Source organism: Trachurus japonicus, chromosome 15 (genome assembly GCF_045865225.1).
Source record: "Trachurus japonicus isolate A0001 chromosome 15, Traja_1.0".
NCBI classification, from domain to species: Eukaryota; Metazoa; Chordata; class Actinopteri; order Carangiformes; family Carangidae; genus Trachurus; species Trachurus japonicus.
In genome coordinates, this window is record NC_140921.1 from 28,094,178 (window position 1) to 28,157,308 (window position 63,131).

Here is a 63,131-nt window from a genome sequence, read left to right on the forward strand (position 1 = left end):
GAAGCCATTGTCAATATCAAGAAACAATAAGATAAAACCCCTTCTGATGTTAAATGGACTTGATGTAATGCATTCAAAATGCAACAACAAACATATACGTAATATTTTTTATGAAAAGAGGAAAATTACTCCACGAGGGAAATCATTTTGGGATAACATCTTTATGGACACTGACTGGAAGAAGGCCTGGACTTTGCCTTATAAGTTTTGTATTTCCAATAAAAATAAAAGAGGTTCACATCAAAATTTTACACACTATATATCCAACAAATTTATATTTCTCTAAATTTTTAGATATTGAAAACAAATGCAGTTTTTGCAATACAGAACCAGAATCCTTAACTCATTTATTCTTCCACTGTGCTCAATCCATCAATTTCTGGACTCAACTTGAACAATATATAGTGTGTAAAATCAAGATAAACATTATAATTGACTGTAAAAGTGTGATTATGTTTTTTGCCCATAAAGAAAATGACATCACCTTTATTACAAACCTATTCATTTTGTATGGCAAATTTCACATACATAAATGCAAATACTCCAAAACTTCACCCAACTTTAGAGGTTTCTTGCATGAGTTCAAAGAATATATGAAATCCCTTACACTAATTGACACTAAACAAAGCATCACATCCATAGATATTTACGAGAGATTTTTCAAAGAAGAATAAAGCTTTTACATTCTGTCCCCTTTTCTTTCCTTTTTCTATTTTTTTTATTTATTTATTTATTTTTCATCTGTCTTATTTGTTCATTTATTTATTATCCTTCCTTCGATTGAATGTTTACTAACATTGCTAATAATTACCTTATTTTATTGTGATTTATTTATTATTTATGATTACTGATAGATATTGGAGCACCTGTCTGATGTTCTATTGTATAATTGTACGTACAACCCTGTTTTTTGTACATCTGTTTATATGTACAGCTGTTTTCAATAAAGCTCATTGAAAAAAAAAAAAAAAAAAAAAAAATCTGTGGCTGTTCCTGACTGAGAGAGGTATGTAGTTGAGGCTCCGGGACCGAAAAGTTACATTTGTTGAGTTTTATTGCCAATTTAATGAACAAATGTTAATCTAAAACTGTTTGGAATGGTGTTTTCTGTCGTGTAGTGTGTTTTAAGAGCTGTTTTGAGCAAGAGAGAGACAGTTATTTTGCCGCGATTTCTCCTGTGTGTGCGTGAGTGTGCGTGCCGTGCGTGCGTGTGTGTGTGTGGTGTGCATGTGTCAATGCGTCCTCCATGTACTAGCCTACATGCTAAATGTATTTTATTTTTTGTGTGGTAGGACTTTTATGGAGAAGATGACCATTTCATTCACATCCATTTAGTTTTATGTGGCCATCATACAGGTATGTGTGTGGTTGCTCAGCCTCCATTGTTATGTTAGAGATGTTTACTTGTATGTTTTACCATGTGAAGAAATGTGATAGTTTTTTGGGAGAAATAGTGCTGCATTTGTCAGTCTGCACTGTCCTGACTGAGAGAGGACTTTTATGGAGAAGATGACCATTTAATTCACATCCTTTTTGTTTTATGTTGCCATCATACAGGAATAAACCTGAGTGTGAACCCAGCCCTGCGTCCTGTGTTATTGTGCACAGAACACAACGCAGTAGACCGCCCCGGCTACACCTGGACTCCAGTAGCCTACTGCTGATACCGATGCCAACATTTTTGGTGGTATCGGAGGCATTTCCAATACTGGTATCGGAAAGGGAATAACTCTACTGGGAATGTTCCAATACGCTGACATAAGCAGGGAAATTATTAAAAACAACTGAAAACAGCTTCATTGTATTTTCTTCATGGGAACATGTGAATATGAGTTTTGAGATTTAACAGGACAACATCCCATTCATATACTCTAAATCTACTTTGCCTTTCTTCTATGAAGTTCAGAAAAAGGTGGGATAGGTTATAGCAGGAATATTGTAGCCTACACTTAATATAAAATGTGAAGGTAATTATCTCCTCCATTATTTGGAAATGGCTTCTATGTTCCTAAAAAGAGTTCATGTTGTGACATTTCATGGTACGTAGCTTATCTTTGTTGGAAAATATTTATACATTTGATCCAAATGGGTTACTGGGAAAGACTATTACAGTGTAAGATCTTATTACTGTGTTAGTTATGTTGAAACTAACCCATACGTTTTCTAAGGAACAAAGCCCACTACAGTTTGCAGGCAGCAGAAAGGTAATTATGGGTTAACTACGGTGACATTTCCAGCAGTTGCCACATCTACCATCTTTCATCCAAATGGGTTATGGGCAAGACAATTACAGTGGAAGTTCTCATAACCATGTTAGTTATGTTGAAACTACCCATACGTTTCTAAGGAACAAAGTCCACTACACTTTGCAGGCAGCAGAAAGGTAATTATGGGTTAACTACGGTGACATTTCCACTGGGCAAGACTATTACAGTGGAAGTTCTCATAACCATGTTAGTTATGCTGAAACTACCCATACGTTTCTAAGGAACAAAGTCCACTACACTTTGCAGGCAGCAGAAAGGTAATTATGGGTTAACTATGGTGACATTTCCAGCAGTTGCCAGATCTACCATTTGCTTTTGGGAAACAGATATTGCAGCTAACCATAAGGTAAGACTGTGGAAATTACAATTACATCAGGTTAATCACACTGAAAGTACTTGACTATATCATGGAAACGACAGGCTGTTTACTCTGTAATTACCCAATACTTAGCAGTAATTCACTGCAATTCTACTACTACAACTTGTCTATATTACTAGAGTGTCATTTCTTTGCTATATTTCTTGACATTACCATGTAATTAATTGTTATTTCTGGGCTATATTTCTCAACATTATTACACAATTGACCATTATTACTGGGCTATTTCTACACAATTAAAAGTTATTTCCTGGCTATATTTCTCATTATTACTATGAAATTGACCGTTATTTCTAGGCAATTTCTTGACATTACTAGGCAATTAATCATTATTTCTGGGTAATTTCTTGATATTATGACGTAATTAACGGCCTGGAAATTAAAGGGTTACCAAATCTTCACTAATAAATTATTCCAGCTGATCTGAGAATACCAGTTCATTCTCCTTAACGGAGCACAGTACACCATTATGAGTCCATATCTGGATGAACCGCTCCAGATCCTGCATACCTTTATAATAGTTAAAATCAATCAAGATCCTTGCTTTCAACATTTTACCCACAATGTCACAGTCCACACTGTCCTCCACCTTCCTCTTCCTGCTCACATATACAGCCATCTTTGACTGACCCAAAATGCAGTTCATCATTTGGCATTTGTCCTTGTGAGTCCTTTTATACTTAAAACCAAGAATGAAAGTGCTAATAGAAAAAATCTCTCCTGCTTTTCTAAACAAACAGTTCAACATGTTAAAAAGAGGACCCAGACGAGGACACTCAGAAAAACAATGAAAAATAGTCTCTACTGCCCCACAGAATGGACAGTTATTCGGGACGGCAGAGTTCAGTATCGATATAAAAGCATTCACAGCTAAAATCCCATGTATTATTCTCCATTGGAGGTCTGCCACCCTCTTAGAGAGTGGAGGTTTATAAAGACTCCTCCATTCAGGCCGGACCTCTTCACCCAAGCCCAGATGAGTTCTCCAAGGTAGCTGGGTCCGATGCTGCAGCTTCTGCCTGTTCAGACACCTCACCATCAGAGCAGACAATTCTTTGCCCGTGGCCTCCTTCAGGCCCACCTCACCCCGTTGGTCTGAACTGGGACGAATGACGAGGGAGGGGAAAGGATCATCAGAACAGAGGGCAGTTAGACCACGGCTGTGTTCTCCCAGCAGGTGACGCTCCTGTCCCGTCAGACAGCTCCTCCAGTGACCCAGCAGTCGGCCGACGATCCTCTGCGATCTCCACCCCAGACGAGCTGCCAAACCTGTTGTCTCCTGTAGATCGGGCCCAGTACATTCCAGTATGGCTCCAAGAGTAGAAATCCCTGCTCTCCGGAGGGCCTCTGTGACTGCTATTCCTGCCCAGGAGGGGGCGCCCAGAATTCCTCCATGTCCAAGCGGTTCCTTCAGCAGCCAGAAAAGAGATTCATGCCGAACCCTCCGCTTCCACAACAGCTTCCACACGCTGAAAAGGCCACGGTAAAATACAGGAATAGAGAGAACATTCACAGTCTTAAAATCCATTAAAAACACTGACTCCTGTAATCCTAGACCGCCGACACTCTGTAGGACCAGCTGAGCCAGAGGTCTCCAAACCAGGTCTCTTGGTCCATATAACAGCCTCTGAATAAACTGTAACCTGAATGCAGCACCCCTGCTGGCCAGGTGCACCAGCCCCTGCCCTCCCTCTTCCTTTGGGAGAAACAGTACCGCCTGTGGAAGCCAGTGGAGTCTGTCCCAGAAAAAATCCACTAGAACAGCCTGGACCCGTGATAGCAAGTTAAAGGGAGGGTCCACAACTGCCAGCCTGTGCCACAAAGAGGAGGACACTAAATTATTAGCTGCAGGACACCCATGGAAACATACTCCTGTCAGTTCTTTTCTTAGCTTGTGCAGCAAGGGCTCAATGGCCAGAGAATACAACATGCCTGACATTGAACACCCCTGTCGCACTCCTCTTTGCACAGCAAAAGGTGCAGCCAGACCACCATTAATTTTCAGTATACTCGCAACATCACGATACAAAACCTGAATCCTAGCAATAAAACCTGGGTTGAACCCAAATGCAGCAAGTGTCTTCCACAAGTACTGATGTTCAACCCGGTCAAACGCCTTTTCCTGATCTATGGAAATAAGACCAGTCTCTATACCCAACGAGCTAGAGATGTCCAAAACATGCCGAATTAAAGTGATATTATCACTTATCAGCCTGCCGGGCACACAGTAAGTTTGGTCAACATGAACTACTTCAGCCATCACTTCCCTGAGTTTCATCGCCAGCGCCTTCGACAGGACCTTGTAATCCCCACACAGCAAAGATACCGGCCTCCAGTTCTTCATTTCCTGGAGGTCTCCTTTCTTCGGGAGTAGAGTGATCACAGCCCTCCTACAACTCTGAGGTAAAAGACCACTCCTAAAACTCTCCTGGAACACCTCCAGCATATCCTTGCCCACCACCAGCCAGAAAGTCTTATAAAAGTCCACCGGATCCCATCAATGCCTGGAGCTTTGCCATTTGCCAGGCTCATGAGAGCCACATGAAGCTCATCCAAAGTCAGATCAGCCGACAACATAGAATCCGATGATTCCCCAACCTGAGGTAAATCCGACAAAAAGACTGCATCCAGCTTGGGATCTTCCACTAACTCAGTCTTAAAAAGATTGCTAAAAAACGTGTGGCGTGCCGTCGGATCTCGGTGGCTTCCGTGAGTGAAGACCCATCATCTGAGCGCAGGCAGTGGATCACCTTTCTCTGGCCATTCTTGCTCTCCAAGCTAAAAAAAAACTTGGAAGGGGCATCCATCATAGAAGCGTTCATAAAACGTGACCGAACCAAAGCTCCCTGTGCTGTAATGCCCAACAGGTTGGCTATAGCAGCCTTTTTACTTTTAAGGGCTTTAACATGCCCTTGATTTCCTGTACAGCCCAGTAAGGTCTGTACCTCAGTCTCCAGGTCCTGAAGGGATCTGGTAATGTGCTTGGTGACGTTGTGAGTATACTGCTGACAAAATTGTTTTATGACAGTTTTTCCATAATCCCACCATTTCTGCACTGATGTGAACATGGACTTCTTCTCCCTATGTGAAACCCATAAAAAACTAAAAGCCTCTCTAAAAGAATGATCTTCTAACAGAGCTGTGTTAAAATGCCAGTAGGCACTGGATGTCTTCACATTCTGGATAAATATGCTGCACTGAACCAAAGAATGATCTGACACACCCACCGGGACAATACAACATTTTTTAAAAACACTGAAATGATGTTTGAAGCAATAAAACCGATCTAGCCTGGCCAGAGACATTGTGTTGTCTCTACAGTGAGACCAGGTGTACTGTTTATTCCTGCCATTAAAACCCCTCCACACATCTTTCAAATCATTAGTCTCAATAAGGCACTTAAGCCGAGCAGACGAGGCAGGATGAGGCTCCAGGTGATTTCTGTCCAGTGCTGCCTCAGCAGTGCAGTTGAAGTCACCCCCCAGGAATAAATATTCACCAGAAACACCACCAATAATATCACATAACACATTTAAAAAGATCATTCTGTCCCTGCTCAACACAGGGGCATAAACACACAGGAAGACTAATTTCACATTTTCATAATATGCTTTCACCATGAGAACATGTCCATCCATGATGTGATGGATTTCTACCGACTGAGGGCTGAAGGATCTGGAGAACAGGATTCCCACCCCAGCACTATTGGACAGCTTGTGACTGAGGAAAACCTGTCCTGGCCACTCCCTCCTCCAGTCCCCCTCATTTCTACTGTCACTGTGAGTCTCTTGGACAAACAACACATCCAGCTTCTTCAACTCACACAACTTAAACAGAGAAGCTCTCTTTGTGTCAGAACGTGCACCATTAATATTAATAGTCCCAATATTAATGTTTGCCATGATAAAAAACCACACAGCAAAAACAGTGACAAAGAAAAAAATGTACATGTTCATTAAATTAGTCATCATCATCAATGAGTGTAGCTTTGGCTTTAGTCACCAGCTTCCTAAGTCTGTAGATCTCTGGATCACTAAAAGCATCCTCTTTTTTAAGCCGATTCACAGACCTAATGAAACCATTAAGATCAGGGAAGAACTGTTCAGGCTTCACCGCCCTCTGACCTTTAGTCTCTGCTAAGAACCTCTTGATCTTCTCCACAGAGTAGGAGGTAATTCTTTCCTCCTGAGAAACAGTCAGCTCAGTCAGCTCAGCCTCCTCTTCCTCATCAGAGACGCTCAGGAGAGTTTTCCTGGTTTTACCTCCCCCCTTCCCTTTGTCAATTGATTTCTTTCTTTTTGTGGCACTTACACTGAGAGATCGTTCATCAAACACCATCAAATCTTCCATTGACACATCATTCACCATGTTATCATTGTTATTGCCCACTGTGTTTGATGTTTCCCCCCCGTCTATTGTCTTTTCTATTGAACTGTTACCATGTTCATTCACAGCCACAGCAGATCCCGAGCCCGGCGCACCGGCGTCCCTTGCCGGCCGCTCCGAGCCCGAAGCACCGGCATCCTCCACCGGCCGCTCCGAGCCCGGAGCACCGGCGTCCCTCGCCGGCCGCTCCGAGCCCGAAACACCGGCGTCCCTCGCCGGCCGCTCCGAGCCCGAAACACCGGCGTCCCTCGCCGGCCGCTCCGAGCCCGAAGCACCGGCGTCCCTCGCCGGTGCCCGGATGAGATGACCCTCGGTCCCACAACCAAAACATTTCATTGTTTCAGAGGTGACAAAGACAATGTAGTTGAACCCATCAATCTTAAAGTTTAGAGTCAGGTTGAGGTGACTGTCGGCATCTTTGGGGATCATGAACACTTGTCTTCTGTGACAGACCACATGTTTTAACTTGGGAGACTTACATCCCAACAACAACATTTTTTTATACCTGGACAGAGCTTTACACAGCGCATCATTTTTAATGAATGGCGGAGCATTTGAAATGATGATCTTTTTTGACGGATTCACAAGCGGAAACACTGGAGTGAACGTGTCCCTGAGGACGATACCAGCCTCGACCACCTGCTCCACTTTATACACTTCATCCAAAAATATCACCACAGCACTGTTCATACGGGATGCCGATTTAACACTGTCAAATCCCACCAACTCTCCTACAGCATAGCTGACCTCCTCCACTGAACAGCCGGCTTGCGGCAAAACTTTCACCGCATGTCGGCGAGTGAGCTTCTCCAGCCCTTCCTGATTACTGACAACGGGCATAATGCCCGATTGTCCCCCCCCCCCCACTACCACACCAAAAAACAATTGACAAAACCCACTAACTTGTAACAAAACAAATCAACAATTAGCCCATTCAAAAACACAAATAAACAAAAGAAAAGATAGAAATCAAAGCCACTCACTCACCACGCTCACTCCACACTCACCACGCTCACGCATGCGCTCAGAGAGAGAGAGAGAGAGAGAGAGAGAGAGAGAGAGAGAGAGAGCAGCGCACCGCGCTGTCAAAGATCGTCTAAGCAGAAATGGTGTGTGCTTTCAAGGCAAGGCCATCAAAATGAGAAATATCCATATCCAAACTACATCAGGCAGCAGTCATTTCTGGTCAGAGAGGACGTGGCTGCACTGAGCTGAATAGAGGTTAACTCAGTGTTCGGTACCCAGCATGGCGGCGGCCAGGTGGAACGCATCGTGACGTCACCTACTGATAAGTATGGGAACGGCTCTCCATTCCGACACACCTCCACTGCGACACCCCGCTGTTCCGAAATACCCCCACTTCGAAACACCGTTGTTGGGCTTAGGCAATGAAGAAAGGAGTTGGTTAAGTTTAGTAAAAAGACCAGGTAGAGGCTAGACAGTCTAGAAGCATAATGAACATTATAGTATTTGCTTGTTTTGCAGTTAATTATGCACATGATCCGTTTTGACCCCAAAAAGGAAAAAAGGATCAATGCGCATTGCGCACTGCACAGCCTCCTTTCTGATTACGTCTGTCTGTCCGTTCGGAGTGGGGGGAGGGGGGGGTTCCCCAATAGCCTTTGGGTGGGGGGGGGGGTCCCCATTAGCCTTTTTGGAATAGCCTTTTCGGAATAGCGGGGTCTTTAGAAAAAATAGAAAACCCCGCTATTACGATGAATGGAAGTCTATTTTCGGAAAGGTGGGGCTTCGGCGGGAGGGAGGAGGAGAGGAGAGGAGAGGGCTCTGTGTAGCCAGACGTGTCCCCCAGCAGTCTAAGCCTATAGCAATGTAGCTATAAAATGGTTCAGATCTACCTGAACCAGCCCTAACTAAAGGCTCTGTCGTAAAGGAAGGTCTTAAGTCTAGACTTAAATGTAGTTAGAGTGTCTGCCTCTTTGATCCATGGATACCTGAGTATCTGATGAGTGTTTTTTCCTCCATCAGCTTTATTGATTCTGTAGCATTTGTAAAATATTTTGTTTCCTTAGTGTGATCCAGAGAATGGCACCACTGCTGAACACCCTGAGGAGAACGATGACAGCACAGTAGTCAAAGAAGAGTCTCAAACTGTTTGCTACATCTGCAATCAGTGTGAAAGGTGACATTTTTTATTCATTTCCAGTTATTCTCAGTCACTGTGATGCAATTTTCATAACAAAAGTCATTTTCACGTTTTTTTTAATTTGTTTTTTTAAGCAGAACAGTTTTTCTCATTTGCTTTGTCTCCATTCTCAAATGAAAAAAAAAGCATCAGAATTTCTCATACATACAACCAAACTGATTTGTTTTAGGGTTATGTTTTATGTGCGCAGTACAACACTACAAATCTGCACAAAATCCCTTTTGTCTCTGATAGAAACTTTAAAAAACGAAAAAAAAAATTCTGATTATCATGATGACAAAAAAAATGTTGTCATCATGATAATCAGAAATTAAATTTGTGATGTATTGATGTTTTGAAAAAATCAATACATTTTGTACAGTATGGTTCAGACAAAAAACTTCTTACTTTGACACAGGCCAATTTACTGACACAACACTGAAATGCAAAATAAATGTTTTGCATCACTTACTGTACTACCTTTTGCAAATATGCAATAGAAATTTGATTTAGTGTGATGAGAAATTCATTGCTGTTTTGAAAATTGCATTTAGAGCTGTGAGAATGACAAAACAACTAATAAAATCTTTTCACATACAACTGTCAATCAGTGAAACTTAAAATAACTAACTTTTAACACTGAAAATAATTCTCACTGGTACCTGGTAAAATAAAATATATCAATGCCATATTCATATTTAAGCAATATCACACGAGAGGGAGTGCTGTTTTATATATATATATAGCCTATATCAACACTGAAGTGATTCGGTCGTAGGCACGAGGCCGCAGATAATCACATCCGTGCTGATATACAGTACTACAGCATGACCTCGAGTGTGATATTGCTTTTATACAACAGTTCTACGAGTGCATTTTATTAGTTAACATTATTACACGGCTCCATTGAATGCTGCTCTCTGATTGGTCCATCGCTGCATTCTACGGTCCGTTATTTCTGTATAATGACCGTCGTCAAGTATAACAGACCGTTGCTAGGTACGCCTGACCCACGGTACGCCTGACCCGCGTTGTCACAGCTCTCCCCTTGTCTCAGTGGCACACAAAACACAAAATACACACATCATAACTTGTGTATGGTAATCCATCGATCCACTGATTGATTATCAAAGGCTTCAAATGCACGACGGGAGGCTCAGCAAAACAGCGGTCGTGATCAACATTATGTTTCAAATTAATTATTTTACTCGTAAACTGTGTAATAAGCGGGATAATGTATAGTTGTTTGGTTGTTATGGAGAAATAAATCCCTTCGGGATGTATGTTCCATACTTCCTGTCGTTGTTTATTTCTCCATAACAACCTCCAAACTATACATTATCCCCCTTATGTAATAAGCGACAAGAGATTTTGATTTGTTTCTTTATTTAATCATTTATTTGGCTCCGCCAACACAAATTGTTCCGCAACTGGACGGGAGAAAAGACCCAGGCAACACGTAAAAATTTCCTACACACAAGCTTGCTACTAGTGGCCCCTTTTCCAACGAGCTGGCTCCAGTGCTGGTAGTTGCCATGGCGATTTTTTAATTTTTTCAGCCGGGTTTAGGCTGAGAATTATCACTAATTAGACGGACCATGTCAGGTCCGGGTTTTAATTTTCAGGTCCGTTTCTAACTGTAGTAGCAGCAGAGAGATGGGGCAGCTCCTGGGAGCGTGGCTCTGACTTAGCTCCTGTCCAGCTGAACAGCGATGCAGTGATCTGTAAAAAGTCCCAGTGCTGTTATACTGTACTATCAGCACTCATGGAATGTCTCTTGTCCAATCAAATTACTTGGTCATAACTAACTGTTGTGTAATGTTCATTGTCCTGTAGGTGCTTCGCTATGGACATGAGTGAGAATGAGGTAAGAAATTGTTTTTCTTTTCAAAAGATGTGAGAACTTTTTACTTCTATCCCACAAAGTGACATTAGCCTACGTTTTTTTATGTAGCCTTAATAATATGTATGTGTTTACTAATTATTTAGAGTCATCAGTGAGGACTTCTGAAGAGCTGAACATGAAGAATGAATGTCAAGGAGAAACTAAAACTCTGCTTAACAGACTTCACCTTGCAGACAAACTTCAACAGAAGTTTTCACCTGCAGATTTTCTTAAAATAGGTCGACCAGTGAAACAGGAACATGAAACACCTGAGGAAGATTTAGCTCATACATTTTTTCAGAGGTTGATGATGTTAGACTACAGGGCCAGATATATTCCTGTAAGACAAGACAGTGCTGAAGGGAACCATTCAAACCCTGATGCAGCATCTAAAACTGCTGACACAGACGACAGTGATTCAGATGATTTTTACAGCAACAGTGAAGATGGCGATCAATCAAATCAGACTCATGTTCATCCAATGGACGTTCAAATGGCAGTGTTTCACTGCTCAGACAGCTTCCTGAAGCAGAAGATGATGACAAAGCTCTCACAGTGTCAGTACGCCTTACCTTTGCTTGTCCCTGACCCACTCACAATGGATGTTGAGTGTCCTCTGTGGACATTTAGACAAATAAGAAAAACATGGAAGAAAACTGAAATCAAAGATAATTCAAACATCATCACAATGAAGAGTTTGCCCATCTGCAAAGCTGAGATACCCATGGTGTCATTTTTCCGCCTGGGTTCACTGTCAGTGTCTAAATCTCAGCTGATCAACACTTTGATCAACGACCGTCACAACACCTTCTTCCACAGAAACTGTGCAGGTAGCACCAAGTCTCGCCATCTGATGGATGGTATGGTAGAGATTGCCTGGTACTGTCCTGCTGGGAAACCCAATGATGCCTTCACTGACTGCATTGCCTTCTGTAATCTTCATGGTGATGGTCTTTCAATGGAAAAACAATGTGACATACTGACTGAAAAATCTTCAGTCAATGTTGTTCTGTTACCAACTCTGAAAAGAGGTGACAAATATAGTGAAGTTATCTCAGCTCTTCGTAAGTCTCCAAAGCCTCTAATCTGTCTCATTGTTGATGATAGTTGCGCAGTTCAGAATAAAAAGGGAAGTTACAAAATGGGTCTAAAAGACAAAAGCCAGTCAGATGTTTCTGAAGAACTGAAAAGGATCATTAGAGAGATCTTGTCTGGACCACATACATCCTTCCAGCTTGAAACCATTACAGAGGTTAAAAACCTCAGAGTGGATGAAGCTGACACAGTCTGTCAAACAGGAAAATCTGCTGCTATGAAGATATTGAATTTACTTAAGAGGATGGATGTTTCAGAAATCAAAGATACATTCCTCCCTTGTCATGGCCGACTGTGGTATGAGTGGTGCAGAACACACAAAGAAATGTATCACCTCACAGGAAACATTGAGGAGGAGAAAAATAAAAAGCAAGAAAACCTAATGAAAATACGACAACAACAATGTGATGCTTCCAGCAGTGAACTGGTGAAGTTGTTCATTGAAAGTCTCTCAACCTTGCCATCAACAGACAAAAAGTATTTCCTGAAATGGACTCAGATCTTAATGGATGCCCTCTCCACAGATGATCTTGCATCAATTCTCCAAAAGTATGATGAGAAGTGGTCTGAGGTCTTGGCCCTGAAGCAGAAACATGGAAAATCTGATAGCCATGATGAGAAACAGAAGGAATCTCAGAAGGAAGATCATGACAAAAAGTTAAAATCAAAACAAAATAAGCTTGAAGAAATATCAACAAAACTGCAGTCAGTGAATTTTGGCTTGGAACACATCTTTAGAGAAATGGGACAGATCTATGAAGCCCATGAATCTCTCCAGTCAGAGGAGACAGACTGCAGGCAGGGGAGACAGACTGACTGGTCTAAATACCCTGAGCTGGCTGCAGAGCTGATGATATCAGGACATCCCATGGAGCTGATGGATGGTGATGCAGGTCATGTGCCTCTAACATGGGTCTCTAGTCTTTTAGATGAAGTCATCAAGAAACTGGGCGACAAGAGAGTTTTTGTGCTGTCAGTTTTGGGCGTGCAAAGCAGTGGAAAATCAACCATGCTGAATGCCATGTTTGGGTTACAGTTTGCAGTGAGTGCTGGCAGATGCACCAAGGGTGCCTTCATGCAGCTGGTCAAAGTGTCAGAGGAGATGAAGACAGAGTTTGAGTTTGACTATGTTCTGGTGGTGGACACTGAAGGACTGCGTGCTCTTGAATTAGCAGGTAACACCACTTTTAACCACGACAATGAACTGGCAACATTTGTTGTTGGTCTGGGAAACATGACATTGATCAACATCTTTGGAGAGAATCCAGCTGACATGCAAGATGTTCTGCAGATTGTTGTTCAGGCTTTCATGAGGATGAAGAAAGTTAAACTTTCTCCAAGTTGTGTGTTTGTTCACCAGAATGTTACAGATATTTCAGCTGCAGAGAAAAACATGGATGGAAAGAGACGCCTGCAAGAGAAACTGGACCAGATGGCCCAACTAGCTGCCAAAGAGGAGGTTTGTGATGTCAGGTGTTTCAGTGACGTCATTGCATTTGATGTGCAAAATGATGTGAAATACTTTGCCCAGCTATGGGAGGGAAGTCCACCCATGGCTCCTCCAAATCCAGGTTATAGTGAGAGTGTCCAAGATCTGAAGAACTTCATCCTCTCTAAAGCATCAAAGTCTGATGGGTGTACTCTGTCACAGTTCAACAGCAAAGTCCAAGACCTGTGGAACGCCCTACTGAGCGAAAACTTTGTTTTCAGTTTCAAAAACTCTGTTGAAATTGCAGTGTACAGAAAACTTGAAGTCCAGTACGGGAACTGGACCTGGGCCCTGAGGAGCAACATGTTGACCATTGAAAACCAGCTGTATCCCAGCATTGAAAATGGAGAACTTGAGAAGGTTGAGGTCGAATACCTTTTTAACGTAATGACTAAAACATATGAAGACATCAAAACAAAAATGACAGAGTACTTTAATGATGACAGAGACAAAGAAATGTTGGTTCAGTGGCGAAAACGATTTGAAATCAAAATCAAGGAGTTTCAGGATGAACTGGTGAATGGAGTGAAAAGAAAACTGGATGAAGTTATCCAGCAGAAGAAGGCTTGTAAAAAGCTCGATGATCAGAAGACAAAGTTTGAGAACGAGCTTCTAAAGAAGAGCATAGAGCTCGCTCAGCAGTTAAAAGACGAGGCACAAGATGAAAAGAAACTTAAACAGCAGTTTGACTCTGTTTGGAGTGGCTGGGTGAGAGAACTAACTAAAAAAATAAAACCAATTGAAGACATCAACTTGGAGGACGATCAGACAAAAATCCTTCTTGAGCTTGGATTTGAATGGGCTCTAATCAGTGAACGCAAAAAGAGTGGCATATACAAAAAACTAGCAGAGGTTGGTGATTACTATCAGTATGTGGCCCTCACCAAGTATCAGGAGCTTAATGATGAAACACAACAACCTGTGGAGAGGGGGGTGAAAGAAAAAGCAAAAGAGACATGGGACCAAGTAGTTTGCTTCTTCAAAGGCTCTTTTCAGTTAGAAGACCAACAACTGATTAGATCCCTGATTGACGATGTTAAGAAACAGTCACTTGATACAATCAAGAAGAAACCTGTAGCTACAAGTGGCTACAGTCCAACTTATTTGCAAGAAGTGGCCAATAATGTCAAAAAGAAAGTGACAGAATTCGGATCAGAGAGGAAATATGCTCTGAAGAAGAAGTTTACAGTTGATCTGTTACTGTATGTGTATGGCAGAGCAGGATATTGGCTTTCAGAGTCCCATGAGAAATTCAAGAAAAAGAATGATGCATGCATTCATTTAGAAAACAAAAGGGATCAATATTACAAAATCTTCAGCAGCTTCTGTAAAGGAAGCTCCTCTGCTGTCATACTCGGAGAACTGATCTGTGACAAACTGAAGGATTCCCCTGTTGAGGCTGTCTGTAACAAGACAGCCATTGGTCTCGCTGGAGAAATGAGATGCAATGTCCCAGCATTCAATGGGAACAGACTGAACCTGGAGAAACATGTGTTGACGTCACTAGCACAGAAAGAAAACTTTGATGATTTCATTACCTACATCCATCAACCAAAGGAATATGTAATGAGGTTTATTAAAGAGGAGGTAAAGAAATGCATAGAAACATCATACAAAGACCAAGCACAAGTTATACTAAAAAAAAACGTTGAAGATGTGAAAGAACTTGTGAGTACGGCTTTATTCACTGCAACAGACAAAGTCAAACAACAAAATGGAGGCACAGACATGTGGCTTGAGGAATTTGCCAGTGTGATAAAAAAAGAGTTTAAATTTGATGACGTTTGTCCTAAAAGCTTCAGAGACATAAATAATTTTGACTTCCTCAAAAAAGAGATAGAGAGAGGCCTTGAACCCATCATGGAACAGATGAGCAGCCTCTCACTGGATAAGATGAATCAATTCAGAATGAAGCCTGATCAAATCCTGATTGATCAGCTGTGCAAGTGCTGCTGGGAAAAGTGTCCATTCTGTGGAGCTGTTTGCACCAACACTGTGGAAAATCACAGTCCTGACAAACACAGCGTTCCTTTTCATCGACCTGCTGGAGTGAATAATTGGAGATGGAGAAACACAAAGGATATGATGGTTGAATTCTGCACAACAAAAATTGCAAGTGACTGGGTATTTTACCCCTGTCTTAATTCAGAAAATCACTACCCCTATAAGCAGTACCATACTGCTGGTTCACCTTATGATAAGTGGAGCATTACCCCTCAAGGGTCTGAACTGGCATACTGGAAGTGGTTTGTGTGCCGATTTCAAAATGAACTGGAGGAGCACTATGGATTAAAATTCCAGGGCAGAGGAAAAATTCCCCCAAACTGGATAGACCTCAAAAAGCCCAGTGCAATTAAAAGTCTGGATGAGATGAAATGATTTAACCAAAACAACCAGACTCCAGACTTTGGTTTTATCATCATCACAAATAATTTTGGTCAAAAACTAAATATTAACACAAATCACAGGATTCGCAAATCTGATTGTTTTATTCATATTAAGACTTCAAACATACTGAACAGAAGAACAACTGGCATAAAAACTAATGGAGTCAAAATTGTTTTGTTTTTGTTTGTTTTGTTTGAAGATAGCAAACAAGTGAAAAAGATGCAATGATTTAAAAAAAAAAAAAAAAAAAGGTTGAACAAAAATATTTGAATTTTGAGGTTCAAGTGACCATGATTGCGAGAAGGCTGGTGAGAGAGATGTTGCCAGAAATTGAATGGAGAAGAGAAGAGAGAATGGAGGGCATGTTTCTTAACCTGTGTGACTAATTTCTTAGTTTAGTCATGTTAATTGATACAGGAAGCTTAATGTTGAAGAGCTATTTGAAGTTTTCAGTGTGGTGTTATGTTAATCTCATTTCTAATAATTTTTAATTGTATCTAGTAGGTCTATCTTGTCAGCATGAGGTTTATTGTTGTGCTCTCCCCAAGTTTATCTAATATTATTATTATTGAATCTTATTGCAATGAATTTAAGTCATGTAAAGACAATATTTCTAAGGTTTTGATCATGATTATTTATGAATGTTGTTTTGCTGTGAGCTTTTCTAATATTTAGTTTCAATGGTCATTTGAGGAAAATATTTCTTAAGGAGTGTATCATTTATTAAACTTATCTTAAATTAAACATTTTTAAATGGTCGCTGAATCAGTTTCATTTAAGCGACCATTTAAAAACATTTGTTGAGATCAACCTTTTGTGGTATTAATGAGCATTATATAGGCCTAATACCCACACCATATCTATTGAAAGAGCATGTTTCTTATCCAGTGAATAATTCATTTACTTGTTTGAGAGTGAACATCTTATTGTAGTAGACTCATTTTGGACTTGATCCATGGTGAACAGTGAATTAATCTAATCTGCTTGTATTTACAGATCTTTATTGGCATAATTGTTTCAACTGTATAATAAAATCACACAATCGCACTTAAACATTCTGCTTTGTTGTCTCATAGGTGTCACACTTCTATTCTTTGACTGTGTTGCATTTTTTTTAGGAGGGCTTAAAACCTGGTTTCACAAACAGTTTCTGTTCCTCTCTTTGACATGACTTTTTGTGATCTTTAAGGAGAATTGACCTAATTTACACCTCTGTTAAGTTTGAGAACTCACAAAAGAAAGATTCCAATTCAATTTCAATTTATTTAGGATAGCCCAGAGGTCGGCAACCTGCGGCTCTTTCGTCCCTCTGCTGTGGCTCTCGTGGTTTAGAGAGGGCGAGATCATTTTGGGGAAGATATAGGCTAATGGCCATTCATTTTTTGAGGCGCTCAGTGATGGTTCATTTTTACTGTATTACGTAAACTTCACCCAAGGTTTTCTTTTGTCAAGCAGATTGGTTCAAACATTATTTTAATCAGAGTCAGAACACAAAATACCTTTTTGTTAAATATTAAGTGTTAAAATGTTGAGAGTTGACCAACAGATCAGTTCTTCTGCAGCTGAGGGAGGTTTTGTATGATGATTTTTCACTGTGTGAACGGGAGGCTGTGACACTGCTGAGTCTTCAGCCTCAACACTACTGATAGTCAGAGTGTTGTCATACCCACTGGATGCTCTGCTCTTCCACTAAAACCACTGAAACTCCAGTGTGATGGCCTGCCTGTAGCCTTAAAAATCGAGTTTAGGATGTGTGTCCGTCCATGACAACTTATTATTCTTGTGTGATGAGTTTACAGAAAACGTTTATGTCACAGTGATACAATAAATAAGTTATTCACAAAAAAAGAAAAAGTCACACAACATAACTAAAGTGTGTAACAGTGGAATAGTAATAGTGTGTCAATGAATTCATTTAATCAACAAATCTATTCAAACACAGCTGTGACAAAAACACAACTCTTTCTTTTAGTGTTAGTGTCATCAAACTTCATCTGAAGTTATTAGTTCAACTTTTGCTGTTTTAGTTTCAGTGCAGCTGTTGAGTCAGATCAGTGTGTGTGTGTGTGCTCAGTGAACTGTATCAGTCTCTGCAGTATCGTCCAGCTGTCGCAGTCAGTTCAGTTTCTGTTTACTTCGTTCAGCAATTTCTCAGAGAGATACAGAATGAGAATATAAGAATTACATTAAAGATCTTTGTACTTTGGCCCATATTGAGACAAATATTCCAATTGATGTAATGTGAAAAAAAACTAAAAAATACGCCTATAGCCTGTTGAAAAGCATTATATGAGTGCATTTGGTGAGAATCAGTGTGTAAATCAGTTGTTAAAGGGACATTTTGGCGAAAACAACTCAGTCTCGTAACGTTCTGTTATTATCTCATAGCGTGGTGAATGTGCAGGTCACAACTTGTCCACCAGAGCATTTTGGGATTGTTGGATTGGAACTATTTCTTTAATAAAGATAATTTTGAATAGACAAAGTAAACAGATTCCATCTCAGTCTTTTAACTTCTAACTTGGATAATAATATTTTAGACACTGTAAAACAATTTCAATCTTTCTTATATTTGTTCATATATATTTAAAGTGTAAAAGTCCAGATGAAACATGAACACATGAGAGGAACTTTTTATCTTTAGTAGGTTATTGAAACCTGTCTGTCTCCATGGTTGAGCAGTGATGCCTGTCTGTTGCTACGGTTGCTGATGGAGGGAAGTGAAGAAATGAAAAATGCAATTTCATGTCATCATCTTATCAATTATACATAAACCTAATCACAAAATAAATTAAAGAATTAAATCTACACAATCACCAATAATGAAACACAATAGCAAATCTGATTGAATTCACAAAATCTACATAATCACAAAAAGAAAACCTCCATTTCCTGCCCATCAAAGAAAATGAACAAAAAGCTGACAAAGTCATCAAAATTGTGGGTTACAGTGAAACAAAATTGCAGAGCAAATGAGTTGAGAACCTTCATTAATTTGTATCTGTGTATTTTAATGTGTGGGATAGTGGGGGGTGGGGGTATAGGCTAGTAAGGAGACTCACAGTGCAGCTGAGGGGCTTCTGCCTCTAGTGGGGGATGTCAGGTGTGATTTGCAAGTTGCAGTCAAACAAATGTGTAGTTGCAGTGTCTCCAGTAGAGGGTGGTAGCGTGCTGTGTACAATGCAGCCCTGCGATTTTTTGTGTGTGCACTGGGTAATACGAGCCTCCTCAGAGCTCTAGTAGAGTGGGAACGCCCTGGCTGCAGCCCCCTGCACCCCCACCCCCACTACTCCTCATTTGTTTTATGAATTGTATATTTTTCTTTACTGTTGTAATAAAGATGATTGTGTTTGTAAATGTGCGTTTCATGTGATTATTTGATATAATCTGTGATTATAAGAGAAACACCAGTGGTTGAAGTGTTCGTTTTTTTTGGTGTGATGTCATCACCTGTGTAGCTGTCTATAGATGTTTAGTAGATTCCAAAAAAAAAAAAAAATGTTTAGTAGATTCCATGAAGGGAGCATCAGTGTTTGTGTATCTGCTGGTTTCTCCACACTAACGTTTCAGCAGTGTTTTTAGCATAGAGTGAATGAAACTAAATTCTAGATTAACTGAAAAATCACATATAAGTTAAACAAAGGGGATCTAAACAACTTCTCTGTTACACAAAGTAAAGGATGCACTGTACATTTTAGACCATCTACTGTTGAAGTTTGGAGAAGTGCCTACAAAACGTACACTCACAGCTGTGATGCACTGAGCACAAGACAAATTCTCTTTGATTTGATTTGACTGAATATTTGCTCAGTTAAAGTTGTTGAAATTCCATGAACTAGTAGATCACACTACTCAATAAATTCTGTGATTCAGAGAAGATTTCAAAAAAGAAAAAGAAAAGCCTGTGTTGGCCTGCAGCCATTTTTATTTTAATGTCATTGAATAATTTGTTTTATGAATTACTGTCTGTTGTGGATTGTGTCTCTCCTCCCTTTAGTTCCTGTTTTATTTTGAAGTCCTGTCTTCCTGTCTGCTCCCTGCTGTGATTACCTAATGTGTCTCACCTGTGTTTCCTTCCTTTGTATTTCCCCACCCATGCTCGTTTATTTAACCTGTGTGTTTTCCCATTGTCAGATTGGCTGCATTGTTACCCCATGTCCCTGTGTATGTGTGGCCCTGCCTTTGTGTTTCTTTTGTTCTCCCTGCCATCCCTGTCTCTGTCTGGTTTGCATTTGGGGCCAGTCCCTTCCACATCCTGACAGAACAATCCAACCAACTATAGACCCAGCAGACAACCACTTTCTGGACAAGACTGTGGTCAAGCTTCCCATGCTTGCCAGTCACCCTCTTGCCCAGCCTCTCGAGGGGACTCGCAAGCACCGTCCCCCTCGAGCCCGGCCTCCAGAAAGGACTGGCCAGCGGCGGTGTCAGAATCTCCATGGCCTGCTGATCCGGCCTCCTGCTGGCCTCCACAGTCCCTTTTTGTTCTTTTTCTTGTTGTCTGTCCTCTCTCTCAAGACCTTCACAACCTAATGTTGGAAAACACACTGTTGGTTACAGACGTGTTTCTAAATCTCTGAATGCACCGTGCTGGAAGTGAAAAGAACATCATTTCAATTTAAACTGGCCATGAGGTGCTACTGCAAGATTTCTGAGAGTCAAATGAAGAGTTGTCCAAGAGCCTCACAGAGAGGTCACTAGCAAGGTCCACGCCGCACAAGTGTGTCATTTAAACATTTTAATGGATGGAATATAAGTGTTGAGGTTGGATGAATGGATATTGTACGGAGGCGCCTGGATAAAGGTAAGGAGAGGGGGTGGGTTGACAAAAGGCAAAAGGCAAATGGAAAAAGAAGGGGTTGACCATATAGACTAGAGTGATTAGAGGTGTGGTTGAGGTGTGGCCTTTTTTCTCTCAAACCTAAGTTAAAAGGACAATTCTGGGCAAATTCAACTCGGGGCTGTATTTTCCTAACATTTTAGGTCAGTAAGATTTTCAGTTTTGCGGTAGTTGTGTCTGTCCCTGCATTGCCACGGGAGGGGGGATTGTGGTTTTGAGGGATGTAAACAGACTAAGCAGCGGAACTTCAATCCGCTCCATTCATCGCTGCCATGGCGATGCGGGGACAGACACAACTACCACAAAACAGGAGCAATTAAACTGAAAATCTTCAGATTCCTTCGTTTAGACCTAAAATGTTAGGAAAATACAGCCCCGAGTTGAATTTTCCCGGAATTGTCCTTTAACTCCATCTTCAGAGAGTTCAATACTTATTTTCCCAGCTTTATATGATCAGTCTGGATCCTGACGTTGCACCCTGGTGTAGTAGTGTTCACAGAACACAAGATGGTGCTGCTGTAAAACCACAAAGAAGAGAGAGAGTGGAGACTCCCAGACTCAGCCAACCTCAGATTTACATCTGCTTCACAGGCTTCTGTCTGAAGCTTTCAGGGGCAAATTGAAGTAAAACAACATTATTTAAGAAGACCATGGAATCGAGCATGCATTATTAGATAAGGCTTGAATTATCTACTGCGATCTTTGTCTTCCTGAACATTATTTTGACTTTTTCATCTGATTTTGAATGTCTCCTCTTGACCCAAATCCATACGAAAAGAGAAAGGAAGCACATAAACAAAACCTGATCACCTCGTAGGCCTACTGTCATTTATGCCCACTATTTCGTGTATACATCACATCCATTAAATCATATGCCTTTATTTTGATTTCATTTCTAATCTTTTGGAGAGCCATAACACATATTAAAGCTGCTCTATTGACACAGTGGATCAAATAACATCATGTGCCCAGTGACAATTCTCAGTAATAATAAGAGCCTCACCTGTATCAAACCATTCAGCTGGTTATAAACAAACAATATCTAGCCAGGAACACACCAGATGTACCCAGTAATAGTAATCGCATGGCGCACTACTAGAAGCATGGCACATCGACCGGTAGAAGTAGAACAGCTGCAGAACACTTTGATTTTTATCTTGGCACATAATTAGCAGGTTAGAGTGGACACACTGTTTGCCTGAATCTCTCCTATTGTGGTTGAAAAAAATATAGTATAAGTATATCTTTAACCACTGTTGCTGCTGCATGTGAAATCCTTTTCAAATCAATACTAAAGAGAAAACCACTCTGCTAACCTGCAAACTCTATGTAGTGATGCAGCTGGTGTGAAATTAAAATTGACCTACTCGATATTTCCATTTATACATTAACTTTCCTCATCCAGCAAAAATGACTGTTTGTCAGTCTGCAACAATACTGAATTTAAAAGCATCAACTCTGTTTGAAAGTGATTTCATTCTACCGTTTGGATAAACTGTCATGACATGGCTCAGTGTTCAGAGCCCCACTGCTTTGTCTCCCTCCTCTAACCTGTTGATATAGGCCTATACAGTATCAACCAGGCTTGTTTTTTTTTTTAGAGCTTCAGTTCAGCTATATATATATCTTTTTTTTAATGAAAAATGATGAATAACTGATTTGATTTGTCATTTATGTGTCTTTTTATCTGTCAATAAACAGAGAAACAGGAGCATGGAGACATGACGTCTGGGTTCATCATGATTGCAGATTTATTCTGGTGATGGTCAGTGATCTCTGAAACACTGACCCACGTCATGCTCCTCACATCACGACTAAAGCCCAGTTTTATCCAGTTTACTGCCCTGATGATGTTGTCTAACCCAGTGGTTCTGCTCTGACTGTTTGAAGGCTGGTCTGACAGGGACCCAGGCTGAATGACGTCAGCACTGGGTCCAGTCAGTAGAAAGACAGACAGCATCTCCTCCTCCCCATCTCGCTGCTGTTGCTGTTGAACCCTGTGCGTCCAAGGTAAGGTTTCCACACTACTGCGCACGAGGAGCTGATGCTCTCTAACTCAGCTTGTCACCTTCTCCTGGACAGGTAGATTTTTTTTTCTCCAAAGTTACTGACCCGTTGATGCCACCTCTCCACCTGCCAGACCTGCCAGACCTCCACCTGCTGCCGGCTCCACTGTGTTCGGGAGTTAAACCATGGGATGGTTCGAAGAGTTCCGACAGTTTAATTTGCTCAAATGGCTGAGAGAGGAGCGACAGTCCAGGAAACTGATCCTCTTCATCGTCTTCGTCGCTCTGCTGCTGGACAACATGTTGCTGACTGTAGTCGGTAGGTGCACTCCTGCTTTTCTTTTCTTTCTGTTTCGTTTTTTCCGTCTGTTCTTTTCTTTTCTTTCTTTTTTTCTTTGTCTTTTCACCCTGTTTTGTTATTTTTTTCCTTCTGTTTTGTTCTTTTCTTTTCTCTTCTTTTCGTTTCTTTTTTTCCTATCTCCGTGCAACAGGTAGGTCCACTTCATCCATGCTGCTTGTGCTCGGTCAGAGCGCAGCCGTTCGCCCGGATCATGACGCTCTCTGCAGTCTGCACTAACTACATTGTCCGATGTCCCCGCATCAAAGTCACAAGCTGTTTGTCTACTATGAAGTAGCCTAACTGGCGAAGTCAAACATATGATGCTGATGAACAAAAAATGCGCTACAAGATCAGATTTTTGATTTTTCAATTTATTGCTTTGACATCCATTCACCCCGCCTCACATCTGGTCTGTGTTGAGTGATCGAGGACCCATGACTTCCTTAGATAATAGGCTATTAGTAAGCCTAGTCTATGTAGAGATATAGACTGGGTGTATAGGATGTTGCTCCCTGAGGAGTCCTGTCATTATTTTTCTAGTAGGATACAAAAGTTTCTGTTTTATTTTATTTTATTATTATTATTATTATTATTATTATTATTATTATTATTATTGGTTATCTATAAATCAATGGAAAGAAAAAAAAAAGTGCTGGATGAGCCAAGGTGCCCACATCCACACATGATTTTAGCCTTTCCAAATTTAGATATTAGAGAAAATATCACACAACACTATCCAATAATTTCAATGTATTAGCCTATGCCTATTATCAGTTAAGTAGATAAGGTTAGATAGCTGATTAGGCTATTAGCTTAGCACTAGCTTATAGCTTTAATTATTTGCTAGTCAAGGCTAAGCTAATTTTTATCACTTGTTTTTATGTAACAGATCCTTATGTCACTTTTTAAAAATATTAATAGTACAATAAAAATTATTAAATCAATGATTTTCACAAATCTCCTTGTCCACAGCCCATCAGATTGAAATTAGTTGTAGCCTAATGAAGCTGTGCAAAATCAACTAATCAATCAAAATCAAATTTGACGTCATGCATTAACAGCTAAATAGTTTGTAGCTACAGATCAGAATTACTGGCCCTCAGGGGGCGTCCTCTCTGGGGGAGGACAAGTCCAATCTTGAGAGTAGAGCAAGTGGTCATTAACCAACCTGCTTAATGTCAGAGTCCAGGTTCGATCAATCCAGATCTGGGTGTCACAGTCTGAGTGTTGTTGACCATCTCCATCCCTCCATGGCCACAGCTCACCATCTTCTAACGACTTGTTCCAGCAGCAGGATAATGCTGCACGTCACAAACTAGTTTCATCAACATGAATTCAGTGAACCTCAGTGGCCTCCTCGGTCAGTCTCAGACCTGATCCCAGTAGACCACCTCTGGGATGTGATGGAACAGGAGACTGGCAGCTTGAAAGGGAAGCTGATAAATCGTCTTAGTTCGGTTATTTACAGACGTGCCTCTGGATCTTCTATGCTGACATGAAGCAGACATTGATGCAGTCAGAATATATGGAGAATTACTGAACTAAACTGATGAAGATGATACAGACGAGAATGGGATATTACCCGTAATTTTTAAAAACCAACACATAATATATCATGTGTAATTCTACAGTGCTATTATTTTGACATATTGACATTGCCATTATGCCCACTTTTGACCATGCTGCTTACTGACCATGAACTCTCTGAGAGTATTTCTAGCCTCATTTCCTGTCATCTCCTGTAAAAAAAACAAAAAAAAACGAGCCAGTAGGTCGTCTGCGCAGCAGGTCATTATGACCCACAGTTACATTTTGTTGCTAGGCGACCTCTAGTGATTGTAGTAATCATGGCAGGGGCAAAGAGGAAAGTGCGGTGACGGGGGCGCAATTTCAGGAAACACTCCTGTGACATGTTTTAAACTGCTGTCAGATGGAAATAATTTACCCCAAATTTAATTTAAACCTCTGAAACGTATCACATCAGTACCAGCGCCAGTAGATCCATTGTGTGCTGATAAATTAAGTATCCTCAGTGGACCAGACAGTCTCATTTAGGTTCACCCTTGGCCGACTGCGTCCTCGGAGAGATGAGACAGCTTTTGTTGTTATATGTTGATTTAATTCATTCAAATGTAAATAACTAGAACTGTTATTTCTTATTGGATTGTATCACATTGACTTTTAGAGTAAACCAAACCAATATGAAGCTGTCCCAGGGTATAGGAAACACCAGTATTCAGAGACCAGAGATACCATGTGTATCAGCAGCTGCCCTTCCATGACTCTGCCTTTTACCCAGATGTTAGCCTGAGCAACAATGACCCCACCCACCCTCCCCCCTCTTTTATGCAGAACGGGGCTTTGCTTCAGGGTACTGCCAGTGAATCACCCTTGAAGAATTCAGCTTGTTCTTTTCTGACATATGTTGCAGAGACGTCTGAATTAACGTCATCACTGAGTCAGTCAGTCATGTCGTATTTCATCACAATTCACCTCTTTACGTCCGCCAGTTCCCATCATTCCCAGCTACCTGTACAATCTGGACGAGATGTCAGACGTGGTGTCGAACAACAGTGGCCTGGCGCGCCAGGATTCTCCGCAGGCCTTCCACAGCATCGTGTCCCTCTATGACAACACTGTGAGGTTGTCGGGCTCCAACGCCACAGCCAGATCCACTGAGCTGGCCCCCACAACCCCCGCTGCTGCAACGCGGCCACAGAACTCCTCCGACTGCCCCCAGTCCAGCAGTACGCTGCTCAACGAGAATGTCAAAGTGGGAATGCTGTTTGCGTCCAAGGCCACCGTACAGCTCCTCACCAACCCCTTCATAGGCCCACTGACAAACAGGTGGGTGCTTGTCGTGTGTGTGTGTGTGTGTGTGTGTGTGTGTGTGTGTGTGTGTGTGTGTGTGTGTGTGTGTGTGTGTGTGTGTGTGTGTGTGTGTGTGTGTGTGTGTGTGTGTGTGTGTGTGTGTGTGTGTGTGTGGGTAGCAGCTCTGTTGCTGGTCAATGCTTCTCACTGGTTTTGTGGTTGCTGCTGTAGTAACAGTCTGGAAACTCCTGTTTGTGATGCTCATCTTAAAGGGATACGCCCAAAAAAAATTTTCGTGTCTTACCTCACTCCCAAGTCCATGACCAGCAGATAGACACCATCCTTTCGACTGTGCGTGCAGTAACAAGGGAGATACGGGCAGAGCTGGTGCACCGCTAATTAGCTTAGCTCAAACGCTGGAAGTGCATAGGTAGTGTTAGCCTGCCTCCACCTAAAGTCATCAGAGAAACTCTTCAGCAGCGGGCCGATCTTCATCTCAGAGCTGACAAAACTCTCCGGTAAGGCATCTTGAGCGGTCAAATGCCGGTAACGGGACAAGATCGGTCAAAACGGAGGGTTCAAGCTAAGACGGTTTATTTTGGTTCAAGCTAGCTACATCGAGGGTAGGTTAGCTTCCTATTTCAAAGTAAAAGCACAAATTCTATCGTCATGGTTTTCTGTATGTAAAGAGCAACGGGTGTTTGTGAAAGTAACTGGAAGTGCGTTGGTCACAACGGCTAGCTTGAGTAGCGCCAAATTCGTCCGAACAAAATTGTAAACAGCTGGTATTTAGACAAATTAATGACACACTGCTGATCTAAACGGCTACTTTCTCGCCTAAAAATGTTTGAAATGTCGATAAAGTGATATATACAGAGTTTAGAGCTAAAATGAAATCAGCTTCTGACTCCTGAGGCAGGCTAACACTACTTATGCACTTCCAGCGTTTGAGCTAAGCTAATTAGCGGTGCGCCAGCTCTGCCCGTATCTCCCTTGTTACTGCACACACAGTCGAAAGGATGGTGTCTATCTGCTTGTCATGGACTCGGGAGTGAGGCAAGACACGAAAAAAAAAATGTGGCCTATCCCTTTAAAACACAAGTTCCGTAGGTACGGTACCAATACAGTGGTCCGTGTCCTCACAGAGACTCCTGCAGGTTATGTACAGCCATGCATGAGCAATTAATGCAACCACAAGTCAATAAACCCAAACCATCAAGGGCCAAGGGCTGAACTGGAACCCAGGTCAGGACTAGAAACAGGATGTGAGGGTGTGTGTATTTGTTCGCAGGATACTGTATATTATGCTGTACTACTACTACCTCCAGTTTTACTGAACTGGTCTGTCTGGCACAGAACAGCACAGTAACTTAAGACAAGTGTGAGTTTAACCCTTTATGGCCATTTGGACATTTTGTTATTATGGCTATAAAATGGTCAGAAAATGCCCTAGGTCTGAAGGCTTTGCCCCCTTTTTCAGGAGTAGGCTACTTACATTTGAATGAATGATTATTGCGCATGGTAAGGAAGTATAGCAGTTGTCCATTTTCACTCCTTTCAAAATGAAATCACAGGCTTTATGGTAATTGGACAAACTATGATGGAGTTACGGTAATAATACTCTGCACATAGCAAGCATAGCGTGGACACTATTGCGGTAGATAAAGGGTTAATTATGTAAATAATGAATGTGTATAATGTGGGAGGCGATACTGGGCCATCAACAGTCAAAACAAAGGTGTTAACCCGTCTGTATGTCATTACTTTGTTCTAGGGGTGTAACGGTATATGTATTCGTCCCGTGCCGTCACGGTACGGGGGTCACGGTTCGGTGCACACAGTCACACGACGAATACGTCTGAATGAATATTAAAAAAAAAAAAAAAAAAAAAGTCGAGTCCTCATTTATATCCAGGTGGCGGTAATGAGCCTCGAAGCTGCCTGCAGCCGTCATAGCAGACGAAGAAGAGAAGTGATGAGAGAGTGAAGTTAGAGGAGGAGAGCTGTCTGCTTCATTCATGTCACTGTGGCTTCTCAATGAAACAAACGGCGGCGGCGGCGGCTCGCGACCATAATACATCCATGCTCGCGACTGGTCCACCGGACAAAGTCCGTCGGCGATGTTTCACGGATGCGCGGTGCGTCGCTAGAAACGTATCAAACACGTAGCGCATGTTCAACCCGATATGTCAATCACTGGTGCAAGTAAAAAGACTAGTTGTGTGCAACAACTTATCCCGCAGCTTTTAAGCCTCTTGACATGAACACAGACAGGTGAGGAGAAAAGGAGACCGCACACTATATATAATCAGACACATTGTCTGATGAAGGGCTGACGCCCGAAACGTGTGAGTGACATTAAACTGTCACGGGAGCTTTTAACTAGTGTGCGGTCTCCTTTTTTCCTTACCTGTGTCTTTCTTGGTGGTCCAGCACCTAGTCTTCAGTTTTTTGGGGGATGTGCGTGTAGCTGCCTAATATGTTTTATGAACACAGGCAGGACCAGAAACATCACCAAAGTAACTGCTAGTCTAATTTAACTGTGTAAACCAACATTGATGTCAGTTTATTGTTTTGTTTTTTTAATAATATTTTTTTAATAATAATAATTTAATAATTCGAATAATAGTTGCCAGTTGTCAAGTGCACGTTTTTTTTCCTCTAGAATTAATGAATGGCATTATAACACTCCTAATGCACTTGTTTTATTTTGTATTATTTTTTCTTTTAACTTTTATAACACAAGACAGATTTTAGTTTTACATTCAATTAGTGTCTGTTGTACCGAAACCGTACCGAACCGTGACCCCTGAACCGAGGTACGTACCGAACCGTGACTTTTGTGTACCGTTACACCCGCTGTATGCATACCCTTGACACTTAAAACATTCCCAGGTAGTGTGTGACTAACCTTGATGAAGATCAGACATGAGAGCATCTTTTCAATTAGAAAGTCATGTATCTCTTCTGAAGGTGACTGTACTGACTAAAAGTGCCACTGATCGGGACAAAACACCGTTCTGAAAAACTTTTTTTGAAAATTTACACTATATTGATTAGAGTTATATATTCAAGTAGATAAAGATCTGTTCTATTTAACCATGTAAAGGTGCAGGCTGGAGGTTAGAAAACATTTTTAACAAATTCACATGTTTACCTTAAGGACTTGATTTGTGTCAACTCCGTCAGACACACTAAAGGTATATAATTATATAATTATAATAGCCTAACAAGAATCTTAAGTTCTGATGTATGTTTTAATAGTGTTTAGTTACTCTGATATGCAATAAAAAGTAAGATATAAACTTAAGGTTTAATTTCACACTGTTATGAATCACAGATTTCTAAAAATTAGCATTTTCAAACTTTGTCTTTTATTTTGCCACTAGAGAAAAAAATGAATAAAACACAAGAGGATGTAGATCTGATGATCCTTTATTACTTGAACAACAAAAACTGAAGAAAGAATTATTTGTTTCCCCAAGAAATTACAAAAACATACATCTGACTGTGCTGATGAAGATCTGACGGAGCTGACGGAGTTGACAAAATTGTATTCGCATTTCTGATCAATGAGCAAAAGCTTTTTTTAAACAGATGGAAGTGACACTAAATTAAGAAATAGCAATCCCTTGTCTTACTGAACATAGTTTTAATTCAACTATAATAAACAAAACTGTAAATACACCATTTCAAACTATAACAAATTGCACTTTTCTGTACTCCGAAGCCCTTCTATAATGTCACATTATCTAGCATTTGATTGGAAAATGTGTCTGTTTTGGACAAGATGCCACAGATGACACTGTACTGCATATATTACACTAATGACGGTTGAAAAGGCAGGGTTTTGCACACTGTCCGAGTCAAAGAGACTGGATGCTGTGGCATTCTGGACACAGATCCTATGGATCATGTCTTAAAATATATCAAGACAAAATTACCACAGGTGCACTTTTGGTCTGATGGTCCAAGTAAACTTGTTTGAAAAAGCAACATTGAACTTCTTCCCTGCTCTATAAGAAGTGTGTATATTTTCAATAGTGAAAACTACACACTGCACCTTTAAAATTTTACATCAATCAATAAATCAAACATGTAGACAAGTGCTATATATAACAGATGTGCTGGAAAGTCATTCAATAATAAGCAGATAGAAAAGAGAAGAAAATTATTCAATAGGCAGACCACAGCCTTGCCGTGCTCTACAAATCACAAGTATATTGTAATATAATGTAATTGCATTCTATATAGCTGCAGATAAAACCCTAAAATAACATTCTGTTCTTTTGCTATGTTTGAAAATAGTATAATATTAGCACATTTAAGTAGTTATTGGTGGATTTGTCAACTCTGTCAGCTTACATCCGTCAGACATACTGTAAAACCTGATGGAGTTGACTCTGACGGAGTTGACGAAATAAAATACTTTCATTGAGTCCACTATTGTTTAAAAAAAGTATCATAAGGGAGAGATGGTGTTGACATGCTCCGGCTGTGACCATAGGAAAACATTGTTGTTGACATTGTTCATCTAAAATATCAAAAAATGTCAACTTTACCAGACCATGTGTGGTATTGAAGCATTTACCACAGCCAGGAGAATGAAAAGGGATCCTCAGGGGATAGCTGGCCATGCTATTGCCTGATTTAATGAGGTTTATGGAAAAATCTGACGGAGTTGACGGAAACAGAGGACACAACTTTGATGGGCAGATTTCTGCAGAAAATATTTATAGATGTTCATGGCATGCATTGTTTTATACATTTATAACCCTTATCTTTGATTTGATATAAATGTTTTCACAATTGTAGAGGTTTTTAAAGTTTTTTGGGGCTGTGACCTACTGCTGAAGACAAGAGAAATAACATGGGCCGTCTGACCACTGGTCATATAATTAAACAAATATCCCCTAAAAAAGGAATTATCTATGCTAAAACATAACATCAGTATTCCCAATTCAGTTAGATCTAACTTTGTGAGTATGTCAATCATTATTAATTTCTTTATTTTTGATATAATTAAGACTTTTCTATGTGGGACATGTTTTGTCCCGACTCTCAAGAATCAGTGAGCTATTATATCTATTATGCATTATACTCCCTCTGATGTTTTTTCTCTGGTTCCCTCCAAAATATTCTGATAACATTCAATGTTTAAATTCCAGTAATATCACACATATTAAAGAGGGGCACTTACAGACTTGCCTGTTGGCGTTCTAGAGAGGGACATCAGATGCTGCAGATGCAGATGATGCTAAACATGTGAGGTTAATGTGGTGAGGCTGAGGGTGTCATGTCTGCAACCACAGGTTTAATCAAACAGACTCAAACAGAGCAGAAGTCCTGATTGTGTGCATGTGTATTTGTATGTTTATTGCATGGATAGATGGAAAATGGATGACTAACTCTGGCATAAAAAGTGGAATCAGTTATCAAAACTGTGATGTATATGTGTGTTTTCCAAGGGATAGTGGAATTTTTGGAGTAGTCTGTGGAAGACTCTTTGAGCCCAGAGGGTCGTGGAGTTAGCATTTATGAGCAGTTGCTGGTATTTAATCTAAATGCTGCACTAATCAATATTTTAAAGGTGGTGACAAGCCCAAGTCTCAGTCTGTCTCTTCACTATGAAAAGATTCAAAAGATGTAACTGCCAGCAATGGTTCTGGAATGAAGTGCCAAGTCAAAGTAACATGAGCTCTTTAATTGTGTTTAAAGAAGGGATGAGACCAATCCCACATTTGTTTTGGCATCACAATGTGAGCAACATTTGACTAATTGTTCCACCATCCATCCTTCTGAGACATCTCAGATGTCTCACACATGAATGAAAGTCAATATACTGTACATGTTCAGGATATACTGTAGTACATAGTGTTTAAAGTTGCTCAAAGTCACGAGCAAATATACTATGTTCAACTTTTATAGTCTAGCAAGCTTTTTGTGGAATTCATTGAGTTGTAGATGTGAGTCAGATTTGAAGTCTGAAATAGGATTAAAAATGTGGAGATATAGTGTATATATATATATATATATATATATATATATATACACTATATCTCCACATTTTTAATCCTATATATACATATATATATATATATATATATTTTTTTTTTTTTTTTTTTTTTTTTTTTAATAAAAATTATCATAAGCTTGGCTGAATGAAGATCTTCAGAAAATGTCATAGAACCTGCATGGACCTGTGGTTTAGGAGGGGAGAAAATTGTTTTATAAAAAATTCAGAATACCATTAAACACATCATGGTGGAATTTTATGGTCCATCAGCAGAACGTAAAAGTTCAAGTCAATCTGACTTGCAGGTCTTGTGATTATGAAACTTGAAACTTGATATGAAGCTTGATCTTTCTGAATTAACTAGCTGAAGTGACTGCTTAAGTCTGCTCATCGCTGTGTATGGTTTTTCTCGTCTCGTCCAAGGGGGCAGTTGTCGGTCTGAGAAGTGAAGCTCACTTCCGCGTTCAAAAAACTGCAATCCCCTCTTCTTCCTCTGGGGGCTGGTGTCAGAAGGGAGCATTCCCCATAGACCCCCATGTTAAAATCGCCGACTTTACATCCTCAGTAAACATGTTAAAAGCCTGGTGTCAGAACGTTTTTTCGTCTCAATCGATAGTTTCTACCCCCGCACACACTCTGAGGGGGGTGAATTTTTTTTTAACTCTACCGTTTTACTGTTATAAGGTTAAAACTCTGGCCAATTAGGGCGCGGAAACGTTGAGTGACAGGTCCGAGCAGCTCCGTGGACAGGCTGCTTCGAGGCCAGTGGGCGGGTTCTCGGCCGGCCAATCCAACATGGCGCTGTTCAGGCCGCCATATTTGAGTCACAAAAACGACTCCCCAAAACCAATGGGTGACGTCACGGACGCTACGTCCATTCTTTTTACAGTCTATGGTCTCGTCTTGTCTGTAGGATTATTGCTCACATCGTTCTGGATATTCTTAAATAAAAAGCCAAATCTGCCATTTTGGATTTTGTGCATTAATATTCATTCCACACAACACATTTTGAGGTCTTTAGGATGCACAAAAATAATACTCACAAAACTTGATATTGTAACTATTTCAATTAGATATTACCAATTGAACACGATTGGGGTATTAACATAGCTCTAATAGTATGAATTAGTGTCTGGGGTGCTTGAAACTTACAAAACTTTGCACAAGCCATGGGTTTACGTAACTTGATGTCTGACATAGATCAGGGGTAAAGCTGTTCAAGATTTTAAAGGGATAGTTCAACATTTTGGAAAATTTGCCTATAATCCCTAGTCATAGAGGCTCATTAACTTTAATCATCGGTGCATGTTGTTTTAAAATCTGCGGGGCAGAGACGCGAGCTGCTTAGTGAACACAATGGAGGTGAACGGTACAGGTCCCCTGTCCCTCATTGAACAAATCAAATCAAATATACAATCCAATAACTCCAAAACGCTCTCGTGGAGAAATTGTGACCTGCATATTCACCACGCTATGAAATAATAATGTATAATTATGTAACATTATGACACATGAAGCAAATACTTGCGCTTTTGAAAGCCCTCCACCAAGCAGCCATGTCTGGAATGTAGTTTCAGCTATGCATTTGCCTCGAAAACAACTGCGTCTCGTAATGTTACATGATTATGGCAATAGGCAAATTTGCCAAAATGTTGAACTATCCCTTTAGCAAAGAGGCATTCACAGTTTCACTTAAAAGTAAATTATGAGGGATGTATTGCACTTAGATGTAGAAAGAATGCATGGGAGCATTGGAGTGGTACCGTAAATCCAACAGGAAGTCTGTGATTTTGAATTTAGCAATTCAGCTCTGAATGCCTTTTTCACTCTTATGTTGATAAAAGTGCTACTGCAGTAGGCTATACAAGAGTTATGTAAGTGAACATTTCCAAGAAGATTGTGCAGACATGATAAAGACAGACATAATGTTTTTCTAATCAAAGTAAACCTTACATGCATGTTTTCATATTACCATGAAACACAGGAAACTTATGTCATTTGATTTTTTAAGCTAGTGAATTGAACAATACATTAACATGTCCAGTCAGCTGCCACAAATATCAGGTGCATAGAATTTCACCAAATTTAGTGAATATGTTCTTAGGTATAGCAAATGTATTTTCATTCTTAGCAGAGAACTTAACATTGTACTGTAACGACAGGCCAACACAAGACAAAACCTCTGTGAACTGAAGATAAAGAGCCACCAGAGCAGAGCTGCGTCTAAATATTGTCCTAACAGGATATGAAGGAGAAGTGTGAGTGCTCCAACATTACAAGCTTTCACCTCAAAGCCAGTATTTAGTGTCTCAGCTGGGCACTCAGATGTGCTGTAATTGAGTCCCATTACTGGCTCCTATGTCACCTTCCCTCCTGACAGAGGACGGTACAAGCCAAGTCAAGCATGTCTACAGAGGATCACAGCCGCTCCGACGTGCCTGGCAGCTTTCAGCCTTGTCTCCATATGCTGTGATTCCTAACAATCAGAATTGGCAAGAATGTCAGAATTTAAAAAAGAAAATACTGTTTTTATCAGTGTTGGTGCTCAGGTCATCAACATCTTCCAGTCCACACACATCCTGCTGGCCCACTGTGTTCAAACTGAAGTGGGATTTCTCTTTTTGTCTCCTTTTAGAATTGGATACCAACTTCCCATATTTGTTGGTTTCTGCATCATGTTCCTCTCCACCATCAGTAAGTTCCAGCTGAGCCTACTTCACTATCACAAATACAGAAAGCTTTCAGCCCTTGTGACGTTTCTTTGTTTATATTGATGTTGTTCTCACTGTTGTGAAGTGTTCGCCTTTTCATCGAGCTACGCTCTGCTGTTTCTGGCCAGATCACTTCAAGGTGTGGGCTCCTCCTGCTCCTCTGTGGCGGGTAAGACCTCCCCCTGTCTCTTTCCACCATACAAGACATTAAAGGAATAGTTCAACATTTTGGCAAATTGGCCCATTGTCATAATCCCTATAGTTTTAGGAGTAGGTTCATTACCTTTAATATTCGGTGCAAGCTCATTTTAGAACGGTGGAGCAGAGCCATGAGCTGGTCAACGGAGGCTCATGGAATTTCTTGGTTTCCCTCATCAAACTCATCAAATACACAATCCAACAACTCCAAAACGCTCTCATGGACAAGTTGTGACCTGCACATTCACCGCGCTATGAGATGATAATAATGGAACGTTACAAGACAGAGTTGTTTTACAGACAAATGCAGAGACTGCTTGCCAAAAAACTGCCCCAGACAGGAACGCGCATCAGCAGTTTTGCATGAATTTACCTCGAAAACAACTCTGTCTTGTAACGTTCTGTTATTATCTCATAGTGTGGTGAATGTGCAGGTCACAACTTGTCCATGAGAGCGTTTTGGAGTTGTTGGATTGTGTATTTGATGAGCTTGATGAGGGAAACCAAGAAATTCCTTGAGCCCCTTGAGTGTAGCTCTGAGCAGCTCACGGCTCTGCTCCGCCGTTCTAAAAATAGCTTGCACCAACAATTAAAGGTAACGAACCTACTCCTAAAACTATAAGGATTATGGCAATGGGCCGATTTGCCAAAATGTTGAACTATTCCTTTAAAGCAGTACTAAAGAACTTTCAGTTTTGGTTGAGTTTGGCGGTGCCTGTGGACCAAAGCGGTAGTGTTTTGCCTGAAGAAAGACTCCATTTCCCATGAACACTAGCGTGAAGCCCTGTAAATATCCTGCATTAAAATTAACAGAAGACATCAAAACTAAGTTTCTGTTTCCAGTGGATCATTTCAAAGTGAAAACACAAACATAATCCATTGCTAAAGTGCCGTTTTGCCTGTTCCCTCCTTGTTGTGACTCGCAAAAGTGAAAGTGAAACTTAAGTGAGAGCAGGGTTCCTACCATGCTCCTCAAAGCTGCTTAGTGCCAGAGAAAGAGATACAGACCCCCTCAGACCACGACAGAGGTGTCATTCAACTTGTTGTAAGTCAATGTATCATCACAAAAGTTATGAAAATATTTTATGAAGGTTGAAAAGTTCCTTAGTGTTGGTTTAACAAAGATCCACTGCAATTAGTGAATAAATATTTGCTTTTATATGACTGTTAAAGGTAATGCCGTACTACACTGTATACGTAGATTGTACATCCACTGTTTTCTGCTCTTACCTCACACTGTCTTATTGTACAGCTCCTATAGTGTCACAGCTCTGTAACTGCTGTGGTGTTTGTGATCCATCATCTGTACATGCGTGTGGTTTCAGGCATGGGAATGCTCGCTAGTGTGTATACAAATGATGAGGAGAGAGGTCACGCCATCGGCATCGCCCTGGGAGGTCTGGCTCTAGGAGTGTTAGGTAGGTGTGTGGTTCAACCATGCTTGAAGAGGTGACACACCTCTTCAGCTCTTCGAGCATGATCCAACCTTATCCAAGGTTCTCTGGACGAAAACATAATTGTTTGTCCAAACAAAGGAATGATTCACAGGATCCACATCTGCTCACATCTGTCCATGGTTAATTAAATGCTACCTTTTGAGTTGAATACTGTAGCTAACAAAATTGAAAAAACATCATTCTACAACTATTCAGTGTAAGATAATGAAAGGAGTGCAACTAATTTCTGCATAATTCAGGCAGCTCTTTCAATTGTGGATACAAATTGAAAGTAATAGGGCACTGAGAACATGTGGCAGCAAGTCCTCATAGATCATTGCCATTGTTTTCTATCAACCACAAGCAGAGTTCATGGCCAATGGCCATGGCCTTTATTTCTTTCTTTTTTCAGAACATAACAAGGGGGCGGCAGTGGCTCAGGTGGTAGAGCGGGTCGTCCAATGATCAGAGGGTTGGCGGTTCGAATCCCGCTCTGTCCTGGTTGCTGCCGTAGTGTCCTTGGGCAAGACACCTTACCCACCTTGCTCCTGATGGGTTGTGGTTCGCGCCTTGCATGGCAGCTTGGCGCCGTCAGTGTGTGAATGTGTGTGTGAATGGGTGAATGTGATGTACTGTAAAGCGCTTTGGGTATCGTTACAGGTATAGTAAAGCGCTATATAAATACAGGCCATTTACCATTTACATACAGAAACACTCCGAACAGAATCCCCATCTCCCACCCCAATAAGTGAATAAATAAATAATGATTAAATCTATGATTTAGGTATATCATAAAAGAATACATATGTAATAAGAGAAAGAGAATGTTACAAATTTACAGATTTTATTAGCTATTAAATTCATAGAATTTGCAGTAAACCTCTTTATGAACCTCTTTATGTTTTTTTTTTCCAATTTCAAATAAAATGAAATAGTCCTGATCCATAGTGTGTGGGATTGAGGGATGGCGTCTTTCCATCTCAGAAGGATTAAGCGGCAAGCAAGGAGTGAACAGAGAGCCAGAAAGTCACACTGGGAATTGTTCAAACTGTAAACAACAGAAGGTATTCCAAAGAATGATGGGGCAGGGGGCTATAAACACCTCAAGGACCTCAGAGAGCGTTTTAAACTCAGGTCTAGTAAATTGTCAGCTTGGAGCAGCTCCAAAATGTGTGTAAATATGATTTTTCATTTTACAATGATTGCAAGCTGGATCTATGTCTGGGAATCTCTCTGTTAACTTCTCTTTGGTCCAGTGACCCTGATGCAATATTTTTGCGCCGTAGTAGTCAGTGCCCTGCACAGATGGAAGGATGGACTCTTTTTAATATTGCATAGTTTTTTCTTCAGTCTTTCTACAAACCCTGCGTACTGAGACACCTGCTCATTCAGGGACTTGAGTCCAAAAGAGTGCATTGAATGCACAGATTGGAATGTGCTGCTGGAGTCACAAGATTATAATAACAACAACTGAATGGTTGATTGTACTACAGACTACATTAACTCCTGTGTGGGCTCTGCATTACCAACATGGCCGCGTTTCCCAGATTCGTTAAGAAGCTCTTAAGTGCTAAGATCTTCTTAGGAGCGCTCTTAAGGACGCTGTGAAAGAAGAACGTGTTTCCCAGAGTCGCTCTTAGCTTAAGAAGATCTTTCACTAAGAAGGAAATGTAAGATCGAGCTGACCCACTCTTACGAGTCTTCTTAGCGACCAACGCTCACTTTTTCAAGGCAAATCAATATCACACTAAGCAAGATATTTAAACAGTGCACATCGTATGTTTAAAACATATTAAATTATGTGCCGAAATAAAAAATAAAGAGATAAAAAATAAAATAAGAACAATAATAACCTAAATATGAGGAATAACATGTGCTCTGCACATCAGGCACACAAATAAAATTAATCATCATGACTATCATTTATCATAATTTTCCCGCACACATCCGCGTCCCATATCTGCATGAACATCAAAAACAACCGTTCTTAAATCAACCCCTAGTCGCTGTTGCATCGTGTTTTTATGCAGTGGGCAGCTTCTTGGTGTGGTGGGGGCATCGCAAGCAAGGGTCAGTGTCACGGAGTGTGGCAGCCGTGACACCGATCCTCCCGTGCCATGTTATAGGCTACTGGCACCAAAAAGACTGTCACACATTACACAAACACTCCATTGCCTAAATATATATGTATATACATATGTATAGCATTGATCATTCAATGATGATGAGAAAAGAAAAACATGTTGACCACCAAAATAATTCTCTATTGGGTGCATTCGAACCCAGTCCACAACAATGCTTCAAATTGCAGTGGGGATACTCTATCAAGTGAGCTATTTGCTACCTTTGCGTTACTGAATTATTGTGTTTTCATCCTTGCTAGAGTTGTCTGGCTGTAAACCAGCCAGCCCCTGCGCACGTTTTTATTTTTTATTTTCACACACATCAATCACATGGTCACGCAGCCGTCTCGGCCGCATCATTACGCGGCTGTGCCGTGTCATCTACGGCCAGTCCGTCGCTGCCCATGACCAATGCAGCAACAACAGCTGAGAAGTTTCTAATCAGGCCCGCGGACACCGGAACCTGTGTTAACCCCATGTTTGACAAGTGGAAATCCCATTTTCGGTTTATTTATCGCTCATCGGTTCGGCTGCGCTTGTCACTGTGTGTGACTTATGCGCTTATTAAGTGGCGGGTGATATAATAAATTATTATTATTATTAATAATCGATTTGCCTGGCATCGATTGATTCAGTTTCAGTACTGTGGTGGTGGACAGCTCCTGTTAAGAGCTTCTTAAGAAGCTTCTTTGGCGTGATCTTAAGGTTCTCCTAAGAAGGCAGTTAAGAACGCATCTGGGAAACACCCGTATCTTAGCACTCCTTCTTAGCCGAACCCTTCTTAAGAGCCTTCTTACGTCCTTAAGCAAGATCGAATCTGGGACTGTACACTTGTTTCCAGACAACAAAATCTGGATCAGCAGTAACCTCAAGATCTGTCTTAACCAGGACAGGGAGGTCTAAGATCAGGTCTTTGCATTATGTTCTTTGATTTCTCAAGCGTATTAAACACCATCCAGTCTCCCATTCACAAGCTCAAAGGGATGAAGAAGGTGGATCTGCTTCATGTTCTGGATTGTGGATTACTTGACAAGATGGCTGCAGTACACCAGGCTGGGTAACTGTGTCTCAGGGACAGTGATGAGCAGCACTGGGGTCTCTTGAAGATCAAATCAGATTAAAAAAAAAAAATTATGTACATACAAAAGAAAGAATATGATACACATGAACAGTTTAAACATGAAGGGGAACCCCAAAGAAGCAAGAATGCTTATAGATAGGGGACCCAAGACACTGACAGCATCCTCTTCTAACTCTGTTCCTGTTCACTGTGTAATAATACAACACTGAGTCTTGTCACATCCCTCCACAGCTATGGTGGTGTGTATCAGGACACCTGACAATGCCTTCAGTTAACGTCACAACAGCTGCCTCCTCCTGAACACCTCCACAACAAACACCAACAACTGCAATAAAATGTTCACAAATATAATATCAGTCAGTGGTCAGTGAACAGTTTTCTGCTGCAGTCTGCCAGGCAGCAGGTCTGATATGAACAATGAGACTGGACAAACTGTTTAAAGGGATACAGTAGCTCAACTATTTGCAACAATTTGCCCATTACACTGTATGCTCCCAAAGTATTCAATAATTTAGGACTACATAATAAAAAAAAGAGACAATGACAACATTTCGAGCGTTTAGCTCTTCGTCAGGTCAATTCGTTAAGTCATTGACCAATGACCAATGGTCAGTGATTTGACAAACTGACCTGACTCGAAAAAATGTAGCATAGTTAAATCCTGCATTGTTCCTCTTTAAAGAAGCTGGGCCTGTGATCGGCAGAAGGCTGGACTCACTCAAGACTCACGCAATTTGAGATGCAGGACATCTTAGACAACACCAGCCACCCTCCACAGCCTTGCTGTAGTTATGTAATTTATTATTGGTAATGGGCCAATCAGTTGCAGACTCCCGGAGGATCGTCAGCCCCACATCTCACATAGGGATGGGTTAAATGCAGAGAAAGAATCTCTCTGAAGAATAAAGTACCTTTACCTTATCTCTGGAACACATGAAAATATTTCTTCTATAGCTGTTCCACAGAGCTGTGGCACCCTGAGCTGTCTTCTAACAGAGAGGGGTGTGAGGACGGCAGCTAACATCTCCACCACTGACCAGTTTGTCTTCCACAGTTGGACCTCCGTTCGGCAGCGTGATGTACGAGTTTGTCGGGAAGACTGCTCCTTTCCTTATCCTGGCATTCCTGGCTGTGTTCGATGGAGGTAAAGTTACAAAGTTTATCACATGTATAACAAGGAGATGTTTTGTAGAATGAAGGTGAGAGCTTAATGTTGCCTCTTGCTGCACCCACAGCATCTTCTTTGCTGCTCCCATATTTCATGTTTGTAGTGGGTCTAGTGCAAATGCTTGTTTCTTAGCATACAGCAGCAACTTCCTATGTCATAGTGATATGTCTCACTAAAAGTCTGGAAAACTCTGCCTATGTTTGGGACTCCTCGGGTCAGCGCACTAGCCTGAGCAGCTCAGCACAGCACAGATCTGAAAGTCCCATTACACTGAGTTTGACTTTGTGTGTGTGTATGTGTCTTGTCAGCTCTGCAGCTGTTTGTTCTTCAGCCAACCAAGGTCGAACCAGAGGTGAGTTTGTTAATCATTATGACTAATTTCCTGAAGGTTTCTTCTCTCTTCATTAAGATGGCATTTACAGCTGCAGAACATTTTAAAGACTCTATAATGGCCTTTTTTCTTAATTAGACTTTAAAGCAGAAGTAAGTGGTCCGGTCGTTTTCGCTAATGCTGCGTTCCAGGCAGGCTTTTGAAATCGTAAATTACAGCTTCAAGTCACAATTTACGACTTTGTAGCGTTCCAGGCAACCCACTCGTGTTTTTCCGACCTGTTTTACCGGTGAAAGTCACTATAACGGCCACTCGTAACTTCCGACCGGTGAACTCGTACCAGATCGAACTGGTACCACTTCACGGTCGGAAAAATACGAGTTTCCTTGAACGCACCATAACAGTCCTCGTCGCTACGTCGCCACATTCACGGCGTTCCTTGGCTGCACACACAGCCCTGCATGCCGTTCTCTCTCCTCATTGGATAAAAACTGTAGGATACGATAAATGTTTTCTCTTCGGCTCAGAGCAGAGCAGAGGGACTGAGAGACCCGTGTTTCACTCCAAACACTCTATGTAAGTGATTGCTGTCGGAAGATATAACTATTTAAGACTTATATTAACACAAATATATCACTTACTTCTGCTTTAAATAGAGGAAGTATGGAAAGAAAACGTTCATCCAAGAAAACAACACTCACACAATGAAAGAGATTGGATCCAAACTTCAGTTCATTTGAAAACAAAATGACTGACTTTAGACTGCATTAACAGAACCAGAATTACAGCAACAAAAGAAATAGTTATTCATGGACATAATCCTTCATCAAACCAGTGACTAGTTATTTTCTTTGACTGTTGAGTTAATGGGCATCATTATCTACTGTATGGCTGCAGGGTATTTGAAATGTAGTCTGTGCATACAGTTTGTATATGTAAATATGTACGTAAGCTGAATTTTCATATATGAAATACCTGTCCATACAGTAGCATAAGATGGTAATGTTGGGCCTCAGTGGAGGATATTATGACACACATGCACAGACATACACACACAGATATGCACACAGAATTGTATACACATGGTTGCCCATAAAGTTGGAATAATTGTGTTTTCAGATGCATTCCTCTTTTTATTCCTATTATAAAGGTTAATCATGGTTGAATTTTTACAGTGATATGTTTAGAAGAGATTGGTCAATAAGGTCTTGAGAAGATACACTTTATCTATCAAGACCAAATCACATTGTCATAATCATTTCATGAGAATATTGTATTCCAACTTTAAAGGCAACAGTGTATAAAGCACCAACCATGTATTTGGTTATACACTTGGAAAAGACAAGACAAAGCAAAAATCATTTTTAGAATTAGCGACTGATGCACTATTTTGAATCATCTTTACCACATTCATGCTAGAGGTCAATATACAGAATGGCCCCATGTGTACATATGAGATAAATAACATGTGTTACATTTTTAAAATTAGATATACCTTTTGGTAATTGGAAATACATTCTTATATTTACATACATACAGTTCGTACAAACATGTATTTTTACATACATACTGTAGGCCTGTATGCTTATACTGAACCGATATACTATATCCACCTACAACCAGTCAGTTTATCTTATAAACAGTAGGGTCCAAAAGTCAAAGATTCCCACAATGTGAAGTGAGACATACAGTAATGAGACATTACTAAGAATAAGACCTGTCTGCCTTTACTCGTTTGATGTTGATGATTTGGCGTGTGAATATTGTTTCATAATCTGTAATCCAGTTTACTCTGTTGTAAATGTATGGGGATGTTATCTTACAGAGAATGAATAGCAGCTCACAGATGGTGCAGTGAGCTCATTAGACACAAGTCCATCAGCAGAGAGATAAAGACCACTGTGATTCCTGTTTTCAGGATGACATGTGATCTAATTTATTAGCGGAGATAACAACCAAACACAACTGCTAATGGAAACTGGGCCAACAGGAGAATCTCTCCCTGGTCATTAGCAGATTCCTTCACCTTTTCACCATCCATCTCTGGCATGTCCGGCAGCATGCTTAATGAACAAACAAGGTATGTCAGGCACACAGCGCTATTCTGTCTATACAGTACACAGGAAATCACATTTATTGCTTTCACAGGTGACACAGACACGTGGCCCTACGTTACAATCGGCGCAAAGAGGAGAGCAAGTGTGTTTGCTAGAATCAGACTGTGCTTTCTCTGTACACCCATGCATCTTAAAATTAGGTGGGTAATAGTTTGCACATTGAAGTAAATACACAACTGACCACAACTGACCAACAAAACCAGGTCTTAAGTCAGTAGCCCGTGTCAGTGTAGCTCTATAATGTTTCTAACATGGCGATCTGTGCTGCTACGTCACTGTGGAGCTGTAATCAGCTCATTGATCTGCTTGGCTCCTATTTGCCCCTGCTGTTGGCCGTTGGCACTGTGCAATTTTAGCCAGTTTTTGACCCAGTCTTTGAGCTCAGCTGCATGAGACATTTTAGAATTTCACCTTTGCAGGGTGTCATCTGTTGTGCAGTGGGATATCAAGGACCAATCATCTGCTCCTGAACGGCCGTCAGATGAATTTCTGATGTCAGAGCTATCAAACTAGAAAATGAAGTTTTAGCGATGGTTGTGTTTGAGTCATGTGACTTGATGTAGCTGGTTAATGGCTTAACACCAGCTCATACTTGTGCTGATCTTGTGTTGATCTGGGTGAAAACCCTTTGTTTGTCACAGAGTTTATTTTCTGCAGCACTGTTTAAGCTGTATCTGTTTTTGTGCCTTACCTCCACAGAGTCAGAAGGGGACACCATTGCTGACCCTAATGAAAGATCCATATATTCTGATTGCAGCTGGTAAGAAATGACAACAGCTCAGTAGATGTGTGGTAACCTCAGTCTGGAGAAACATCTGGGGTTACTGCCTTTTTTATGGTGCTGGGAAAAGAAAGGGAAGAGAATTAACTTAGATCTGTGCTCATTTGTTTGTTGTTAATTGACCACTTGGACCTAGATTTACAGGGAAACTCGGAGCTAAGAGGAGTAGTAATCTTCTGCAGTGACAGTCGGGCGGCAACCACCATTCCAATATCCCACCAGTCCAACATTGGCCTCTAAATGTCTAAATGGCAACACTTAATTTTCTATCAAATGTCCCATCATTCCAACATGCCTCCTATGGTCGGAATGACGGTATTTTTTTCTTTTTTAAAACATCCCGCCTTTCCGACAATTCCTTTAATAGCATATTTTTTTACCCAAAATATTTTGTATTGGTTGGGCTTAGGCAATGATGAAAGGAGTTGGTTAAGTTTAGTAAAAAGACCAGATAGAGGCTAGGAATGGTGGGACGATGGCATGTCGGAATCACGGTATGTCTAAATTAGGGTTCCTACACATTTGAAATTTCAAAATTCCATACATTTTCCAGGCCCTAATTTCCAGACTTCTCGGTAATTGCTCATCTAATTACTCAATTGTGACATTTGAGTTATTAGATGTGTATCATCTAAGTAAATTATGCAATGCATCGTTTGTTTTCATTATTCAGAATTTTTATATCACCAAAACATTTCCAGGAGTTTGTAGCCAATAGCACATAGAAAATAATTAAGCCAAATAACTTTACATAAGTGAAGTTCAAGATAAATATATTATTTCCATATAATAGTTTCCATTTTCCATACTTTTCCAGATCTGGAAATTGTGGTATGTTGGAGTGGTGGGATGTCGGAATGGTGACAGTCAAGAATGGAGAGTGAAATTTTACAATACAAGCAAGTCAAGTAAAGTCCACCCGCAAGCAAGGCTTATCAGACTTGACAACAAGCTTAGTCTAATTTCAACTCTGCTGGAGCTTACAACTGTGGTGCACCATAGATACTGTGCATAAGCCTTTTATCACAAGTAGGAAACAATCCCAATGTTAGATTTTATGTAGGTGGATGGGGTTTGAACAGTAGCACACAACTGACACTGTGTTGACTTAATTTCACAGGTGCCATATGTTTTGGAAACATGGCCATAGCCATGATGGAGCCAACGCTGCCAATCTGGATGATGGAGACCATGTGTGCCAGGAAGTGGCAGCTAGGTATTTACAACATACTGTTCACTTCACTAGAACGTGTCGTAACACAGAAAATACAACATGCACACAGAATGTTGTTACAGTGCCTGATTGTTCACAGAATGTACACCCTCAAACATTCAGATAGCTCTACCTGCTGAAGGCCCCATTCATTTAATTGCAGTTGTTAGATTTCATCAATGAGACGAACATTAATCTCCTAAAAATAATTTAATCAGCCAGCAGTAAACCTCTAAAAGCGTGCGGATAAGTTACTTGGTGCAGGCACAGAAACAGCCTGTTCTCAGTAGAGCTCATTTGAGTGACTTTTAGACAGCTGAAATTCAGGACCACGGATCAGTTTGAGGCAATACATTTCGAATACAGTGTAAAAGTTGGACGTCTGACAGCTGTGTGAAATTGATTAAAAAGAGTATAATATGGGATCTTTAATGTTAACTCTTGTTTCAACTCTTCTATAGCATATCCAGCTAGCTCTGGGCTCACTGAATGTGAGCAATGATGGTTCACTGTAAAGAAGCACAGCCTAGTATATTTTAACCTCCTGCAAGGACAGATTATGTTTGTAGATGGACCCACACAATGGGAATTTAGCATTGCCCTTTGGATCATAACAGAAAATACACACCAGTTTACAGTAGGCTACTGACTGGTTTATCCAGATCAGCAGGATCACCTCCAGCAGTGAATCACTTGATTGTGTTTGAAGCCGAAATTCAATAATCAAAAGTGAAAAGCTAATGATAGGCAGGTCCATCATGGTCACGTGACTTCTAGGTTACTACCACTAAACCACAGTGACCACAGTATTTCATAATCATCCAGCAAAAGGTTTTAGGACCCATTCCTGCAGCACCAGCTCCTGGCACCGACACACAGCAGCTTGAATCACATTTGGTTTGCAATTAAATCATTTGGCTGATACTCATTCTCTCATTCTGTTGTTTGACAAAAGAACAGATATATTTTGAAGGTTTTGAAGTTCACAGTGAGCTGCTCTAATGTTGCCATCTTGCCAGTAGCTACCTGAGAACAAAGAGCTCATGGCTTATCACAGCTAATCCAAAACTGGGCAAAGAGGAAGGTGTGTGTGGAGCCGAGCCGAGACTTTGGTGCATGTCAGCCTGTGGCAAGTGTTCACTCACCCACCTGTCAGTTAAAGCCACACACCATCAATTATACATAACTTTAAAGTAACATTGCAGAGTTTTTCGGCCTTAAAATAATGTTTCCAGACTCATTGCAGTGATAGAAAAATGGTTAATAGGATGAATGGTGCTGCCGTCACAGCCTGAGCGGGGTCGCGTCGGCTGAAACTGCACTCTGTAACTTCCCTGCACGGGTACGAAACACCGCCCCCCCCTCCGTCTCTCTCCGACGCAGAGGGTAAAAGCGAAACTTACGGTTCTCCTCCGGTCGTCGTCGCCGCCGCCGCCCCCCCGCCACCCCACACACCCCCTCCCCCCCTCCCCCGACCACCCGCCACACAGTCTCCTTGCAAACATGTGGGAAATACTGTCGTTTATTAATGGGAATAGACGCTGGATGCGCTGGCTGATAAGTTTCGTTTTCGTTTTTCCCCCCAGACTATAGCGCTTCTCAACCAGATGGTGGGAGCACTGAGCTGAAACTCCGCAATGTTGCTTTAAGTCTTAATTAAAGGCATAGTTCAACATTTTGGCAAATTGGCCCATTGCCATAATCCCTATAGTTTTAGGAGTAGGTTTGTTACCTTTAATTGTCGGTGCAAGCTGATTTTAGAACAGCGGAGCAGAGCCGTGAGCTGCTCAGAGCTACGCTACCAAGGCTAATGGAATTTCTTGGTTTCCCTCATCAAATACACAATCCAACAACTCCAAAACGCTCTCGTGGACAAGTTGTGACCTGCACATTCACCACGATATGAGATAATAGTGGAACATTACAAGACAGAGTTGTTTTCGAGGTAAATTCATGCAAAACCGCTGATGCACGTTCCTGTCGGGGGCAGTTTTTCAGCAAGCAGTCTCTGCATTTACCTCGAAAACAACTCTGTCTCGTAACGTTCTGTTATTATCTCATAGCGTGGTGAATGTGCAGGTCACAACTTGTCCACAAGAGCATTTTGGAGTTGTTGGATTGTGTATTTGATGAGTTTGATGAGGGAAACCAAGAAATTTCAATGAGCTTCCGTAAGCGTAGCTCTGAGCAGCTCACAGCTCTGCTCCGCCGTTCTAAAAACAGCTTTCACTGACAATTAAAGGTAACGAACCTACTGCTAAAACTATAGGGACAATGGCAATGGGCCAATTTGCCAAAATGTTGAACTATGCCTTTAAACAAACGAGTTATATAAAAATGACCTCCTGTCAGCCTCAGAGATTGGTTGGTCATCACAAGAAGACAAAGGTGGACAGGCCATCTGCTATACCTGGCACTATGTCACTAGGCTGATGCATGTGTGGGCCGGTCAGCAGGTTGGTGTTTTGTTTTTTTCAGCCACACAAGTGTTTGTAGAGTTGTTATTCACTGATGGGCTATCAATCACCCAGTTACTGGGTGAGGTGGGATGGTGATACTCGAGCCAGGTGACTGCTGAAAACATAGGCTGCAAGAGAGTTGTACTAGCTGGTGGTGTCAGACAGTTGTGTGGTTGGCTGGTCTGAGCCAGTAATGCCAAGGCTGTTTTTTTTGTCTTTGTTTTTTTTTTCGGGCATAGGCACTGCTCTGCCATGGTGCCATATCAGCAACTTTCAGCACTTCCGCAAATTTTACTCAGGGCTGTGAGAGGACTTCCATGTACAGAGCATGGAGCAGTGAGCACTTTTAGATAATCATCTCAAGTGGTAGACTTCCCTGTCTCTACCATCCATTCTACATACATCCTTGTTGCCCTGACAACAGGCCTAGAATCAGTTTAGACCAGTTTAGAAGAAAAATCTAAATCACGAACAGTACAGTCAAGTGAACTCAGTTATCCTCCACCGCCACACTGGGCTCAGGGTGTAATCTCAATTACTTGTCCAATAAGAGGTTCCTCTTCCGCACCCAGGCCTTCCACACACCCCCACCCACACTCAATGCCCCCACCCACCCACCCACCCATGTGACATTATCAGAAGACTGAGAATCTGCAGCTTGTGGATTCCAATGGGTTTATCTGCAAACACTCAGAAATCACACCCCATCATCCATCATAGGTTTCCACTGCACTCATATCACAAGGTGGGGCTCGTAGGTTTCCTGTTACTGGCTCAGAGCAACACACACACACACACACACACACACACACACACACCTTCCTGGTATTGTACGATCTGACTCCAGTCTATTACACTTGAACAAACATATGTATGTATACTCTTATTCCAAACAGCAGTTAATGCAAGTGAGAGCAAAATATCCAGCATTCTGATAATCATGTTCTCCAGACATAGTTAACCAGACTGATGCAAACATTAGATGTATTGAACTTAAAAGGGATATTTCAACATTTTGGCAAATTCGCCTATTGCCATAATCCCTATAGCGTTAGGAGGAGGTTCATTACCTTTAATTGTCAGTGCAAGCTGTTCTGAGATCGGCGTGACAGAGACGTGAGCTGCTCAGCTAATGTAACAGAGGCTCATGGTATTTCTGTTTCCCTCATCAAACTAAATTCACAATCCAACAACCCCAAAATGCTTTCGTGGACAAGTTGTGACTTGCACATTCGCCACACTTTGAAATAATAACGTGTGATTATGTAACATTATGACACAAGAAGCAAATACTCAGAACTACTTTCGTTTTTGAAGTTACTGCCCAGTAGCCGTGTCTGGAATGTAGTACCGGCTACGCATTTAGCTTGAAAACAACTCTGTCTCGTAAGGTTCCATTATTATCTCATAGCGTGGTGAATATGCAGGTCACAACTTGTCCACGAGAGCGTTTTGGCGTTGTTGGATTGTGTATTTGATGAGGGAAAGCCCGGAAATACCACGCGCTGTGCAGAGCTCACATCTCTGCCCCGCCGATCTAAAAACAGCTTGCACTGACAATTACAGTAAAGGTAATGAACCTCCTCTTAAGACTATAGGGATTATGGCAATAGGCGAATTTGCCAAAATGTTGAAATCTCCCTTTAAGCATTTGAAACCAGTTATGAATAAGATGGAAGAATGACTGACCATAGTTGGCTCTGGCCTGCGTTGTGTGGCTTTGTAAAACCAATTCAACACAACACAATATGTCTGAGAACACAACTCAGCCTGTGATGATGAACACTGACAGTGACATTTAAAAGGCAGAGCATCCTTCCCTCCCCCACCCCCTCCTTACAGTCAGGTCCTCCAAGGTAAGGTCATTAGACCTGAAGGAAATGACTGCCAATTTTTTGTGAAAACAAATTACTCAGAATTTAGTGGAAGTATTTTGTCTAATTTTCTCTAGTTATTACTAAATAAAATATTCCATTACACAAACTAATAAAAATGAACTGCATTTCTTGTGTCACATTTAGATAATATGGGTTTCTTACTTGGTGTCTTGACTTGGTGCAGGAGCATCACTCCTTTTTCTGACAGAGGCTTCTCAGGTTTCTGCTGTTATTAGTTTGTTTCTCCAGGACGCTGTATATGAAGTCTAGATCAGATAGAAGAGGATGAAGGGGAACAGGATATGAGGGTGTCATATCCTGGCAGGTGCAAAGCATAAGTCTTCATTACAGACAATGGAAGATGTACAGCAGCTCAGTAATGAGGCTGTGATAGAGATCTGTTTTTGCCCACACCTTCATTCTCTCCTCTGTGTGTGTGTGTGTGTGTGTGTGTGTGTGTCTGTCTTCGGTCCAGGCGTCGCTTTCTTACCAGCGTCCATCTCTTATCTTATTGGAACCAACATCTTCGGCACGTTGGCGCACAAGATGGGGAGGTAGGGAGGGAAATTATCCTTATCTACCTTCTCTCTCTTTCTCTCTCTCCCTCTGTGGACGTGGCGTCTGTTTCCGTTGCTTTAAATGAGTTTCCCCTGTTTGTGAGGCTGCCTTTATTAAAACCTTGATGATACTGAGCATCATCGTTTCTTCTGTGTGCATGTCTTCTTTTCTAATGCACATTTGGCTTCTTTGTTCTTTTGTTGTTGGGTGTCACCATTAATTTAAACTGTTATGCAACTACAATTAACCCCTTTACAGATTTCAGTTTATTCTCACCTCTGCTTTGTATAGAAATACCATTATGCCTCATGATACCTGCACATTCACTTGTGGATCAGCTTGTTTCAAAGTCTTTTGAGATTCCTCTCTGTGTCCTTAGTAATGATTAATGGGCCAAAACAGCAATTTTACCTATTGCAATTAAAACTTACTGACACCATTGAATGTAGGCTACTTTTGACTGGAGTTTAGTTTCAGTTTATTTCGGACCTGTTAAAAGAAATAAGAAATAATACAATAATGGACAGACATAATAAATAAATACTTTACAAAGACAACACGTGAAAAAATAATGATTGAAAATGAAAATAATTAGATTTTTTTTTTTCATATCCGAAAAGGAGTGGGGATAAGTAAAACTTATTTACTGTACTCCCACCCCCTATTCATAAATTTGTTATCAAGCTTCCTTGTCATTATAATCTATAAAATAAGTTAATTTACAAGTTTATTTAACTGGATTTATTCTAATATATTATCACTAATCTTTATCTCTCTAATATATAGGCATATACATACTGTATATAAAGTCATATACAAACACATATACAAAGACAAACTGAAGGTAACACCAACAGAGCAACAAATGAAACTAAGTGGGTAAATACCCAAATAAATAATAATAAACACCTTTCATTCCTGTACAATATTGAAAATCATTTATTTGTATTTCTTTTTAAACTGGATTATGTTTGGACGTTCTTTTAACCCCATATTCAAACTGTTCCATAGTAAAATATATGTTTTTCATGAAATGATGCCGACCATATTGTGTCTCCTGCAGATGGCTGTGTGCTCTGATTGGAATGGTGGTGGTTGGGATCAGTGTAATATGTGTAAGTATGAGGCGGAGGACTCCACCATGTGTGGATTTTAAAGGTTGGAGCCAGTGTTTGTGTTTTTTAAAGGCTGAACATCAGATTGTCCCTCTGGGCCGGTGGAGCAGGCAGTCTGTTCATTACTCTCCAATCTCATTGTGGCGTCCCAGTGATTCAGACTCTAACAGCAGCCGGCTCCTCTCCTCTCCTCTCCTGTGTCTGTGTCTGTGTGTTCCAGGTGCCGTTTGCCAGAGACATCTATGGTCTGATTCTTCCTAACTTTGGCGTCGGCTTTGCCATCGGTACGTCTGCAGCACGGAGCTCAGTTAACACCATGCTCCACAGGTGGTGTATAAGTTCCTATGTGTAACTCCTCTGTGTTCCAGGCATGGTGGACTCCTCCATGATGCCTATCATGGGTTACCTGGTGGACCTGCGGCACGTGTCTGTGTATGGAAGTGTGTACGCCATCGCGGATGTGGCTTTCTGCATGGGATTTGCTTTAGGTAAGCATGTGATCTGAACAATGACCGGGCCTGATCCCTGGGTTTTTTATTTGCCCCAATAACGTGTGTTATCACTGCAGGGGTCATAGTCACAGAAACAGAGAAAGGCCATGTTCTTGAGAGAGTGAGATAATATCTCACTGCCCAGGGATAACAAATGAGTAGTTTTCTCTGGACAACAGACATTATCTTGGGTAACACCGTGTTATCTCTGGGTAACTCTTTTATCTCCACATAACATGTAATTATCTGGTTGGCTCAGGATAATAAAAACATTTCCTTCCTTGGGATTACAAACAAGCTGTGTAATCTTTAAAATGATGGGATTTATTGAAGTATGGCTTTTTTTGGCTTCCGTATATAATTTATACTTACACAGAAAAAAATACACTGTATTCTGAGGAAGGGAATGTGGAGGTGAGGTCAGAAACCCAAAGGGGTCTTATGGAGTGACACCACCCTGGTTTTACCAATTACTATTATAAAGAAAACCATTTTTAAAAAAAAGATTATAATCAAATACAATTAAATACATGAAAAAAAGAAAAAGGGAAAAAGAGAGAGTGAAAGAAGAGAAAAACAAAAGAGCACAAAAATGTCAGGAAAAAACACAATCTAACAGTTGCATAACAAAAAGACATACAGTACTACTGTAGTACGACATAATACTGTAGTAATGTCATTGATAGTTTCTTCTTAAATGATGCTAAGGAGGTGGCTGTTTGATTGACAGCGAGGGTAATGTAGGTGTGTATTAAGTTTTATATGTGTGTAAAGATGGAATTAGTGTGAAAGTGGTGCTGAAAATTGTTTGGTAATTTGTGGCTTTGGTGAATTGCCTTGTAGATAAAAATGAAGATTTGTAAAAAATTTATGTCGAATATAGTTAAAATCTTTCTAATTTGGAAAAGAGTGGAGAGAATGGAGCCCTAGAATTTGACTTTGTAGCATATCTAACAGAGGGTCTTAGGAGTAAGTGAATCTTATGAAGGTTGGTGTTTGACTCACTCAGGTCAGGTTTGTTTAGTTTAGTTAAAATACAATGGAATGGGCAGGACAAGGCAATTTGATTTATTTCCTGCGCATGATCAGAGAGATTTCCTGTTAATGACCTTATTATATCCTGTTTTTACTTAAATATTACCCGACCTCCATATTAACACCAACAGTAATATCTAATGACATTATGCCATTCCTGTGTAGCCTGATATACTCTGATATATAATATACAGTAGATTAAATGATATAATCTCCCTGTTTGCCTGTTATGGCTACTAATGACTGTTAATAGTTTTGTTTATTAAGCTGTTAAATGAGAATATTAGTATCCTATTCAGCAGATTGTCAAATTGTAATTATTAGGTTATTAACTCTGTTGTTACGAACACATCATCTTGTTATTACTAAAGTGCAATGTGCAGCACACTAAAGCAGCGTGATGTGTCCTGTGGTGGTGCAGGTCCGTCTATAGGAGGATCTGTAGCCGAGAGCATCGGATTCCCATGGCTCATGACCATCATCGGAGTGGTGGATATTTTCTTTGCTCCACTTTGCATCTTTCTCAGGAATCCACCAGGACAAGAGGAGAAGATTGTAAGATTCAAAACACACTCAAAATAGTCAAACCAAAACACACACATACAGACCATATGATGCTCATCCCGCTCTGTTTTCTCTGGTGTTGCTCTGGCATGTGGTTCTGTCAACCTGAAACAGTGGATTACATCCACATGTGCAGTGAGATGTGGTGATCCCAACATGACCTGTGCACTGTACTAACAGGACCAACATCCTAATTTACTGTAAAACCAACCAGAAACTGACATCTTTTTATTTACAACCACATGGGTCGTTTTCACTCTCACACACAGCAATGTTTCCTGAAATACTGCACTACAGCGCCATGCATAATGGACCTGTGTTGTAATGGTTACCACAATAAACACAATAATTAGGCTACTCTCAGGTTTACATACTAAAACCACCTGGTCAGGTCTCACTGGAGGACAGTTCTTTCATTTAAATCTCAAGGTTTCATATGTCAAATATGGACTGACACTGATCTAGACCTCAACTCTGAGCCCCCAATATTTATATAAGAACAGGTATGAAAAGAAAGGGACGACCAGTCTTAAGGGCCTTTCACACCGAACGCAGTATGCGTGCGCCCACCGCGAGGTACAGCGCAGACAGACGCAGAGCAGGGCGGCAGCGCTCACACATATGGCGCGAGTTGCTGAGCAACCGAACAAACAAGACAGGATTTGCAAAGATATGTTCGCCAGGAGCTACATAACGATCGCTTCCAGGTTAACTTTAGCGTCAGGCTGAGCAGGGAGCAGTTTAACAGCCTGTTAGAGAGAGTTGGTCTGATCCTCAGGAGGATGACAACTCACTTCATGCATCCCGTCACTTTAACTGAACGTCTGGCCGTTTGTTTTCTCTCTGCAAGCGGCTGATTTTTTTTCAGACTCCACTACCCTACATCCTTTCCTATTGGACGCGCCGAGATGTCGTCACAGCGCGCTGCGCCCAGATTAAACATTTTTTAATTCGGGCGCAGCGTGGCGCAGCGTGGCGCAGCGTGGCGCAGCGTGCCGCCGCGGCATGCGCCCACCTTGCGTGCCGCTCAGCTCGGCGCAGAGCCGTTCGCCCGTGCGCCGCGGTAGCACGTACACAATGAATGGGTTTGCTGCCGCCTTCCGCCGCCTGCTGCGTTCGGTGTGAAAGGCCCTTTAAACTTTATAATCATCACTACCACACAAAACAGTAGTAACCACAAGTAAACAACAAACAATTCTGCAAAATTAAGAGGAATAATTCAACATATTGTTCACTACAGCTATTGTCAGACATGTACAGTAGTATGGTGATGGTATGGGTACAGCTGAACCACTGTTACACAACTTTATAACCAGTGTTTGTTCACTGTGAAATAAGTGACCAGACACTGGTGAAATGCTTTTTGTGCTCACCTGATTTAGTGACCCATGGAAAATCATGATGTCATTATTTCTTACCAAACACTAATATCATTCAATTTTAAAGCCAGTATGAAATAAATAGTCCAATTTATATGCTTACACTAGCCTAAAGATAGATAGATGGATGGATAGATGGATAGATAGATAGATAGATAGATAGATAGATAGATAGATAGATAGATAGATAGATAGATAGATAGATAGATAGATAGATAGATAGATAGATAGATAGATAGATAGATAGATAGATAGATAGATGGATAGATGGATGGATAGATGGATAGATGGATAGATGTGCTGTCCAAATCATGCAAATGTTACAAAATAAAAAGGCGTTTGGGTCAGATTACATAAAAGGGTATGCCACTCATTCTTGGAATATGATATAACCTTCTGTCCTCCTCAAATGGATGGGTAACATCTTTACAGAAATGGCTCATATGTTGGGCTATTTTTCTTTAATTATGGCAAAAAAGCTTTCACAAGGCAGGACTTCAAAAACTGTCCCAATCAGCCTTAACTCACCCTATCTACTGAAATGTGCATGTTAACCAGCAAGCCCAACCCGTCCCATGTTGCAGTACCACTTTGTGACACTAGCTGCTGTGAAGAAAAATACCTTCCCCCAGATCTTAAAGTTACACAACAGCTCTCAACTGGTACCAGGGAAACATAGAGATGACTGGAGTTCCTAGAAAGCATCTTTATCTCCAGCTCCTGATAGGAACCAGGTTCAAAAACAAAGTGAAAAGGTCTCAATCTCTGTGTGACTTTCCACCACTGAAGACAGCTCCTGGACCTTATATCACAACTTTACTCAAACTGACGACTTTACTGAAACACAAATGCGACTTTAGATCAGTTCACATATGACATTTTCATATTTTCTTTGTTGTTTTTGTAAAGCTTGTTATATGTTAGTCGAAGTTTTTATCTTATAAAAACGCTCAACAAGACATGACAGAAAATGTCCTCATCTTGAGAACAAAGGAGGATTATCAGGTTACCCTTATACTGAACAGAAAAGCCAGGACATGAAGTTGTCTTGGTTTTACTTAATGGCTCTTGACACGGTCGTGTGGCAGAATGAACACTCTCCAATGTTTGTCTTTTCAGGCCATTTTGATGGAATCCAACTGCTCAATGAAGACGATGTCCTACTCCACACAAGGGACACACTATCAGGGTGAAAACATGGAACCAGAATATGACGATTATGATTAACAGTCCACCAGCGATGCAGGTTTAAATCCTTCAGAGGATCTATTTTGTTGTACAAAAAAAATGGGAACACACAAAAAAAAGAAATAGCAATGAAACAACAGCCAAGATTTTTCCATGTGAATGTCCTTTATTCAGTCTTCACTGTTCAGTGTCTTCTTAGCAGTCATACTGGAGCAAACCAAAGTTGTTCTTGATCTGTGGTTGCAAGCGCATCGTGTGAGAGATATTTTTTTAGCCAACAGCCTTATTCAATAGAGATACGTGTCATAAAGCACTTTGAAAACAGTGGGAGGGTGCTGAGCTACAAGAGTTTGGTATGCATCGGTATTAGTGGGTTATTGTGTGGTTTGTCAAGAAAGTGTTGTTTGTGTAAAATCTATGGAGATGTGTTCTGGGTCACTTGAGTTGGGATGTCAGCACAGTTAAGATGAGGAATATATTAAACAAAAAGAAAATTAAAGATACAACATCAAAGTCCTGTCATACTCACCAGTCTGCTGCTCTGTTAACGTAGATGGATGTTGCCTTCAAACATGCACCTGTCACTCAAAGGGGCCACACCCTCGTTATACTTAAATTTAGCAATTAATAGACATGAACAGTTTTCATGAAGGATGAATTGAGCTTTAGAGATCAGACTGTAAACATGTTTGTTTCACAGTCCAGTCAGATACAGGTGGTTCAGGTGAACCTGAGCTGCTGCTCCATTCAACTTTCCTCTGGTCCGCTTCGGTTTATTTTTTAAAACTCAAAAATGTTTTAGTTGGTCTTGTAAAACGCGATCACTTTATTCCATTATGTCCCCTATCCCTAATGTGGTTCTTGGTTCTAGACCAGTAGAGCACTGATGCTACCCCGGTACCAGTTTTCCCAGATCTCTGTCTGTGGAAACTAGAGAAGCTGGTTCCTCTTGTCCGGTTTTAGTTTGCTCGTCTTGGTTCAGTATGTATTGAAAACGCAACAAAGTCCTTTTCCTTTTCCTTTTCATTTGGCGTAGTGGGGGAGGGGAACCTGGTTACTTCTCAATTTATGTTAAAGGGATAGTTCAACATTTTGGCAAATTGGCCCATTGCATAATCCCTATAGTCTTAGGAGTAGGTGGAGGTAGGAACTTGCGGCTCTGCTCCACCTTTCTAAAAACAGCTTGCACCGACAAGTGCAAGCTGTTTTTAGAACGGTGGAGCAGAGCCGCAAGCTGCTCAGAGCTACGCTACAGAGGCTAATGGAATTTCTTGGTTTCCCTCATCAAACTCATCAAATACACAATCCAACAACTCCAAAACGCTTTCATGGACAAGTTGTGACCTGCACATTCACCACGCTATGAGAAAATAACGGAACATTACGAGATGGAGTTGTTTTCAGGGCAAATGCAGAGACTGCTTGCTGAAAAACTGCCCCCTACAGGAACACGCTTCAGCAGTTTTGCATGAATTTACCTCGAAAACAACTCCGTACTAGACAAGACAAGTTTATTTGTGTAACCCATTTTTACAATCAGTTTGTCTCAAAGAGCTTTACGCAGCATCATAACAACATCCTGCCCTTAGACCCTCACATCAACTGAGGAAAAACTGGAGAAACTTCAGGGTGAGAGACAGAGGAGGGATCCCTCACCCAGGACAGGCAGACAGTTTATAACATGGAATAATATGGAAATGGGATTGTTCCATCAACAAGAGCTGATGGAGGCTAGGGAAAGCAGGGAGAACAGACCAGCTTAATGGGAGTACTGGTGGGAAGGCTAGGCAGTGAGTGCAGGCCGGTTTAGGACTCAGCACCTCCTACACATCCATTCATTTTCTCTTAAGTCACTTTATTGTAGCACACACAGCACAAAGTGTTGAGGTTTATTGACAACAGATGAACATCTGTGTGGAGGAAGTGGAAAGACTAGAGTTAAGTGTTGAGAGAGACAGAGTGAGAGCAACATGGTGGTGAGTATGACGTGACCCTGGAACTTATTAAAACCCTCCAAAATGTATTTTTAATTTTCCTGTTTTTTGTTTATTAGTGAGCATGGTCACAGCTGTTAGAATTCAGAATATACACATCTGTCCAGGTGGTGAGAGATAAGAGTTCACACATTAATACAAATCATTTAAATGCAGCCTTTTACCAGAGCTCCATCTTCACTGTAAGCCTTGATATCAGAATATACTGTAACCCCACCTCACAGTAACTGTAGTCTGTGTTTATCTCATGATAACATAGTCAGATTGTTGGCCATTATAGTGAACTTGTGCCAAAGTTTATATATTATTATGAAATTCTGGTTTGAAATCACACAGATGTGGTTTTATGTGATGCTTTGGCTGGGCCACTGTTCTTGGCCACTACTTAACCAGTGATGTCACTGCAGGGATGAACAGTTCAGAGAGACAAAGACAGGGACAAACCAACTGTGTATTTTATGGCCAAAGTATGAAAGTTGCAGTATATAACATCCATACCCCAAGGTTTTATTTCAGATGCAGAGCAATCTCCATCAGATCTCTGGACACTGGCCTCAGCATTGCATTTGTTAAGTCTATGACAGTATCACACACCTTTTTATTCTGTCTATCCCCAACACTTCATATCTGATGACATATGGCACAATGTATAGACAGCCTCTACCAATGAATGTTGTTGTTTTCACATGTCAGAAAATGTTCTATGTAATGTTTATGCATAGAGACAGGCGGGTAGTGTACAGGCCACACATGAGTCAATAAATTTAGTCTGCAGGTTGTTATTCAACAGCACCCAGATGCACCTCAGCGCTGTTTTGAATTATAAGCCACATTTGGATTGACGCCTTGATGCCTGTACCCACTGGCCACTGACAGGGGAGGTGTCTGCATTTCCTCCCTGACCTTACCACTTGCTGTGCGTTTGTGCCCTGAGCCATCATTAACGCTGCTGCCACATGTGACAAACATGGTGTGATGGTGTACACAGTGTGGGCTCTATGTTCCGGTCCATTCATACTGGCTGTGAGCAGTAGGCATTAAAGGAGAGGTCTTTATTGATTCCACCAAATTGTGTTTTAGTGGAAGCAATTAAAGGGAAAAACCAAATTCAAAGCAAAAACCAAAAACTCCTGGAAACAGAAAGTCATTTTTTGAGGTGATGGAAGAAAAAAGTGGACAGATACAATCAAACCAGAGTTTGTAGAAAGATGACTGAAAATCCAGGTAATCATGGATTAAGATCTAGATAATGGTGGTAAGAACAATTAATTTAATCTCATTTACTGAATATTCCTCTGTGGCTGTTTCTGCAGCAGGGGCGGGTCCAGACTATTTTCTGGTGGGGGGCACAGGGGGTAACAACAGTGAATTTGGGCGGGGCATCCAAAAGTAACAAAAATGAAGGCTGCCACTGATCACTGACTTGAATATTTATATTGTACAGTTACACACTGTATGTCTTCATCTTGCTTTTATTGGCCACATTGAATCACATTGTAAGGAAGATGCCTATGACATTAAAATTATTAATTATAATTAATTATAAATTAATTATTTAAATTATAGTCAATCAATAATCAACTCTATCTTGTAAATAAGGAGTCTTAGCAGAATAAGCAACACAAAAAATTCTCACAGTGAACAGAACTATCTTATACTCTTAGCCAGTAGTTAGAGATGAACAATAAGCATCTCAGTATTTTGTGTAACAGTCAGTCAGTGTATGCAGAATAACCAGAACAGGTATGACTCTTGCTGCACTGAGTTGATTAAGAGCCTTAGTCAGAAGTTAGTGCTTGTAGCTCTGTACAGTTAACAGCAGTGGTGAAGAGGGCAGGTGCCCCCTGTGCCACCATAGAAGACCCACCCCTGCAGCCCAACACTGTTAGAGGAGGTCATATAAATCATTGTTTTCAGTGATGTATCAGCTGTGATGCTGCGCTGAGAAACCTTCACAGTAACAGAGGGCTAGGTTTGTTAAGAAATTACATTGTTACAAAATACTGAGGACAGGACTTTGGCTCCCTGTTGTACCAATTTCTATATTTAAATATTCCACCAACCTGGACCTGATGTACCTGAGTAAACAGCGCCTACAGTATTGTTAGTTTGGAAATGAGGACACACACCTGCCAAGATAACATCCCCATTCAAAGATAATCAAATATTAGCTTAGCATCTGATGGATAGATGGATGGACAGAAAATGAACTCCTTTTTTTTTTTCTTTTTTTAGTCAACTAGAAAAATAATACCAACTGGAGTGGCTTATCCATAATGTGACAGTCAGGTACTAACGGGAAACTCTAGTGAGTCATATGTACATGTCCACGTAATTACATGTTTGTTGTTAGCTGGGTGTTATTTTTTGTTGGTGAGGCCATATCTTATTAAATATGGTGTGTCTGCTATGAGACAGATTTTCAGTGCATTACCTTGTGGTGTATTTAAACCACAGTTGGTGTTACTCCAAATACATATAGATATATGGAAATGTCAAACAGCAAAGACACCATTCTCCTCAATTTGGTAAGAGAAGTACTCATATTGATTGTCTGTACTGGATGCTGGGAGACAGCAGAATGTTACCATGATGGGGAAATGTGGGAGCGGACAGTCTGTAATCAGCCTGTCCACTGGGCTTCAATTACTTTGTGGATGATCACACAATACCTTCCCCTCCTTTCACTCTTCTCTAGAAAACCCAGACGGCAATGGTACTTACAGCAACACTGGTACAAATATAAACTGCATTTTTTTAATGTCATGTTGCTTTTATGAGATGGGACACCTCTGAGAAGCAAAACAATGTAATGTAGAGAAAAAAGTTTTGACATTTTCCATAGCTGGAGATGTGGAAGTGTGCTATTGTTGTGGGAGGAGGATAGTGTGCTATTGTTCTATTGCATGTGTCCCCATGTCGGTGGAGATTCATTCTAACTGTGCACTGAAGGATTTTGCTGGTTTTTGCTAGTGTCAACAAATCCCAATGAAATTAGCTAATGAAAGTAATTACAGGTCTCTTTTAAAGATTAAAGGTCGACTGCCAACATTCAGTTGGATGTGTCATGGTAGTAGAGGCTAATGAAGCCTGCAGCTGCCAGCCTGTAGCTCACAGGAGGAGGCTACAGAGGTTTATCAGACTGAGCTGACCTCTGAAGACACCAGCACTTTCTCAGTCTTTTCAAGGGAAAACCAGGGAAGACCTTGATGTGTAAAGCTGCCCTTTAAATATTAACATCTTTAACATGGTTCAGTGGAGCGGAATGCAGGTGTTACTGCGTATTTAGACCAGAAGAGGCGAGAACATCAAAGTGACTGGAAATTCATTCTTTTTCAATGTTTGAAATGGTTCTGCAAGTGCTCCAACCTAGCAGACACAACCATGTCAACTGTAGTTCTAGTCACAGTGGAGAATATCTTGACTATTGCTGAGGTTTTCACATCTTTTACAATGTGTCATAGTTTATTTACAGGGTCTTATGGAAGAAAACTAGCATGTTAAACGGTGTTGCTTCACAGTTCAATGCAAATCGTTTCTGTTTTCTTCCTGCTTCTGACCATAAATGTATAATAATTGGTACATTGTTGCCAGATTTACCTTAGCAATCGCCACCCCAACCACACCCACGATACCATGACATGGGTGGCCTGATAGCTGAGTGGTTAGGGCACATACTAAGAGGACACAGAGTATTATGTTTCCAGTTTGACCGGTCATTCTCCTGCGCTGTGTCCCTGTATTTACTGGCAGTCTCTATTGTCCCATCAAATCAAAGCAAAAGAATGTCCAAAATAGATAAATAGAAATGACCCCATTGTGAATAAAGGAAGTGAAGACTGAGGTGGGTGGGTATAGCAGTCCTAGTGTTAGTAAAAAAAAAAAAAAAGTGTGTGGGGTAATGGTAATACTCTACCAGTTGGGATTTCTGTTTGCTTTATAGGTCTTTTTAATAAAGTTAGCAAAAAATCAAGCAGTTTAAATAAAACCTTGGGTATTTCCTATTTCCTCTGTGTCCCAATGTGCCCTAAGTGTCAGCATCATCTTTGATGAAGTATCCAGAGTGGATTCTCACTCTCGCCACTTCTTGGTCTGAATATTCAGAATTGGGGGATTCACAAACAGACAGATAATCCTAGATGCAGGGTGTGGTGCAGGGAGCCACCACATGATGCTCAGCAGTCGGAGAACTGAAGACTAACACGACCGTCCTTCCTGGATCACCACCAATGAAACGTCTGAGATTCTTTTGTGCAGTGGTGTCGTCTGTGTGAACACCTCCGTGATTGGTTATGATCTTTTTATGGCGCTTTCTGACATTAAGAAAAATAATGCTAGCTTTATTAAATGTGAACTGTGCTCATACTAAAAAAAAAAGAAAAAAAGAAACTCAGGTTGTACTTACCCACATCCTCTTGAGCTTTCAGCTGCACCTCACAGACTTCTTCAGCGGATGAAGTTTGTTCAGTGCTCATTTGTTGTCAATTTTTGTGTGTGTTTTTTTTTTTTTTTTAACCCCACTTTGGAGCAAGATATGTTCGGACATACACATTAATTTAGTGTACATAGACCTAAGTATACATTCAGTGTTATCACATACTGTACATACTTGAGGAATTTGAATTAAAGTATAAATACCCATCAGTCGATTTCAGTTTTAAATATAGGCTTGTATTTGTTCATGTAAATAAACCTTTACCTCAGACTGAGTGTTGTTCCAGTGGTAGTCTCGTGACATGATCAGTGTGGATGTAACTGAAGGTTCGTCTTGTTTTGATGTTCTCTGGTGAAGTGACTCTTGTTTACATTTGCATCACAAATTGTGCCTTTAAACTTCTTCTATGTGTGTGTGTGTGTATATGTGAGGCAGAGCCAAACAGAGAGAGAGCTGATTAAATCACAACGAGAGAGACGGGAATAAATTTGAGCTTGTTTATTCAGGTTATGTACAATAAAGCTTCATCACATGAGCCTTCTTGAAAACTGTACTACATCCCTCACATACACGGAAAAAAAAGATAAACAAACACCACCTTGACCTGCTGAAAGCTGGAGGTGGGTAAGTCATATTTCAAGTGCAGTTTCAAAGGTTAGAGGAGGGGGGCCGAGGGGGGAGGGGCGGCAGAAGCGTGTGATTATGAGTTCTGTGGAAGAGCACATTGTAACAACAACAACAGCAGCAGCAACGAAAGCAGAGCGTTTACAGAGTCGACTCGTCACTGGTCTCCTAAACCTCAGCTCAGACAGATGGTCACACACACACACAC

At 40.9% G+C, this 63,131-nt stretch overlaps 2 protein-coding genes across 2 annotated transcripts; both read left to right on the forward strand.

Annotated features, from left to right (window-relative positions):
• The first annotated feature begins 11,180 nt into the window (after positions 1-11,180).
• Positions 11,181-16,072, forward strand: LOC146973878 (interferon-induced very large GTPase 1-like). Its single transcript, XM_085800858.1, has one exon. The coding sequence runs from the start codon at positions 11,197-11,199 to the stop codon at positions 16,021-16,023; it is 4,827 nt and encodes a 1,608-aa protein (XP_085656984.1). The 5' UTR covers positions 11,181-11,196; the 3' UTR covers positions 16,024-16,072.
• Positions 16,073-22,953: 6,881 nt separating this feature from the next.
• slc18a2 (solute carrier family 18 member 2) lies at positions 22,954-56,135 on the forward strand. Its single transcript, XM_085800862.1, has 15 exons — positions 22,954-23,197; positions 25,729-26,065; positions 34,681-34,739; positions 34,842-34,925; positions 36,280-36,372; positions 40,649-40,738; positions 41,071-41,114; positions 43,910-43,970; positions 45,112-45,207; positions 50,016-50,094; positions 51,162-51,213; positions 51,434-51,497; positions 51,582-51,701; positions 53,161-53,294; positions 55,802-56,135. Exons 1-15 carry the CDS (start codon positions 23,065-23,067, stop codon positions 55,907-55,909), a joined length of 1,554 nt encoding a protein of 517 aa, XP_085656988.1. The 5' UTR covers positions 22,954-23,064; the 3' UTR covers positions 55,910-56,135.
• Positions 56,136-63,131: the final 6,996 nt, after the last annotated feature.

Excerpts from the sequence above, each read along its gene's own strand:
- LOC146973878 (XM_085800858.1), top strand. The coding sequence starts at position 11,197 with ATGAAGAATGAATGTCAAGGAGAAACTAAAACTCTGCTTAACAGACTT.
- slc18a2 (XM_085800862.1), top strand. The coding sequence starts at position 23,065 with ATGGGATGGTTCGAAGAGTTCCGACAGTTTAATTTGCTCAAATGGCTG. Across the intron at positions 36,373-40,648 it reads TCTGGCTCTAGGAGTGTTAG|TTGGACCTCCGTTCGGCAGC; the intron begins GTAGGTGTGTGG and ends TGTCTTCCACAG. Across the intron at positions 41,115-43,909 it reads CAACCAAGGTCGAACCAGAG|AGTCAGAAGGGGACACCATT; the intron begins GTGAGTTTGTTA and ends TTACCTCCACAG.